Source organism: Lampetra planeri, chromosome 5, assembly GCF_965212315.1.
Source record: "Lampetra planeri chromosome 5, kcLamPlan1.2.h2, whole genome shotgun sequence".
Taxonomy (NCBI): domain Eukaryota; kingdom Metazoa; phylum Chordata; class Hyperoartia; order Petromyzontiformes; family Petromyzontidae; genus Lampetra; species Lampetra planeri.
Window position 1 is genome coordinate 22,819,136 of NC_136111.1, and position 55,945 is coordinate 22,875,080.

The 55,945-nt window shown below is 48.7% G+C and overlaps 1 protein-coding gene across 1 annotated transcript; it reads right to left on the reverse strand.

The window, feature by feature from the left end:
• Positions 1-481: 481 nt before the first annotated feature.
• On the reverse strand, positions 482-33,954 carry LOC144719160 (clavesin-2-like). Its single transcript, XM_078595031.1, has 5 exons — positions 32,524-33,954; positions 29,740-29,914; positions 16,004-16,114; positions 11,468-11,763; positions 482-4,141 (listed from the first exon to the last, which is right to left on the reverse strand). The coding sequence occupies exons 1-5, from the start codon at positions 32,916-32,918 to the stop codon at positions 4,057-4,059; spliced, it is 1,062 nt and encodes a 353-aa protein (XP_078451157.1). The 5' UTR covers positions 32,919-33,954; the 3' UTR covers positions 482-4,056.
• Between the last annotated feature and the right edge of the window lie 21,991 nt (positions 33,955-55,945).

A 55,945-nucleotide genomic window follows, 5' to 3' on the forward strand; every position in this document is an offset into this window, starting at 1 on the left:
CAATTCATTTGGGATGTCGTTCCTCCTCGTTACAATCAAATTCCACCTTCCCCATTGCTCTGTTATAAACGTGTTTCTTCCTTCCTTGTTATTTACATTCGGGTCCAGGGTTGTGTCCCGCCGGTCATTTCGAAGCCACGAGTTTCCGCTTCAAGACGCTGGTAACGTCCCCTTCGTGACGCTTTTCTGCGACCAAAAAAACTTGTCCAAGTACTGATTATTCTCTTGTGTGTCTCGTTGTCCTGCCTACCACAGAACTTAAAACCAATTTAACCTAAGTAAGTAGATTCATGCACACTTACAATGCTTTTAAAAAATTTACGATAACATGTCCCTCAGAAATTGGTCATAACTTTACTTTTGTTCACATTGAAGCGAATGCAATACGACTCTCCACGTCCTATTTCCAATTCATTCGTCGATTTGGAGAATCAACCAATATCTGTAAATCCACAAAGTCACGGACGAGAGAGCAGCAACGTCGTTTGCTGAAAGCCACTTTTACTGCAAGATTGTAATACTCGTCACGTGCCACTCACAACACACACGTCACCCGAAGGCAGCGTAAAATGAGATTCACCAGCAAGTATTTCAAAGACAATAAACACTTCAAACGTATTGCGGAGGGCAAACCTCTTACTTCTGAACACCCGGCCTCTCTAAAGTCGCGACATATTTACATTAGCAGCAGATGGTTATGGCAATGCGTTAAACAAAAATTAGAAAACACTTGACCACCACGTGTAGGCAAATAAAATAAAGCAACAAAACATTTAAAATATTGTTGTTGATTTTTGTTTTACCTCCGAATGTAACAGGGAGGGCGTGAAATGCCGAGCCTATCGGTGGCCCCAGGTCACGTGCCACCCCTGCCTTGCACGCGCGGGCGACTCCGCGGCACCCAATCGGAGGCCGCCCTTCGACGCCGCGTCGAGCCACGCGCCGCCACCACCCGCATCCGACGGGAGGGACCGCGTGCAACGGGTTCCGTCACTCACGACGATTTCAACGGAAGAATCAAACCCTCTTCGGGCCCCGTCTGCACCGATTCTCTCGTGCCCGCCCTGTCGCCGTCCGTTCGGGCCAGCTCGCCCGAAAACTGGACAAAGACACGGGGTCAAAGGGCGCCGTGCGGCTCGCTGCCCGTGCCAGGAGCCGTCTCATCCCCAGCCCCCACCCCTGTGACGTCACAGCGCCGTGGGGAGGCACCAGTGGCGTGCAACGTGATGCCACGGTCCTCGTCCACCTCGAGATTCTGATGACGATTCTCTCATCCCAGAACCGCCCGTCTCGTCTGTACCATCTCGTTTGTATTGTGTTGCTCGTTTGTACCGTCTCGTTTGTATTGTCTTGATCGTTTGTACCGTCTCGTTTGTTTTGTCTTGATCGTTTGTACCGTCTCGTTTGTTTTGTCTTGCTCGTTTGTACCGTCTCGTTTGTATTGTCTTGATCGTTTGTACCGTCTCGTTTGTTTTGTCTTGATCGTTTGTACCGTCTCGTTTGTATTGTCTTGCTCGTTTGTACCGTCTCGTTTGTATTGTCTTGCTCGTTTGTACCGTCTCGTTTGTATTGTCTTGCTCGTTTGTACCGTCTCGTTTGTTTTGTCTTGATCGTTTGTACCGTCTCGTTTGTTTTTTCTTGATCGTTTGTACCGTCTCGTTTGTATTGTGTTGCTCGTTTGTACCGTCTCGTTTGTTTTGTCTTGATCGTTTGTACCGTCTCGTTTGTTTTGTCTTGCTCGTTTGTACCGTCTCGTTTGCTTTGTCTTGATCGTTTGTACCGTCTCGTTTGTTTTGTCTTGCTCGTTTGTACCGTCTCGTTTGTTTTGTCTTGCTCGTTTGTACCGTCTCGTTTGTTTTGTCTTGATCGTTTGTACCGTCTCGTTTGTTTTGTCTTGCTCGTTTGTACCGTCTCGTTTGTTTTGTCTTGATCGTTTGTACCGTCTCGTTTGTTTTGTCTTGCTCGTTTGTACCGTCTCGTTTGTTTTGTCTTGATCGTTTGTACCGTCTCGTTTGTTTTGTCTTGCTCGTTTGTACCGTCTCGTTTGTTTTGTCTTGCTCGTTTGTACCGTCTCGTTTGTATTGTCTTGCTCGTTTGTACCGTCTCGTTTGTATTGTCTTGATCGTTTGTACCGTCTCGTTTGTTTTGTCTTGATCGTTTGTACCGTCTCGTTTGTTTTGTCTTGCTCGTTTGTACCGTCTCGTTTGTTTTGTCTTGATCGTTTGTACCGTCTCGTTTGTTTTGTCTTGCTCGTTTGTACCGTCTCGTTTGTTTTGTCTTGATCGTTTGTACCGTCTCGTTTGTTTTGTCTTGCTCGTTTGTACCGTCTCGTTTGTTTTGTCTTGATCGTTTGTACCGTCTCGTTTGTTTTGTCTTGCTTGTTTGTACCGTCTCGTTTGTATTGTCTTGATCGTTTGTACCGTCTCGTTTGTATTGTCTTGATCGTTTGTACCATCTCGTTTGTTTTGTCTTGCTCGTTTGTACCGTCTCGTTTGTTTTGTCTTGATCGTTTGTACCGTCTCGTTTGTATTGTCTTGATCGTTTGTACCGTCTCGTTTGTATTGTCTTGATCGTTTGTACCATCTCGTTTGTTTTGTCTTGCTCGTTTGTACCGTCTCGTTTGTTTTGTCTTGATCGTTTGTACCGTCTCGTTTGTTTTGTCTTGATCGTTTGTACCGTCTCGTTTGTATTGTCTTGATCGTTTGTACCGTCTCGTTTGTATTGTCTTGATCGTTTGTACCATCTCGTTTGTTTTGTCTTGCTCGTTTGTACCGTCTCGTTTGTATTGTCTTGATCGTTTGTACCATCTCGTTTGTTTTGTCTTGCTCGTTTGTACCGTCTCGTTTGTTTTGTCTTGATCGTTTGTACCGTCTCGTTTGTTTTGTCTTGATCGTTTGTACCGTCTCGTTTGTATTGTCTTGATTGTTTGTACCGTCTCGTTTGTTTTGTCTTGCTCGTTTGTACCGTCTCGTTTGTTTTGTCTTGATCGTTTGTACCGTCTCGTTTGTATTGTCTTGATCGTTTGTACCATCTCGTTTGTTTTGTCTTGCTCGTTTGTACCGTCTCGTTTGTTTTGTCTTGATCGTTTGTACCGTCTCGTTTGTTTTGTCTTGATCGTTTGTACCGTCTCGTTTGTATTGTCTTGCTCGTTTGAGCGGTCTCATTTGTCCCGGCTGCCTTACGCACACTGTCAGCTTTAATATAACACTCATTAATAATAACTCACGTCACCAGCATTGATGACACACCGTTGTCTTACACGCACAATTGTATGCGTGCATCAAAAGTGTAGGACTGCACCTTAAGCAATGAATCGGTGCATTGTTATACGCATGATCAGGGTGTAACGATTCATAGATTAAAATGTGTTATCTGGCCTTACATGCATTGAATCATCAGTGTAAGAATCCGATGTATGCAAATGATATGCAAATGATATGCAAAAGTTTAAACAAGCTCAATGGAGCAAACCAAAACTGTGCAAACGAGACAGAAATAGATGAGAAGCCACGATGCCGAGACGGTAAAAACAGAGACGACAAAGCGACCCTTGAATGGAAGCGTGGCTCTGGGCCGTGGCCATTCATTGCCACGTGGTGGTAGTGGGAGCGGTGAATCACTACCCTGGCGCGGAGAATGCAGAACTAGCCACGAGCGTGACGGGTGGGGAGCGCGGTTCACAGGAATCTTGCAGCAGCAGCGGCAGCAGCGGTGGCAACTGGGCAGTCTGAACCACTGCAGGAGGAGCAAAGAATACTGGCAACAACACAGGGGAACGCAATTCGCAAACACCGGACACGCGGTGAAGTCATCGCCACTGCAATTGCTCTCCCCTGCAAATGTACGAAGGTGCGTGACACCAAAAGTTATTGTAGCTCTGTTTGGTTCGTCGAGTCTCAACGTTCTTGGCAACGCTTCTCGTCGGTTAGCAGCGGCAGCAGCAGCAGCGGCATCTGCCGAGACTCCGGCCTGAGCACGGTGGTTTTGCCGTCGTTCCCGTGAGACGGCAGCGACGACGACGATGATTGGCTGTGGGTGAAGTAATTCGCCGGGCGCTCAGTCGAGGGATAAAAGCGGCTGGGTGTTGTCTTCCTCTTTGTCGACGCTTTGCAGGGTTCCACGCTCCACCACCGATTGGGACCTGCGCACAAAAAACAAAGATCCCCCTCGTAGCATAAACAGACTTTTCGGGGGCAAGCGGCGTTAGCGAGCGCCTACGAAGGACGGCTACTGCAGCCAAAGGTTTTAAAGGTTTGAGGTGGGTACAACCCAAGGGTAAGTGGGCGGGGCTAGAGATGGAATTTGCAAGTCAATGTAAGATCGCAGAGCGAGGCATACCTCGGCTAATCCGAGGGGGGAGGGAAGGGAGCGGGAGGGGGCTGCCATAACGGGCGAGAGGGTGGGGGTGAAATTCAAAGAGGGAACAGGGTGAGAGAGAGACAAAGAAAAAGATCAAACTTATCAAAATTAGAAATGTAATGCAACTCAGAGAGTCGGCCAACAACAGTTTTTTTTCATCTTCACCTGAGGACGATTGCTTGTGTTGCAATCGAAACGTAGTGATCCATTAGTTATTTTTCTATCTACGTGCCTTTACCGAAATAACCAAACAGTATGAATTCCAGCAGTCGTGAAAGCTTAAAATCATGATTGAATGTTGTTAAGTTGTTGTTGCTGTTGTTTATGCTTTTGCCCCACCGCCAAACGCGGTATTTCCCGACAGAATGGTTGCTTGGGCAGGCGTAGCTAACGTTAATATTCGTGCGTTCGCGCCCATCTGTAAGCGCTCGTCCTTAATGATTGCGTGAACGCGTTGCGTGAGCTCTGTCCGTCACGCGCAGACATCCGTCTCTCCCCCGTGCCACGGTACGCTTACGCCTGCAGCAAACGCTGCTTTCTGCTATTAAAAAGCGGGAAACGCACGTCGGACAAAATCTAAAATATCAGCACGTTTCCCATTATGCCTGCCTTAACATTCTTACTTGAAGATTTCAAAACCTACTGACAGCTAAGGTCAGCAAATTCCTTTAAACGTCCGCATGACTGGAGCCAGCTCATGCGTGTCCACGCCTTGCGAGGTTTTTGCATAACCACCTGGGATGACGTGTGGTTAAGAAACGCGGACGATACCGAAGATAATTAAGCGAAGGCTGAAAGGTGCATACACAGCGAGGAGCTTGGGGGAGAGGTGCGAACTTGGAATCACGCGGAGACCAGTGGATTGGAAAATGTGCGAGAGAGACGACGCAAATTTTATCGACTGTTATGGAAAGCAAAGTGGGCTTGTGCCGGGCGGGTCGCTGCGTGGCCGAGACTCTCGACGGGAATGCGTCCAGAGGAGGGGACGCGCCGCAGAGGATGGCCACTGCAGAGACGAGCGATGAAGTCAGCCCATTGTCGAGGGAGTAGATGGGTTATTTATCTATTTTGGTAGGTATCTTAGATCATCTATAGATGTGGAAAATCTCATTTGTAACGGTGCCGCGTAAGCATCAAACGGGTAATGAAATGTCTCGCAGGACACTGATGAGAGTTGGCGAATGCTTGAGGAAGCCTTCATCCACGAGTGGATTGAACATGGCTGATGATGATGATGGCTGTGTGTGATCTTGTGGGTGCAGTCGCAGCAACCTATGCAGATCCGCTGTGTGCAACTGGAAGGGCATCCACACGAGCTGCTGCTGCTGCTGCTGCTGCTACAGTTGCTGCTGCTACAGCTACTGCTGCTACAGCTGCTGCTGCTGCTACAGCTGCTGCTGCTACTGCTGCTACAGCTGCTGCTGCTACAGCTGCTGCTGCTGCTGCTACAGCTGCTGCTGCTGCTGCAGCTGCTGCAGCTGCTGCAGCTGCTGCAGCTGCTGCAGCTGTAGCAGCTGCTGCTATTGCTGTGTTGGTGGTGGCGAGAGGCGTAAACGCGAGCCATTGGGCCAGGGGCAGCTCACGGCGTGTCGGCGAGAGGCCCGCTCGCTGCCGCCGCCGGGCGGCATCCCACACTCATTGAGTGGCCGTTTGAACGCACAGAGCAACACGTGCGTCACGCTTAAGAATAAACGCGCGACTACGTTGGTGTGGTATTCTCCATACCTCACGGTATCTGGAAAGCATTTTAAAAATAACATATTTGCTTAACTCAGCCGGGTGGCTCAGCGGTAGAGCCAGCCGCTCGCAATCGGTAGGTTGTGAGTCCACATATTGGTGGGGGGTCAACTCAGCTCATCATCCCTCGTGGATCGATAAAATACCTACCACTTTGCAATCATTTTTAGAGTTTATTTTCTTCAAACAGGCGAGCACTGAAACAACCAGGATAGTCTCACGTGCGATAGTGACCTGAATGACTTGCAAGAGTGAACTGGAAGTCAACAGTGGCTGTTGTATGGATATACTCGCCCCTGTCAAAGGAACATGGAATTTATACCACAGGCTTAGGGCTGTAAATTGTAGATGGTCACTGCCTCAATGCTTATTTGAGTGGAAGGTGGTCACTGTTGACTCAATACGCAGAAATGAGTTGTCGATTAACTGTTGGATAAAGGGCACCACAAGTCCACGGTGAGGATGCTGATTGAATGTGCGTCTGGGTTACTTGACCATACTTCACCACGCCGGTCAGCGCGGATTGGTGCATGAAGACTGGAAGCACGGATGAAGCGCACAGAAGTACAGTCCAACAATGTATTTGTTATTCCCTCTGCCGTCCACAATGTACCAAATATATACCCCCGTTGGGCGCTGGGTATATATATTCGTGACAGCGGGGTCCCGGGTCTCCTTCGTAAAGGCGATCATAAATCTCAATGTGCTGCCACATGCGGTAAAAAAAAAACGGACGCCGCTCTGAGTTATAACATTCATTGCTGCGCGTCTTGTGCTGCCAGAATAAGACTGCACGTGAATGCACAAGCAGCTTATTAACAGCTTCTTTAATAATAATAATGAAGCTCCGAGAAAAGACGCCAGGATTTTTTTTAAACCTAACTACTCTGCTTGATGACATCGCTCGATTGCTTCAGGCCACGCCAGCTCTGGTTAAAGGGTTGACGAAGCGCACGGTGGCTGCGCGTTGAAGCTTCAGGGTTGTCGGATTCATTCCCCCGGCGGCTGCGTTTGCCACCGGCCCGGGCTGTCATTTAAACCGCACCTCAAATTAGAAAATCCATTCCTGCCCTGCAAGTTTCTTACAGGTGAAGTGGCATCGTGGGATGCCATCATGGGATGCCACTGCATGATGCGTGAGCCGGGCTGTGTGTATAGGGGGCGAGAGTGCCAGGCGTGGTGGAAGGGTTCACAGGGGGCCGTGACACTCTGTATGAACCCGGAGGCCTGGTAACCGGAGCTACCGGCCCGGGGCCCCCAAAGAGGGGGCTGGGGGACCACGGGGCCAGGTCCCTCTCGAAGGCTCGAGAAGGGAGGCGTGGCTTAGGGGCGGAGTAAGCCCCGGGACTGACTATATAAGCCGGACCCCTGAACGGGTCCGGCTGCTGTTGCACACCTGAAGACCTGAAGAGAAGCCCCGAAGACAAGACCCGGACCTGAGTCGGGGTCCGGTCTCTGGTAGCCTCCCCAGTTGTGTGAGGGCCTCGTCAGCCCGGAGGGACATCCTGCTTAGGTTACCTGGTGGAAGGGGCAGATACCCCTTTGTGTTAGGGCTTTTGTTATTGTTATGATAAACGTGTTGCCTCCAGAGAAGTCTCTCTCCCTCTCCATTTGTACCCACTACACAGGTATGGGACATTTATTTTAATAATTGAAAAATAACAGTGAGGAATAAAAGTTTTGAAACACCTCCAGTAGCAAACGTTCAAAAACAAGAGTTCATCCCTTGGTAAGTGCACATAAATGACGTCAAGGTGATTTTCTGCTCAAATGCAGAAATGCCCGTCTCCTGTTCACAGATCTGAGCCAGTGGTGGAAATTCCACATGCCTATGGCGGGGGTGAGTCTATCTACAGGACAACCACTGTTGACTTACCAGACATCTGTAAAAAAAGAGCTTCATAGATAATCGGATTCTTCCAGCATAAATAAAGATTCTGATTCTGACTTTCTCACAAAGTGGTACTGATTTTATTGACCACAAAGTGTTGATGGGTCGAGTCAAGCTCCCCTCCCCCAATCAGGATCTGAACTCCGCAACTTTGTGAGCCGCTCACTCCACCGCTGAGCCACCTGCCCGGTTTAAAGGGACAATGCGACACTAAACACTCTGCACCAAGGCAGGGTGACATATATGTACGCACAGTGCCTGCCAATTTGAATGCAATATCAACATTTAACACGATCTTTTTTGTGCAGTCATCGGTGACCGAGCCCAGATCATCACCTCGCTACAATTAAGAGCCCGGTTTAAAGACAGGAAGCTTGCCTAGATTCGAACTAAGAATCTCAGCATTGCCAGCTTGGCAGACTGACCTGGCAAACTGCAACGACATCTTGTGAACTTGCAGATTAAGTGCAAAATATGTGCAAAACATCGAGGAACATTTGAAATCAATGCTGCAACAAACCAAAAAACCTTTCTAACATTAACGTTGCTGGTGCAGGACGTGTTGTCATTAACGGAGTAAATGGAGTGTGCAACACATTTATGCACAAATGTATCGAAGATAATAAAAAAAAAATGACTTTGCTTAACTGTCCCTCGCTCAAGAATTGCGGCACTGACAGACGGAACCGCGGACGTGGGCCATGACACATTGAGTCGAGTAAGGACCTCGTAATTACGACGCGTTTTATTTTTTGCGGTTGTTCGTGTTAACAAAGAGTTTCATCCGGAAACAGTTAATGACATTTCCAATCGCTTGCCAAGCCAAAAGTGCACGCTGTGATGCGATTGTACATTCTGCTGCGTCTGGGCTCATTTGCTCCGAATCTTTTAACCTTGAAACCGACGCAGATTGCAGGATTTGGCTCATCAGCCCAGGATTGAAAAGCAGCAGGCAAAACACAAACTAGCGTTCCGAAAGCAGGTAAGTGCCCATAATCGCGTAAAATAAAGTAAAATGGTAATGCTCATCTGATGAGATGCGAATATGAAGTACGTAATGGAAGTATAGAGTTCTAGATAGCACCCTTCAGACAGCGTTTGGCCTACTATTCCAAGATAACCAGATGTCCTTTGAAAGAGTGAGGCTTTTTTTCGTGCAACGCGAATGTTCTCACCGTTACACTGCAATGGCATCCCCGACGTGATTGCAATTTAAGGTCTGCGGGTTAGGTCACGTGATCCAGAAACCAGTTGAGGTGCCTTTATAATGCAGCATGACATGATACAATTAAATAGTCAAGTCTGGCCTCAACTCGTGAAGGGGGGGAGGTGGGAGGGTGGCGAGGTGGGGGTGGGGTGTGAGGATAATTTGAAGCCTAAATTCGTAAAAGATTAACCCAGCTAAGCTGCAGTGAGAATATTAAACAAATGCGTGGCGAATGTCAACGTCATCCAACAAATTTCAATCAGTTTAACAATTTCGCTAACCAACGTGGGTAGTTTGTTTGCTGTGTTCCGTCGCATCTGTCGGGAGGCTTCTATAAATGGTTCCACTTAAAAAATATTCTTCGATTTAAATTAAACTGTTCTTCTAGCTTGATAATGTATCGTTCGCTTTAACAAAATCTAAAGTAAAGTTACAAAACCAAGTGGAACTTTTTTTTTCTCCCACATTTTGAATTGGTTTTGGCCACTGCGATTCACATGGATATGGCATTCAACCCTGGCCAATTTGCAGCAAGGGACAATTTTTTAACATCTGGTGTTGCTCGCTGGCTGTATGTTGGACGTATGTTCTACGCATGTAACACGTATGTTGAACGTCTTTCGCACCATATGTAACCAACCGTCCTAATCGAGAAAGTGAAAATATAGAAAATAATAGCTTAATCACCTTTTGAATAGTTTTTTTTTTTACCACAGGTAATCATCATTATCATAATCATCTCCACATTATAATTATAATCAATAACGGCAGCAGCAATGACGTGCCCATATGCACTGTGGTTCACAGGCATCTTCCCTGCCTCAGCGACTGGGCATGCAGCCCTGACCGATTTGCAGCAAGGGACAATTTACCAACATCTGGCAATCATCACCGAAATAAACAATTGTTTACACAATCAGTTTACGCCGCACGTACGCACCCACCCACTCAGCCACTCACCCATGCACACCCACCCACGCACTCGCCCACCCACACACGCACCCACCCACGCACCCGCCCACCCGCCCACGGACCCGCCCACACACCCGCCCACCCGCCCACGCACCCACCCACGCACCCACCCACCCACGCACCCACCCACAGGTCGGTTGGTGAGCACAACAAACAGCATACAAAATGCGGGTTTGAAACAACACCCATTTGAAAAAGATGAAAAACGAAAGCATTAATTGACCACTTAAAAGGGTTGGAGCGCGTGCGCCTCCGCGATGGCGTGCAGAGAAGAAAGCGACGGGCGGAGGATGCAAGGGAAGCTGAATGATCCGGGATAACGGTGCCTGGTGACCAAGCCACCTGCAGTGCGCGTTCGACCTCTCACATCTCGGAATCTAAACGGGGTTGAGCCTCAACAGTGCACGGATGGCCTTGTCGTCACGTTATAGGTTACATGGGCTACTACGTGGCAGGCAGCAGGGGGCACAGCAGTACAATCCCATTGTTGCGCTGCACTTCTGTAGACCAACAAACAACCCCTACGAATGGCATGGGGAGGCCGTCACCCAACTGTGGATTACAAAACGGGCGTCATTTTTATGTTGCTAATGTGATTTACATTCAGGTCGAGCATCTGCAATAGCTGTCAGCAATGCATCGGCATGCGATGATTCATTCCCCCAGCGGTTCAATGAATTGTCACAACTTGGGCTCTGAAATCAATTCAAGAATTGATTACACGTGTCATTTTCATAGTCTCATTTTGCATCTTAGTTTTCTTCCTCGTCGCCCCCCCCCTCCCCCGGGGACTCCGCTGCTGCATTGCGTGGACGTTGCGTGGACGTTCAGTGGACGTCGTCGGCGGTGCGGAGACCCCCCCCACCCCACTTCTCCCTCCTGGCTCCAGCCCCCACCGCCCCCCACTTTGTCTTCCCAATGCAATGATGCCTCATTACTTCTCAGCCTCCCCAGCTTTATGTTACCCCCCCCCCCCCCCGCAGCTACGACCAGGCCTATCCTAACCCCTCCTTATGAATCTCTCTTGTTTTACTGCATCATAACTACACCACCGCTTACAATAACCTAATTCTTCGTTACAAATTATGATCATGCTATGTACAATTTTATGGTCGCTGTAAAGCGCCTTGGTAAAGGCGCTACACGGATCTCGTTAAGCTAAGATAGGACCCTGCATTCACCTAAATGTAATTCATCAGAAATGTTAACCGCAAACAGAAATGCGTCGATGCGCGGCATTCACGCGCGCCAATTGCAGTCGACGCGATCGGCGATCGTCACCCGAGCGCAAAAGAACCGACCGTTTGATGTGGCGCTGCGAGCAACATCCGCCGTCTTCTTGCTCCTCAGCAGCGCCGGGCCGGCCCACGATCAGCAGGCCGCCGCCGCCGCCACCGCCGTCACCGCCGCCGCCGTCGAGCGTGGCGTGTGGCGCGCCGGCCCCTTCCGCGTCGTTGTCGTCGTAGCCGGGGCCCAGCAGCGCGCGTGCCCACGTCGCCATGTCGTAGGGGGGCAGGTTCCCGCCGAACTCCGAGGGCAGGATCTCGGGGTGCAGGAGCTGGTGCAGGCTCGTCAGGTTGTTCCCGTGCAGGAAAATCTGCGCGGCGAAAACCGTTTGTTTGACGTTAAGCCGCGGGCGCACGTTCACGCGGCTTCGCTTCTCCGTCGATGTTTTATCCACAAGAAGGCGAGATGGATGCGGCGTGCCGAAAATAGTTCCCAGAACAGCGTCCCCAAATATTGCCGTCCGAACCTAAGCACCGACTTCCAAACCACCGTCTACGACCCATGGGCCAAAACCGACCCCGCGACATCACTCGGACTTATTCCTCTCAGCAGCAGCAGCAGCCAGCTGCGGCGTTCAAACGAATCCACTTCATTATTCCACGTGTGAGTAAGTCAGGCTTGACTACGCGAACGTTGTGGAATAATTGAGCGAGCGGCCTCGGTCACACCTTGCAGGCCACGTGGTGGCGTGTGGGGGGGGGGGGTCAGCGAGCGTGTGCGTCTGGGTAGACGTTGGGGACACGAGCGTTGTCATGCCCATGCGCTCCACCTCGCCAGACTTCATACACTCAGTTTAACAACACGTAGGCGACAATGTACGCGATCTAACCCAAAACAACTCTTTTCATCCATTTATTCATCGGGCACAGTCAGCTAAGGACCGTTTGCGCCAAACGCGTGACGTCTTGCGACGGCATTCGCATGAACTGCTCTTGGCTGCCATACACCGGCGTCTCGATTTATTTGTTTGATCCACGGATCACGGGGTGGGAGGTTGGGGGCGACGGGGGGGGGGGGCGCAGTTCCTTTGAGGGTTGCAGTCCATTTCGAACGTCGACCGTCAACTGAAGAGACATCCTTCACACCCACCTCCCGATTTCATCGCTCTCCCAGCTCACTCATGGAGCGCTCGTCTCAATGCATCTCGATCCTAGCTCTCATTTTTCTCATAGTTCTTATGAATACATCTCTCTTTCCTCTCTCTCTCTATACAGTTATTCAACGCCAGTGGCCCGTGGCTCTAAGCGTGATGCTCACTCCAGCTCTCAACACGGAGTGGCTAGCACGCACCTGGCGGCGTGCACGTGACGGGCACGTCAGCCGCTCCGGGCGCCGCGACGCGCTTGCTCGTCGCCCTGCCGCTCGAGCCGCTCGAGTCGCGAGAGTCGCGAGAGTCGCGAGAGTCGCGAGAGTCGCGAGAGTCGCGAGAGCCGCGAGAGCCGCGAGAGTCGCGAGAGTCGCGAGAGTCGCGAGAGTCGCGAGAGTCGCGAGAGTCGCGAGAGCCGCGAGAGTCGCGAGAGTCGCGAGAGTCGCGAGAGTCGCGCACGCACCGCGACACTCGCCTGCGACGCGTCGCGCGCGTGCCAAGCACGTGGTGGCACACCAAGAGTGAATCTTGATTTAAAGCTTTCGTGACTGCAGGAATTCACGCTCTTTGGGTCATTCGGTCAAGTCACGTAAACAGAAATAATAGAGGAGAGCTCCTCTCTCTCGCCTGAAGACGTTTGCTTGCGTTGCGATCGCAACGTCGTGATCTATTATTTATATTAACGTGACTTGACTGAATGACCCAAAGAGTACACCAAGAATGGTTACTCGCGTCGGGGCACACACCTCGACGTGTTGTCCCCCCACGCATCTGGGTTTACTCTCGGCACAGTACTCACATTGCAGCCAACAGGCAAAAGAGTACAAATCAGGAATTAGCCACGCACGCATAAGATGCCGATTCTTGAAACTCATTGCTGCTTCCGGGGATAAACAAAGTCTATTCTGTCATTATTTTTTTCTTAACCTCTCTGACTAATGAGCAGAGAGCTTTCGTCCCTCGTGGCTTTAAATAGGGCTTAATAAGCACCTATCAGATGATGCATTTAAGGTGTATCAAGGTCACTCGGAGGAAGAGAGTTTTGAAATCATCTTAACGAGATCTTCCAATTTACATCACGTTCCCGCGCGTTGTTTTTTTCTCTCGCGTTAATTTTACCTCTCGTTAATTCTCTCCCGTGACCTTGAGGATGCTCGGCGCGCCGCGCGTGATGCACGAGTGGCATCGCAAAGTCATAATTTCTGAATTATTACTCTAAGTGGCATCTGCTCCAATCCATCACGGAGCTTATTGCATTGTCTGCGCCATCGTCAATTAACTTTTGCTGTTTTGGGGGGGTGGGGACGAGGGAAGCTTTCCCCCCCAATTAAACGCAAATGCGGTCGCCGAAGTGATTTATGCACCGAGTCCCACGTCGTTGCACGCGCGGGGGTTCGGCACCCACGTGCGGACAGCAGCCGAACGCGGCCGTGACAGCAACAGAGCTGCTGCTGCTGCTGCCCAGTGAACCGTTCACCAAAGCGCCGCGTTATCAAGCCGCCCCGGCAATTTGGCGACACAGCAGGATCCTCAGGCAGCTGACCTATGGCCAATTGAAGCATCGATGTAAGCACGGTTATTCGCCTCGCTTGTAAGGCAAGGGGGGGGGAGTGAACCTTGTTAAGACGGGAGCGGCGGTGGAGCGGCGAGCGCACTGCGCGATGAATCTGGCAGCCCGAGTTTGATTTTCGACTGTCGACAATGTCAGCGGTGAGTGATGTTCTAGGGCGATGTCTCCCCGTCACCGAGCCGCGCTCACTATGGACAAACAATCCCTGCGTGGTGAAGCCTTCACCCAGTAGTCGACTGACAAGCAGCTAAACGTGAGTTTTAGGATTCTTCGTCATAGTTTAACAGTGGAGAATTTGCGAGGGCTGTATGGGTCACCGGTCTGAGGCTGTATAGTCGAGAAGCCGCTCACGTATCGTGGTAACGTTTGAGCCTGGAACCCGAGCCGTGTCGGTTTAACACCCTGGTGGGGACAGTGCCTGCCCAGCCTCCCCGTAGGTCTGGGACGATGCAGAGATTCGCACCTTCGACTCGCACGGTTGGCTACGTACGGTGCGAAAGAAGTCCAGCATACATCACGTCGATGTTTAGGCCCACGTGCTGTATCCTGGTGTATAATCCAGTGAGCATTTCAAACAGCGAGGGAGGTGAAGAAGCACTACGTTCTGGAATGAAGATCAGTAAAGGGTAATCGAAAAAGTAAAATTACACACATCTCCCAAACTTTATCGAGTGAGCCTCACCTGCTGACAGGCAATTATATTATTTAGTAAATTTTTTTGTTAAATGCCATCTGTGACAACAACAAAAACCGAGACGACCAGAGGGAGACACTGCTCGCGATTCTAACAGCCCCGCCAACTCGCCCACACGCGCCCCACCGCAAGCTCCGTCTTAAAGCCGAAATAAAAAAAACCGACCCGCGGTACCCCGCGCGGCAATCCCGTCCCAAGCGTCACGGAGCACGCAGGCGCACGTGGCCACTCGTCGCGTTCTGGTTCCATTTCGAACTAACGCCGTCGGCCACGCGGTACAAATGACCGGGACTGATGTTTGTCACTCTTGTTGCTGCTGCTGCAGCGTGCACATCAAGGGACGGCTTAAACAAGACGCGGGCTGAGAGTCTGCCGGGCAATTCGCGCGAAACCTGCTGCGCGCAAAATGTTGCGAGCACTCTGCAACAACAACAAAAACCACAACACAGCTGCCATTTCATTTAGCGCTGAAGCGTCAGAACGCTTGAAATTTCAAAGCGTTTAACTATGTCCACGTGATGCGCACATTTGGCTGGTTGCGCTGCGGAGCGAGGGAGACGAGTCGGAGGGAGGCTTCGACGGGCAAACTCTCCTCTCCCGCCTCGCCATCGATGGTGAGACCCAGACCCAGGCGAGGCAGGCTGCCGACCCTCCTGTGCATCGTCATTTCAACCCCCGCACACAGCGCCAGCACCCTGCACCAGTGGCACCCATGGGGCGTCGAGCGAGTGTCTCTCTCTCCCTCTCATCGTCCGTGTGTGAGTGTCTGGCTCTATGGATGGAGGGGCGGAGGGTGAAGATGGGGCTGTGGGGGTGGAGGGGGGGGTTAAAATAAGGCGGGGGGGGATAGAGGGGAAGGGGCTGAGATGGGGCTGTGGGGGTGGAGTGGGGGGGGATAGAGGGGGAGGGGCTGAGCTGGGGCTGTGGGGGTGGAGTGGGGGGGATGGAGTGGGGGGGATAGAGGGGGAGGGGCTGAGATGGGGCTGTGGGGGTGGAGTGGGGGGGATGGGGGGGAGGGGCTGAAATGGGGCGGGGGGGGATAGAGGGGGAGGGGCTGAAATGGGGCGGGGTGGGGTCTGAGATGGGGCGAGGAGGGTCCGTCTCCTGTGCGGGCGGGCAAGAGACGAGCCGTGCCGGGCCGTGCCGGGCCATACCGAGACCAGGCGGGCACGGCTCGGCTCAGGTTCGCAATGACTCACCCGTTTGCGAGTCTTCTCCTTGAGGAAAGGCCGGATGACCGTGTAGAGCGCGTGGATGAACCAGGGCTGGTTCACAAAGTGGACCCCGCCGAACCGCGCCGGGAAGCTGTCCTGGGGATCACGGGGCATCAGGCAGGCGGTGGAGGAATTGGACGTGGCAGCGTGTGCAAGCGCAGTTACTTAAAATCGGCCGTGTAAATATTTCATGTTTTATTTTTTAAAACCCACTTAGGAAGGCTGGGACTGAAAGCACGTCACAAAAAACACACCATCCTCAATGGGCCTGCGGTCATTGCTTTGTAAGATATATTTGGACTACACGAAGAATGCATAGGACACTCTGTCTCTGACCGTTCGTAGCACACGAGTGTGATGGGCAGTTCAGTTCCCTATCACACCGGCTGCGCACAGATGATCACACAGCTGTAGGTGGGGGTGGGCGCAGAGCATTATACGTATTGCTGAATGGCTGTGGAGATTGAAGGTAAAGCGTGGGGTTGGGTCAAGCTTGGATGCCACGGTAGTGAAATGTTAACTACCTCGCCTGGCGAGGTCGTGGCTTCGATCCCAGCCCTGACGCCTGCTATCTATTTGGAGTTTGCATATCGCTCTCCCCGTCGTCGTGTGGATTTTTCTCCGGATCCTCGGATTTTCCCTCCGCATTTAGAAACGCGCATTTAGAATATTTGGCTGCTATATATTTCCACGTGATAAGTCACTTCATTGGGCTATCATTTGGGGCCAGGTCGCTTCTGAAAGAGAGCTGCATAGCTCAGTGGGGGCCTTACCTGGTAAATAAAACAATACGACAGTTTAAAGCCGGCCGAGGGAATAAACATCAATGTGATTTGACTGGAAAAAAATCTAATGTCGTTGTGTTTACAGTCAATATCATCATCCCACCCAATTATACAAGAAGTACACACCACACAACATATATACACACATTGCACACACTTGAATGCCACCCCAGTTCATTGGAAGTAACTTTTTTCTTCCATTTGGGACTGCGAGTACTTATGTACAATTTTAACTTCATTTGGAGCTCCTGCTGCTTGGCATGGGCACGTAATAGCATGCAATCTGTCGCACTAAATAATGAAACTTGGGCAATGTTGCCATGTGACAGCCAGGATCTGTGCGGCCAATGAGAAACGCTGCTGCAGAACTGTCTCCCTCTCTCTCCTTTCAAGTGCAAATCCCCTCGCTGCAGGCAGCCGCTCCACTCGCCTCTGCTGCGGAGAGTTGGCAAGGGACTTCAAAGATGAGTTGGTGGAGAGAGAAACAAACACATTCACTGGAGAAGAGTGAACGCAAAATGCCTTTATCTCTTTGGAACATACATTCGGGCATTTAATATAAAACATTTAAAGTTACAGCGCATTTCGGATGAATTTTGGTAGTCCAATAATTGCAGCAGTTTGCTTTTAATGTATTTTTTAAGAACACAATGTTCACGTGAAATGAAAACAAGATATTGATTGGGCATTCGTTCAAGGTAATATTTTCAAGGGATGTGGTTAATGTACTTGGCACTTCTCAACCCGACCTGTGTAACTTCATCTGAGCTGGGACGATTGCTGCATCAGTCGGCCTGTGAGTCAACCCAGGCTTGTGTGAACCAATGCTGTGGAAGCGATGCACTCCCAAAAGGCCTTGTTGGCCGATGGGATGTGTAATCAATCACAAATCTAGATGATGATTTTTTTTTACGTGCAGAGACAGGCATAGGAAGGAATTGTATCCTCTGCTTATTTATGTTGTCACTTACATTCCCCACAATGACACTCATGATTGGTTTGTCTTTTGAATTGTATGGGACATGCAGAACTGTGAACCTTATTCGTAAGTGGCAGTATTTAGTTTTTTGCACAGTGACTCTTACCTTTCATGGACACCCAGTTACGTATCACCCTCGGGCGAATGTTCCTGCACACCTCATGTGTATATATATACACACGTATAGCCCCCTTGTCAATCCTGTACTGGAGAGGGCCTCCCCACGCCGTGTAAATCTCAGATTGTATTTGACCATACTTCACCACGCTCATCAGTGCCGGCTGCTGAAGGCGTTGCCCATCACGTAGCCCCACAGCCACTGACAACCCGCTAAGCACAGCGATCGCCCGTCCAAGCGCGCTCCAGGTTCGCTCCTGCTTAGCTTGCGAAACGTGGCAAGACCCGACGGATGCCGGGAACATTGGCGATGGGTGCGCATCTTCCTCGAACCTTTGGTTTAGCGTTCACGCGGAGCACAAAGCGTCGCCACAAAACCACTCAGAATGCAGAGGCCTCTGGGCCCTGGAACTTCTATTCAGTGTGCAACGCTGTGTCCCATTAAAATATATATATTAGGCCCGGAAGCTAATGTTCTCTGCTGATAAAAAAAAAAACTGTCACTTCCTCCTAAATATGAATATATGCCGTGAACCAGTTTGGGTGGATGCTTGGCTATGGACTTATGACTCATGTCGTCTGCCAGTTAAATAATACCAACTTGGAGTCTCTTATCAACATTTTCCAGAGCTAAGAGTTGTGTATAGAAATGGAAATGTGGTTTATGTGCGTAAGAATGATTTACTGCTTCAGGCTACATTAATTGCATTCATTATCATCATCATCATCAACTATGGTAAATCCACTGCTGGATGAACGCTTGCCCAAACCACCCCATTACAAAATAATTCAGAGGATGCCATACATTTTTTCCTGAAGATATGTTAAGTCAAAAATAAAATCTCGACTTAAAGCTTTCGTGACTGCAGGAATTAATATTATTGGGTCTTTCGGTAATGTCACGTGACTTTACCGAAATAACCAACGAGTACTATCTACGTGACTTTACCGAAAACCCAAGAATATAACAATTTTAAATGTACAGCCCTTTGTCAATCCGCTGCTGGATGGGGCCTTCCCCGTGCTGCGTTGGTCATGGGGGATGTTTGGCCATACTTCACCACGCTGGTCAGGGTCCAGGACCCGTTCACAGATGACTCACCACTGATGATTCAGCCTAAAATAACCTTACATTACAATGATTGTTTTCTTGATGATACTTTATGTGAAAACATTCAATGCAATAAAAAATATTTAAAGTTACATTTAGTGCACTAAAATGTATTTTTACCGTTTACCAAATTTTAATCCACAAACATGAAACTGATTCAAATTTGGGGCCTAATTATCCAAAAACGAACATCTGACAGCTTCAATCTGAAGCTCATCCCCACTGCCTCACCCCATGCATGTCACCAATTGCCGGACTTGCGCCAACGTGAAGTGGAACCATTTCTCACTCAAGTCCAGCCCTACGCAAACATACCGCTCAGACGGAGAAAGCCGCAAAACTTTGGCCACATAAACTGCGCACAGAGGGACATGCGAAGAAAGACTTGGACCCAAAACAAGATGTTGACACATCGTCGTCCTAAGTTGTTCAGACCCGGGACCCCCAACAACACAGAAAAAAACCCAGCATGAGGCAAACGAGAGGAAGGCCCTGAGCACAGAGGCCATCTGCCGCGGTTGATCTCCCTCACAGTCACCCAGGAGACCACGGAAATAGCGACGCAGTCGCTGACGTGTCCACCAGAGGGCACTGCTGCTCCACGAGCTGTCGCATCGCGACGGTCGCCACCTCCACGCTTGTAACACGATGCAAACACGAGCGCAGAGACATTGACAATTCACAATGAACGAACAACAATTAACACACCGCACCTGCATGTCACGCTACCACCGGGTGACACTTCCATCAGATTCATCGCGACCACATTTCTTTTTTGAAACTGTGCCGTCTTACGTAAAATGTATTTCGCTATTATTAATTTTTGTTTAATAAACGTGGTAATGATTTGCAGCAAGTTATCGCGGTTCCTTGTGCGAGGGGAGGGGGCTTGCTCGATGTGGCTGAGATGACGCGAGACAACGCAGCGGTGTGTTCATTATGAGTTAAAACGTTGACGTCATTTTTTTTCTTCTAAATTACACATTTATGTACTCTACTTACATTTAAGCGTGAATAAGTAATACAGACCAGCGCAAAAGGGGCCATAAATGTTTAACCGCAATAAAACTACGAATACATATTTCATTGCGGCGTTACCAAGGGGCAATCCATAAATGACGTCACGCACCTGGGGGGGGGGGGGTCAGACATTTGTGACGATGTGTGACGAGGGGGGTTTTGAGAAATGTGACGTCACATCAAAATGCGCACCTTTAAATAAATATAAACACGTTCTACTTAATTAAATACACTTTTTAATAAATTATTTCTCCTACAACATCAGAGTGCAACGCCACATTAAATACGCACTACAATGCCAATAGTTTAAAGCGATTTGAAGCATGTTTTATTTTGGGGGGGGAGGGGGGCAGAGCTTTGTGACGTCATATTTGAGGGGGTATGACTTTTTGTGACGCCGTGTGACAAGAGGGGGGGGGGTCAAAAATCGTCCAAAATCGCGTGACGTCATTTATGGACGGCCCCCAATTCAAATCCTGCCGAATGCGGCGTGTGAAAGCAAGCGTTATTTAGCGCCGCTAAATTCTAATTTCGCCTTTCAGGGTCAATTATATGCTGGGAATCGCAACTTGCCTTGTGCACATGGCCTCTCGCAACTTGCCTTGTGCACATGACCTCTCGCAACTGAACCACCGCACATGAACGTCCTGCGTTGTCGTTCATTCTCTACAGACGGCGCAAAATCTATGGCATCACAGCCGGGCTTCTTTTTCTTTCTACGGTAGCCAGCGATTTGCAAATGTGGAGACCGACGGGGAAGGAACGCTTTGATTTTTGGCAAGCCCATTTAGACTGTTGGGGACGGCTTCTTCTTTTCGTTTTGCTTGAGCGATGGAGGCGCGCGCGTCAATATCCGCGGGTGGAATTGCGAAAGAACGGCGACGCGTCCATCCATCACGCGGTCCAACCCCAAAACAGCAAACAAACAAAACCCTCTCTCGCATGCCGTCCACTCATCTCGTGGCGACCACCAAACACCCCCAGCCACGTTTGCGAACGCCGCTCCCGTGCGTGTGTTTCTGTTCAACCTGCTTGTCCAACCCACGGATGGATGCTCATTACCTCCCAGTCACCGTGTCACGATGTCCCCCTGCTGAGAGGCCCAATGCACTCCCTGCGGTGTGAGATTGCACGACGCCCTGGTGTGGCGCTGAGCAGTGGGGTGGACATCGTACATTGCGTGGCTGTGACCGTGCACACAAACACGCGAGGGGAATGTGCTTTGATTCGGTTCTTGTTGTTGTGGAATTTGTTATCGAAGCCAAAACCCGAGTTCACTATTTATTTTTTGTTTCAGTTTCTCCAGCGTTGCCCAATTATTGCAATGTCGTCATTCTCGGTGAGTGGAACTTTTCCCTGCCCCCCCCCCGCGCCCAAGAGGCTAGAGGCGACATTCAGGTGACACGGAGGCCAGGGGAAGAGCAGCAGCAGCAGCAGCACCGCAGTGCCGCACTGCCGATCGAGGGCTGAATGTTCATCCATTTACACCCCCCCCCCCGCACACACTAAAATATCGTGACGCCGTAATAAGATTAAACATGTGTCTCAATGCGAATACAAAGTAAATCCTCTAAGACTCTTCTCTGTAAGATGCGGAGCCATGGCGTTCGATCAGCTGTTGCGATGAAAGTAAGAAGGGAATTAGCATTCAGTGTGGTATCTATCGATGGCTTTGCCCTACGGCATCAAACACAACTGTGAATCAATAGCAGAAATTCAATATTAATATGAGATCATGCTGAGATCACCCACAAAGATAACATTCAGGGATATCTGAACAAATATCACATTTAGTGATATCTGAGCAAAGAGAACATTTAGTGATATCTGAACAAAGATAACATTTAGTGATATCTGAACAAAGACAACATTTAGTGGTGTCTGAACATTGGGTGTTGGGGAACTTCTCTTCACAACCCGCAATGACCGGCATAGTGAAGTATGGTCAAACAACCCTTACGAAAGACAGGACTCAGTGCGCCCTTTATACTGCAGCAGTGAATTGAATCGGCCTACACGTTCATACGTGATTATGAAATTATTTTCAGCCACACAGCCTAAGATGCAAAGCACAGAGTTACAATCCGCAAATTCAATGCCACAGCTGCCCAAATCTTATATATCACATATATTACATATATCTTTTTTTAAATCTATGTTTTCATTGCACCCATATAAGACTTATGCAGGCCCCGTGGCATCACCAAGGACACCACGCATGCCTTTTATGTTTTGATGGCGTGACACCTCTCCGTGCCACCGTGACGTGCACACTGTGCACGGCCACTTAAGACCAGGAGATTGGCGTGAATCGCTTCGTGCTCGGTCCACAGCCCCGGCACGCGCGGTGTGGCCACGGCCCGTCTGGTTTCTCCTGCAACTGCACTTCTCCGCGTCCACAGCTAGCCACGAAGTTGGGCAGCACGCCTGGCAGGACGTCCACGGCAGAGGTGGAGCGATTACAGGAGGCCGCGGAGAGCTGATGACAACTATCGAGCTGAAGCTAGACGGCGTAACGTGAGAGGTGGCGACGGCTTTGGGAGACCTTCATACGGCAATGGATAAATCGTGTCTTCTGATGATACGGTAAACAAATCGTGGATTCTATTCGTGTCCGGCCCTGTGATGCGGTCCGTGATGCCAGCTCGTAGAACCTCGTGCCCTACGATTAACCCCTGCACAGAAGAACGGGGCGGCACTCGTGACGCTCACAATGACATTGGTTTAAGGAAATGTGCATTTGCAATTTTTGCAAACTGTATATATATACGAACGCACGCCTCGACAACGATTACTGCACAGGCTAGCATGGGTGCACGTGCAGGTTAGAGAGCACGGGTTCAAATGCCGGTCTAGACAGCTGCGAGGCTTCCCTCATCCATCGCTGCCTCCGGCCTCTCAGCTGCCATCGAGCTCATCACAATGAGTTCACTGGCAGATCGCTCACAGCAGTGGGGCAAAAGGTGGGAATCCCACCTTTTTGTCACCTGTCTTGCGAAAATTAAATGACAATGTCCCGTGCATTGCCAATCCACTGCTCGCTGCAGGCCTCCCCATGACGTTGTCGGTCACGCAGGGTCGTTTGTCCATACTTCATCAGTGCGTGCTGGGGAAGGAGGGGCCTTGGCCGGGAATTAAACTCAGGTCGCCGAACCACGTAGCAAGTAGCACGGCTCGCTAGCCACTGCGCCACAGATCTCACCACCCACGTCTGGCTTCGCGTAGGGGAAGCCAAACCTCATCTGACACACAAGCTGTTGCCGACAGTGCAGAGTTCTGCATGCGCATTTACCTTCTCTCCAGGATAGCGAGTGGCACGGCCTGTAGCCCTGTGACCCTATAACCCTTTGTCCCTATAACCCTGTGACCCTGTAAGCCTTTCGCCCTATAACCCTGTAACCCTTTGGCCCTATAACCCTGTGAGCCTGTAAGCCTATGGCCCTATAACCCTGTGGCCTAATAATAATATAACCCTGTGGCCCTGTAACCCAGTGCCCTGCAGCCGGTGTTGGTGGATCACGCACATGCTGTTGCGTGAGACGCCCAAATTTTTCCCCGAGGAAACAGCACAGAAAGTGCGTACATCGCCTGTCGTCAAAGCACACCGAGTGGACAAGACATCTGAGTTGTGCACCCGTGGGTGCTGGCCGCCATGATGAGGAATGGTCAAACAAAAACTTACAAGAGCGTGCACGGCGTGCGGAGGCTCTCATCCAGCAGTGGACTGACAACCCACGGCTGTCCACGTTGCGTAGCCGGAGCGGGGACCGGGCGCGCATCACGAGCGGCCACGCGCGCACAAACCGCCAGGCAGAGTGTGGTTGCGTCTCCCTGCCCTCGGGGGTTTGCTGGGGCGCGATTCACCCGGACAATGTCTCAAATAGCACAAAAGCAGGACCCTCCCGTAAAAAAGATATATACAGTGAGAGAAAAAAGTATTTGATCCGCTGCTGATTTTGCATGTTTGCCCACTGACAAAGAAATGATCAGTCTATAATTTTAATGGTAGGTTTATTTGAAAAATGAGAGACAGAATAACAACCAAAAAATCCAGAAAACGCATGTCAAAAATGTTATAAATTTATTTGCATTTTAATGAGGGAAATAATTATTTGACCCTCTCTCAGTCAGAAAGATTTTTGGCTCCCAGGTATATTTTATACAGGTAACGAGCTGAGATTATGAGCACACTCTTAAAGGGAGTGCTCCTAATCTCAGCTTATTGCCTGTATAAAAGACACCTGTTCATAGAAGCAATCAATCAATCAGATTCCAAACTCTTCACCATGGCCAAGACCAAAGAGCTCTCCAAGGATGTCAGGACCAAGATTGTAGAGCTACACAAGGCTGGAATGGGCTACAAGACCATCGCCAAGCAGCTTGGCGAGAAGGTGACAACAGTTGGTGCGATTATTCGCAAATGGAAGAAACACAAAAGAACTGTCAATCTCCCTCGGCCTGGGGCTCCATGCAAGATCTCACCTCGTGGAGTTGCAATGATCATGAGAACGGTGAGGAATCAGCCCAGAACTACACGGGAGGATCTTGTCAATGATCTCAAGGCAGCTGGGACCATAGTCACCAAGAAAACAGTTGGTAACACACTATGCCGTGAAGGATTGAAATCCTGCAGTGCCCGCAAGGTCCCCCTGCTCAAGAAAGCGCATATACATGCCCGTCTGAAGTTTGCCAATGAACATCTGAATGATTCAGAGGACAACTGGGTGAAAGTGTTATGGTCAGATGAGACCAAAATGGAGCTCTTTGGCATCAACTCACCTCGCCGTGTTTGGAGGAGGAGGAATGCTGCCTATGACCCCAAGAACACCATCCCCACCGTCAAACATGGAGGTGGAAACATTATGCTTTGGGGGTGTTTTTCTGCTAAGGGGACAGGACAACTTCACTGCATCAAAGGGACGATGGGCGGGGCCATGTACCGTCAAATCTTGGGTGAGAACCTCCTTCCCTCAGCCAGGGCATTGAGAATGGGTCGTGGATGGGTATTCCAGCATGACAATGACCCAAAACACATGGCCAAGGCAACAAAGGAGTGGCTCAAGAAGAAGCACATTAAGGTCCTGCAGTGGCCTAGCCAGTCTCCAGACATTAATCCCATAGAAAATCTGTGGAGGGAGCTGAAGGTTCGAGTTGCCAAACGTCAGCCTCGAAACCTTCATGACTTGGAGAAGATCTGCAAAGAGGAGTGGGACAAAATCCCTCCTGAGATGTGTGCAAACCTTGTGGCCAACTACAAAAAACGTCTGACCTCTGTGATTGCCAACAAGGGTTTTGCCACCAAGTACTAAGTCATGTTTGCAGAGGGGTCAAATACTTATTTCCCTCATTAAAATGCAAATCAATGTATAACATTTTTGACATGCGTTTTTCTGGATTTTTTTGTTGTTATTCTGTCTGTCACTGTTCAAATAAACCTACCATTAAAATTATAAACTGATCATTTCTTTGTCAGTGGGCAAACGTACAAAATCAGCAGGGGATCAAATACTTTTTTCCCTCACTGTATATTATAACTTCGAGATTCGCCGAGCAACTCCTGCACTCTGTTTGCATGGAGCGCGTCAACAATTTTTGACGCTCAGCCTGGCGGAGGCCCGCCGGGTTTTTGCCGCCTCCAAGGTCGACGATCGCCAACAACTCGCGCGGTGCGTCGAGAACCGCGTCGACGCGTCCGCTCGGAGCTGACGACGGATCCACGGTGGCCGTCACCGGCACCTCTCCCCGTTCCACGCGGTGCGTCGCCACCGCGCCTCACCTGTAGTCGGCCGGCAAGCCCCGCGGCACGCCGAGTACGTAACCACCGTTGGAAGGAATTAATGTGCCATCCACAAAGGGACGGCGAATAGAAAATGGGAGCGCACGTGCCGCCGTGCGCTGCTGCTCTCAGCGGAGGTTGGCCCCCAGGGGGGTTCATTCGTGCCGGAGTGAAGTCACACAAGCTGGCTTGGCGTGGCGTTCATTCCAGGTGCGTGAACGGAGTCACAAAATACAGTTTTAAAAAGCAGTACACGTCCTTCCCATGTCTGCCCTCTACTTAAAAAAATATATATATTTTTTTTAATACATCCCACTGAATTTTTTTTTTCCCACAGCAGCTTTGGTTCAGTGAAAGCAAACTGTGAGCCGGTGTCAACATTTAGTGTCTCATCAGCAGTCAGGCCTGCGTAAACAAATGCCGGCAATGAAAATAATCATTAGTGTCGTTGTGGAGGCTGTAACAAGCAATTACAAAAGGCAGACAATACGCCTCCTTCCCGAATGTGTCCCTACACATATAAAATCAAATATTTTTATTTAGTTTGCACGTCCCATCATGGTAGTTTAGTTTACAGCTTCACACGTAGCAGGCTTTCGTTACCAATATCATCCATAATACAGTTTTTTTGTGGTTAGATCGCGTAAATATATAAATGTGTCGTTAAACCCGCCACCACCCGACACAGCCAACTAGTAAGGGTTGTCACGTAAACAGCACGTGGCCAATTCGTCACTAGTACAGCACACCGGTGTGTTGGAGAGCCAAGCCAAATCTGGCTGTCGCCTGATGAAGCTAGTCGTAATTACTGGCGAAACGTCGTACTCAGATTGTAAATGTTGTGGCTTGGCTCTCCAACACACCGGTGTTCTGTACTGGTGACGAATTGGCCACGTTCTGTTTACGCGACAACCCTTACTAGTTGGTTGTGTCGGGTGGTAGCGGGTTTAACGACACATTTATACATTTGCGCAATCTAACAAACAAAAAACCTCTTCTTCTTGGTTCTTTCGGTAAAGTCACATAGAAGGGAAATAATAAAATAATAAAAATAAAACATAATAAAATAATTCTCACGACGTTTCGGCTACAACGCAAGCAGCCGTCCTCAGGTGAAGAATGAAACACCACCAAGCTTGGAGCGTATATTTAAGCTGGGTTAGAGGGGGACATGGAATTGTAATGTATTACTTACTGTTAGTAGCTCAGCTTATTGGAGAGTATATTTAGTATACTGATGATACTATGTAGTTTATAATTTAGTTTTTTACGTGGTGGTTTAGTAACTGCAGCTACATACTATTAACATTCCTTCCCTTTGTTAATGCTACCCCCTATCCCCTCCCTTTGATGCTGCTAATCCTGCATAATGCACGGGCATAATATGACTTTGAAACCCCCCGCCCACCTCCTACGCATTTCCCATAAATATGCTAAATTCCTCTTGATATGCAAATTATTTTGTCAAGGCGCTCTTCTTCCCCCTCCAACCCAGCTTAAATATACGCTCCAAGCTTGGTGGTGTTTCATTCTTCACCTGAGGACGGCTGCTTGCGTTGTAGCCGAAACGTCGTGAGAATTATTTTATTATGTTTTATTTTTATTATTTTATTATTTCCCTTCTACGTGACTTTACCGAAAGAACCAAGAAGATGAATCCCTGCAGTCACGAAAGATTTAAATCGAAAAAAATCTCTTTTATAATTTACAGCTCTTTGTCCATCCACTGCTGGATGAAGGCCTGTCCACATGGTGTCCTTCATGGGGTTTGTTTTGGGGTACTTCACCACCACACTGGTAGGTGCGTGATGGTGGTGGGTGGTGGTGGTGGTGGTGGTCAAGGGGAGCCCCTGGACTGGATCAAGTGTCACTTGCCACTGCTCTTAACTGTGGCAGGCAATGCAACCCAGGGTTGCTGGGTTGACTGTCTAGTGCATTACCCACTGCGCCACCGCTCCCCCATATATAGACGGTTTAAAATGTATAATCTTAATAGGCGTTAGTAAATACTAGTGCAAACGGCATCTCACAACGCTGCAAAATTCATGACACGCGAAGGTACAAACACATCCCACGCAGATGGAGCGGACGGAGATTAGTCCACACTTTGCCCTACTGCCTTCTCCTGGCGAGCCAGGCTCCTCTTGGACGCCCACGGGAAGGGCGTTCCACTCCGTCTGTGTGGTGAGCCACCAACCCTCGCTGCTGCTGCTCCTGCCTCCGCAGACAGCCACGTGCAGTAGCCTACAGCCACCGCCGTGTGAGCGTTGCTTTTATGCAGAAGTGCATACAGCACGTGACGCGCTCGCGCGCACACCGTGAAGGGCTGCGGTGTGGATCACATAGACTGAAGAGATGTCCACTCCAGACCGCGGGTGATTAGAAACCAAAGCTGGTACTGAAGTCTTTCTCAGAGCTTGCCGTTATGCGCACGGAACAAACGAGGGATGACAAACTTGCTGTGCTGTTGTTTTGATGAAATATATAAAGGCATCAAACATAGTTGCACATACAAGCACGAGCACACACACACACACTGAGAGACAGAAAAAAAATGCGCGAGTAGGAGAAATACACGGAATAGTGCGTGTGATGGATTCCATTCAATTACTGACAGTGATGATGATGATAATGCCAATGATGAATGGAGTTGTATATATCATAATGTGGAGGAAGGAGCAGTGGCACAGTGGTAAGCACATTCCGCTGCGTACCGGTGAAACGAGTTTCATTCGCGGCTAACATCAGTGGCGAGCGGTATATGAATTGGCCCAAGGCCTCCTCACTTCAACCGATCGTCACGAACCAATACGGCAAAGTGTGGTCAGACAAAGCCCGCGACTCACACAGCAAGGGGAGGCCTTCGTGCATCAGTGTATTTTAACGCAACATTAATGAGAAATTCACTTGCCACACGAGACCCTACAGGCTCTCCGCGGTGCTCCAATATAAATTACCCGCTTGTGTGCCCGTCCAAGGACGGGTGTATGTTGCAGTAAATCTGAAAAATGTAATAGAAAAATAGTTCAGCTCATGATTATTAATGAAGGGGGGGGTTGCCCCCATGTGGAGTGACGTCACCCGATAATGGTTATTGGGGAGGGGTGTGGCATGTGGAGTGACGTCACCCCCTCAAGGTTATTTGGGAGGGGGTGCAGCATGTGGAGTGACATCACGTGCGGGACACACGGACATTCTTGGCTCATTATAGTAGTAAATCACGAACCTAAAATAACGATGGCAGCAGCAAGCCTGTCATTTCCACATTCCCAAGGGAGAGAGCTCGAATTGTTTTTTTTTTCATGTAACAATGAGCTAATGAGATAATGCACGTGAATTTCAGGTTCGCTGTGTAATTGCCAAGGTATTTTGAGAGGGGTGATTGCGGCGCAGCAGCGTTCAATCGGCCCCCTCACCCACTCACTCGCCTCCCGGTGGCAGCCAGCGACAGCAACATACTCAACGCAGGAACCCACAAATCCGTTCTGACAAGAGCTCTGAGCCTCTAAACCTGAGTTTGATTCCCAGGCATAGCCAACAGCAGCGGTAATAGGTGTCTTAAACGGTCCCCTGAGCCTCCAACAGCCCGCACTCACCAGCATGGTGATGTATGGTCAAACTACTCTCATGACCGACGTGGCATTGAGAGGTCTTTTTAAAAAATTGCCAATTTGTCCAGGTTTTTTCGCCAATTATGTTCCTGGTGTCGTGCCATGAGACTAATCACGATCTCTCTTGAACAGAGTGCGGGGGGGGAGGAACCAGATGATTGGAGGAATTTGTCCCAACTTCTAAGTCACTCCTCCCCTTTATCCACCCAAGGGTTTCCCGTCACGACGTGAGATCGACTAGCACGGCGACGAACTGGAGTTGGCGGCGCAGAACACCGGCGTGTCGGGAACGAGGCGGGCGGACGGACGCGAGGCCTCTCACCTGCAGGCCCTCGATGGCCAGCCGGAGCATGCCGGGCGTGAGCTTGGAGGCCTGCTTGAAGGAGAAGTTGCTCCAGTCGATGATGAGCACGAAGCCGTTCACCTGCAACTCGGGCTCCTCGATCATGGTCTCCAGGGAGAGAAGGATGGCGCGAAGGATGTCCACGAAGGTGTACCTGCGGGAGCGGAGAAAGCGTCGGCACGCGTGACGCAGCGCGGCGCTGGCCGTCCGCCACGCGCCACGGCGGGCAGCGTTCCGCAGCGGGACACTTCCGCAGCGCTCCTTGTCGCTCCACTGCCGGGCGAGGTTCATCCGTGTGCCCGTGCGGACCCGGGGAGGTTATTTGGAGGTAGTTCACCATGCTGGGCAGCGCTGGTTGGTGAAACAGGGGCAGCATAGACGTGCGAGCATAGAGGTGCAATACAACAATGGATTCCGCTGCACTGCCGTCTGCGTCGCCCACGCTGCGGCCTGTAGCAACCTGACGTGCATGGTGATCACGCACACAAGCACGGGACAGGCTCTGACGGGACTGGGCACATTCCACTATGTGACACGAGTTTTGTTCCTGGGTAGCAAGTGTTATTTCCTAATTGCTTATGCCTCAATGGCTATTATTACACACAAACTTTGTTTTTGTGACCAGAACTTTACGTGAAGGAATGATACAAATGCGCACGTTTTCTCATTGAAAGTTGGTAAATAAAAAAAATATCACTGTCCTGGTCACAAAAGCAAAGTTTGTGGGGAATAACAGCCATTTTATATACTTTTGAGGCATACGCAATTAGGAAATAACACTTACTACCCAGGAACAAATAATATCTATTTTTTTTGTTACACAGTAAATTCTGGGTGAATTGGTCACAGGAAATGTTACTCCAAGACCAACAGCGAAATGTATACATCGCATATGATGCTGATATTTTATTAAATTTAATTTGTGTAATTAATTTTGATTGTTGTCTTACACACACACGCGTGTATAGAAACACATATTTACATACGTGCGTGTGTAAGCCACGTTGCGTGACATTCACCATGCAGATGAACCGCACCGAGCAGATGAACCGCACCGAGCAGATGAACCGCACCATGAACCCCACCGAGCAGATGAACCCCACCGCCCGCTGCGCCTTTGACAATCAGCGCCGGTTAACGGCGGCGGTGGCACCACCACCACCACGGCTACGTAGGGCGCACACTGAACACCGTTCCACACGTCGACAAGACAAAACCTCCGCCACCACCCAGACCGCCGGAGATTCTCAGGCGACGCCACATTCCCTCGTCTCCTCTTCCAAGGCCTACCCACCCCACCCCCACGTGTTTACCGTGCACCTGTAAGTTGGTCAGCGAGGAGAGACGCGCCCTGTGGCGAGTTCAGTGATTATTGCCGTTTGGGGAGAACTTCCCTCAACCGCTACTGCCATATATCATCAATAGGACCGGGTCCCCTGTATCCGTGGCGCAGGAGTGGAGGCCAGCGATAATTCTGCCTCGTAATGAGAATATTCAGAAGATTGTATTTACACTGCAAGAGGAATCCGATGAGCTGTAAAGCTCTTGTGTCACATACGTCTAGTCGGGGCACGGGGTAAGAACGTTACAACAACAAACAGTACAAAGTGCAAGAAAGTCAAACAAATCACCCAGAATAATATACAAATACAACTAAACCATCCCCATCCCGCAGGGCAAAGCCCACCGAGGCATTAACTTATTTTACAGAAGTTACCTGGCCACGCACGATGTTGGCCCTGCTCCGAGTTGGGACACAGAAGTCCATCACACAATTCGTCTGCAAAATTATTGAATGGCGATTGGTCAATCCCAGCAGCGCCTCGTTGAACCTCAAGCCTCCCTCTTCAGGAGGCGTCCAGCTGCGCTGGCGACGTCTTGGCCAAGTCCCTCGACGGGCGATTGGCGTCGTGTTTGGGGGGCCAAACCGGAGGAACCCCCACAGTCCTGCACAGATCCATCTATCGCCAGCTAATCCGCTACCCAGATCTGTTAATCGCTTGCCGAGTACAAATGGTCACTCTAGGCTCTCACCCGGTGATAAGCCAAGCTCTATGCATAATTGAGGAGGGTTGTGGTGCAGTGGTTAGCACCCTGCACCCCAAGACCGGAGCTTGATTTCTGGCCTTGGCTAACATCACTGGCGAGTGATGTCAAAACCAAACCTGGACATCCGCCACCTTCAGCAACCCACACTCATCAGCGGGGTGAGGTATGGTCTGCCATGACCGACATAGTGTGGGGGTGGTCTTTATCCAGCAGTGGGTGGACAAGGAACTGTACATGCAACACATGTTGTACAATGACGAATTGATGGAGCAGGTCTGCAACATGCGGGCAGGTTTGGAGGATCAGACACAGATGGGAGACATCTGTTGTTGGAACGAGGTTGTGTCTACAGAAGAGGGCGTGTGTGTGTACAGAAAGTTCACAGTTTCCTCGCGCAGGCGGCGTTGGATCCCACAACACCGTCGACGGGGCTTGTACATCACCCACCTCCGTAGGTCATCATAGACCTCGTGGGCTGACATCATCGCCATCGCGCTCACCCTCGCATCCACCATGACGCACACCGCACAGATTACTCAAAAAGCTGAACCCGGTCATCCTGATTCAGGCCCCTCCTGGATTATAAATTAAAATACAAGACACGTGCCGGGACATTAAAGTTCTGTGTTGGAGACTCAGTGAGGCTGTAAACAAAACATAATCATCATCAACAGCAGCAGCAACAGCTACAACATCACGACCACCTCCACTCACCTGATCTGGTCCCAGTTGGAGGCGAAAATGACCAAGATCTTCCTGCCGTAGTGATCGGAGTGCGAGAGCACGCCGGGGAAGCCGTTTCGCAGAGCCTGCCGGATGCCCTGGTCGGTGGCCTTGAAGTTCTTGAACATGTCCAGGTGCTGCTGCCGGTACTCGAAGTACTGGGCGAGCAGCTTGAAGGCCTCGAAGTGGTGGAACTTCCGAGCACGGAGGAAGCGCAGCACGAAGGCGTCGTCCGTGCGGAGGAAGCCGATGTCCGGCCGGGTCACGATCATGTCCCTGACCTCCTGGATGTCCTGCTGGATGGCGTCCGGCCTCTCGCAGAGCTCCACGCGAGCCTTCTCCAGCGTGTCCGCGCGAAGTCCGGACTGCAGCGCGTGGGTCATCATGATGGAGGCGAGGAGGAGCTGGCGAGCGCTGATGAAGATGATGATGGTGGAGGTGTCCAACGGTCGTTGATATAGATATTGACGCAGTAGATGGTAATGATTACGACGATTCAATCGATGATATGATGATGGCGATTATACGGACCCAGTAGATTCCATGCTGATGATATGAAGTTAACACTACTGGCGAGGATATGGACTGACCTAAGATGATATTATTATGGCGATGAAGATCAAGATGATGATGACGATGATATAGACATAATATATGATAATATGGCGATCGTGATAAAAAAAGATGTGTGATTATTTTGATATCAGAGACGATATGAACGAGATGGCAGTGACATTGAACATCCAATATAGATGCTGATGACGCTGCTGATGACGATTTAATCATGCGATAAATTACCGAGGGTGACGATACGTGCCGAGATAAGGATGATGACGATGATGATCATAGACCGCAGAGAGTGCGCCCAAATTGTAGCGTGCAGCTAATAAAACGAACGCTGGAATTGCACAAACCGGGCTGACGAAATCCATTTGACAGAATAAACACGACCATATGCCCGTCACACCAGCATTACCACGAATCAGCCGTCACTCCATCAACTCGTCCAGGCTCAGACGAATCAAATAATGCCCTCGGACCAAACTGCTGCCGGGCAACACGGCACCGAGGACGGCTGCTGCCTGGCGAGGCGACACGGCCACAGACCTGCTGCTGCTCTACCCGCCTCGATCATCATCATCAGCAGCAGCAGCATCGTCATTCCCAAGCGTTCACAGCGAACAGCATCATCAGCAGCATCATCATCAGCAGAATCCTCCTCCCACGCTTCTCCTTCCTTGCATGGCCGAGTCGCGTCCCTCCCGTAGCCGATTCGCTGGGCCCGCCAGCAGCAGAGATGATGGTGGGCGATGGTGCTGTGGGGAATAGCTGTCCGTGTCTGGCTGTTCGCCTCTTCCTCCTCCTGCGGCTGCTGATGCTGATAATGGATCGCTCCTCGCACCGCAGCATCCGGCACCAGCAGCAGGGTCTGTGTGTGTGTGGGGGGGGGTAACGCGTCACTCAGTAGTCGCGCGCAATCCGTGGGCGGGGCTAGCTCACCGACTCATTCATTCACTCATTCACCGTATGAATCATTTACCGAGTCATTCATTCACTCATTCGCCGAGTCATTCCTTCACCGAGTCATTCGTCACCCATTCACTGAGACATCCATTCACTCATTCACCGTGTCAATCATTCCCCGAGTCAATCCTTCACCAACTCATCACTTCACTCATTCACCGAGTCAATCATTAACCGACTCAGTAGCTGGGCGCTGTAATATTTTCATGGATTCACGCAGTGGCCAAATTGCTCTTACTGCATATCATTGTATAAACTCGTTCACTCATGCAATTCATCAGCTGATGCATTAGAGTACAAAATCATTTACGCAGTCAATTTAGCTTATCTCATCCATAATTTTCAATCATTGGCTGATTCTATAATTGTTTAATTCATGTACGGTATTGTCCACCGACTGATTTCGTTCAATTCACATTCTCAATTACTAATCCAATTGTTATTAACTGAATTGGTCATTTATTAACGCAGCAAAACGTTTAAAATTCACCCATTCATATATGAAATTATTAAATTGAATAATTAGTTCATTTAATCAATGTATTATTCATTTGCATTCTATAATTAATTTATGCAGTGGTCTGTTTACTTGCTAAATCATTCATTAATAGTATATTCACTCATATTCTTTGGGTCTTTCGGTAAAGCGACGTAGATAGAAAAATAAAAATAAACTCATCATCCCACAGATTCGGTCGTTAACTCATTCACACACCCGTTAATGCAGCAGCATATGTCGAGTCGTCGTTAATTACGTTATCTTTAAAAACATATAATAGTTGTATTCATTCATTATTTAATTCACTCATCCATTCGCTCACCATTATATTCATTCGCGCATTTATTCACAAATTAGCGTAGTCGTTCATGTATGCATTCATTTGCATGAATTACACTGCCAATTTATTCAAACATTAATTCAGCTGACAATGCGATCTTTATTGCACTTATTATTTTAAACATGATATTCCCCATCCCTCGTTGGAATTATTAATTGTCAGCTAAATGGTCATTACTCAACATAACACGTCGCTGCGGTTGACACAAACCCCCTTTGTCGTTTTGATGATGATGATGATGATTATTTGTATTTATACGGAGCGATTTGCATGTAAGGAGGGCCCGATGGTAATGCAGGGGCCCAGCTGGTATCTCGAGCATCTACTGGCATTGTGCATGGGAAGTGGGCGTCACAGGCGGTACGTTTATCAGTACCGCAGGGGTTGTTGGCTGCTCAGGGCCACACGAGGCGATATGAGAAACGTTTGCCGGGAAATAGCGCACACGCGTGCACTATATGTTGTGCACACCAGAACACATTTATGCCACCAGAACTTTGCACGCATCAAAACCACAATCCGAACGGGTAAAAAATATATAGGATAGGTTATGTATGGCTATGTTAACTATAAGTGTATATTATATCGGTTGGACAATCGTGGCACGTGCGTTGTTGTGTTATCCTTGATAACGCTTCACACTAAAACGAGCCACGAGTGAACGTATACAGCACGTGTATTCATCACCATCATGATGGTGATGCCCTTCACCAGAAAATATTGAGTCTCAATAATATATTTGTTTTAAAATATCGACTCAAAATTTAAAAAAATATTGGCCAAACATTTAGAGGATGGTCCAGCTACGTTGGGATGTGTGACCAAACTACATTCGTGATGAGCGTTTTGGCTTCATGCGGGAGTCAAACGGAGCACTCTATCGACCGTCTCATAAGCCCCACGCACTGCCACAGGCACAATACTGGTTTATAAAGTGTTGGTTGTTTTGCTTTTGTGCACATTACATAATTTAATTAACCCAAAGTGTATCTTGCTGACACGAACAGGACAGCGCTGCTTTTGATGGAGCGATGGATTCGCCGCTCGTGTGCGCAGCGCCTATTACGACGTGCTTGGTTATCAACATTGTTGCAAATCGCAGGATTGTCGGAGATGGCGGCGGCTTGGGGGATGATGCGTTCATCCAGCAGTGGATTGACCATGAGCGATGATAATTTAGTTTGAAGTTAATTTCGTTTAACCAGGAGAGGAACTTGAAACACTTTGTATAGCCTCATCTGTAAGCGTGACCTGGGCCACCACGAATGATCCTGGGTCACCAAAACGACAACGTTAATCAATCAAAATAAATAAATACGTTAACGAAGCGCATTGTCTGATGGCTGTTGTTGGTGGGGTGAGAGAGCGATAGAGATGAAGGCCCCCACACTGTACCGTGTGGCCTGGCCTCGTGGCGCTAACCAATGCGGCTGCCCACAGAGCCCGGCACCGAACAGCCGCGGTTTCCATATCAGGGCCCATCAGTGGCGCCCACTAGTACGCCAGGCTGCTGCTGCTGCTGCAATCCTCGGCCTCTTAGCAAGCGGTTGAGCGCGCCGTCATCATTGGCCATGGCCTATCCACTGCTGGATGAAGGCCTCCCCAGGCCGTCCTGTTGTCGGAGTGAACCCACGAGGGCAAGCTCATCAATGGGCGCCGCGGTAGCGAGATGTTAACTACCTCGCCTGGTATACAGGAGGTCGTGGGTTCGATCCAGACCCTGACGCCTGCTGCTGTATATTTGGAGTTTGCGTGTCTCTCTCCACGTGGTGACATGTTCACTCCCTCGCCTGGTATACATGAGGTCGTGGGTTCGATCCAGACCCTGACGCCTGCTGCTGTATATTTGGAGTTTGCATGTCTTTCTCTCCCCGTAGTCGCGTATATTTTTCTCCGGGTCCTCCAGTTTTTCCCTCCGCATTTAGAAACGTGCGCTTAGAGTATTTGGCTGCTGTAAATTTCCACGTGATGATGACAAGCCACTTTGTTGAGATATCATTTGTGGCCAGGTGGCGTCTGGAAAAGAGCTATATCGCTCGGTGGACCTTACCTGATGTAAAATAATTGTACATGTCCCCCAAATTCTTTAATTGCGCTGTCCAAGTTTGTAACTCAAGTCTCCTCCCTCCCGCAAGTTTGGTGTCTGCTGTCTCGAGCGCTCTTAGTTGCTGACTCCTTTGCGTTATGGGCCTTCAGCGATGTGCTCAGCAACTGCTAGTTTTAAAAAAACACGACATTTCAGGTTGTTCTTGAATATGCGTCCCACCACGGACCTGCTGTTATCATCACTTCATTGGCTGTGTGTACATTCGTGGTCACCCGTCTAGAAAGCTGTCATGCACAGGCGCACTTGTGTTTGTTTAAAGTGATTGAGATTCGTACCAAGGTGTCCGTGTGCTGCAGACGAATGGATTTATCTTCGTGCTTATTTGTACCTACTCTGTGTAATACACGAATGCCCAATGCATTGGCCACTACTACACGTCCCCATTCTATATTTGGTGCTCGGGTTAGTATTTTGGTTGTGAGTGTCTGATGTTTCTGAGCCACTTGTCATAGCTGGCAGCATGAACTGATCAAAGACTTTTACATATTCGCTGCGCATTACAGGAATTAGATTCCCCCCCAAAAAAATCTCCAGCTCCTACTTCAAGGCAACGACTGCTGTGTGCACTTCGTACAATTCCGAGAGCTCGAAATGTTAAATACAACACGGGATAAAGCAAGCGCGCATCGTCTGCTTTACTTCGCGGGGAGCATTTGCTCGGTAAATATCGTTCGTGATGGCCGTTGCGGTATTTAACATCGGTTTTTTAAAAAAACATGTATGAAAGGGCACTTAAATCATGAACATCCGCTCCACTCTGCCGCAATGTATATTTGGTCACCAGGGGGAGACACTTGCACATTATGTGGCGAGATTTTTTCAGCGTGTTGTCTTTGTATTGGTGCAGTACATGCTGCACTGGCAAGACATTGTTTTGATTTAAAAACTCATGGAGAGAGCCTAATAGTGACTTAAGGTGTCTCGATCTCTGAACAGGATACTGGCTTACTAACGCAACACGGTAAACATTGATGATATAAACTGGCTCAGAGGTCAGAGTACTGAGCCACCGCTGCTGAGGTCCTGGGTTTGAATCTGGGCAGCTACCCCTTGCTTAACAATGCGTCGTGTTAAATGTTCGCTTCATACTTAAATTAGATACATTACAGCTCTCAATGTTAACTATTGGTTTGACTGTCATTCGACAATGCCTTAGAGCAAAGTAAATAATACTGTGTAACACATTTTTTTTGTTCCTGGGTAGGAAGTGTTTTTTCATTATTGGTTATTCCTCAAAAGTACAACAAATGGCTATTATTCCCCACAAACGTTGCTTTTGTGACCAGGAGAGTGATATTTTGAAATCTACCTATTTTCCAGAACATTCCAGATAGATTCAGTGCTGAGTAAATTTGGAGTAACTTCTAGAACATTCTAGAGCTTTCCAGTAATATAAATAGTAGTATAAAAACAGGAGCCTTAAGCCCACCAATTCAGTTTAGTTCCAGCTGCCTAAGTGGATGCAAATCTGCATTTTTCTGAGATGGCATCAAGAGGCTGCAAGCATCCGGCAGACGCATTTTGCGATGTCTGCGGCCAATTTATCAAGACAAGAGCGAAAAAGTACTCTGTGGAAGCATCTGCTAAGATGTGTGAGGCCTACAAGGCATATTTTGGCATGCCTGTCGGGGATCAAGACAAACCCTGGGCACCTCTGGAAGGTAAGATGAACAATTGTTGCTCGGAATTTTATGTTGTAAAAAAAAATCCTAAGAAAAAAGTTGTAAAAGTTTTTAATTTTAAAATGTTTTACAATTTCAATGTTATTGAAAAAATATATCATCATGAAAAATGTTGCGAGAATCTCTTACACATTAGTCATGGGTGAAATAAATGTATTTTTGTAGGATGATACAGAGGGGAAAAGAGACCCATGAAGTCCGCTATCCCTATAATTTGGCGGGAACCGACTGACCACTCAAGCAACTGCTACTTCTGCATGGTGAACCCTTCCAAACGTCCGACTGGCAGGAATGTACCTGCGATCATGTATCCGGACCTTCCTTCATCCATCGCCCCGTTGCCACACTGCCATTAGCTCCCCATACCCGTCTTTAAAAGAGAGCAGCAAGTCAGAGAGCGAGGAAGACGTAGATCCAGATGACAATTTCAGAGGTGGAGCTGAGGAGAGAAACCCATACTACCCCAACCAAAAATACCTCAACGACTTAATCAGAGATCTTGGTCTCACCAAGTCCAATGCCGAGCTTTTGACATCTAGGCTCAAGCAGTGGAACTTGTTGGATGAAAGTGTGCAAGTCGCAGTTCAGAGGAAGCGTCAGCAACATTTTTACAGCTTCTTCACCCGTCAAGATGGGCTCTGTTTCTGCCACAATGTGACCAGTCTGTTCGAGGCAATCGGAATCGCCTGCACCCAGAATGAGTGGCGCCTCTTCATTGACAGTTCATCCAGGAGCCTCAAAGCCGTGCTGCTCTATAATGGTAACAAGTACCCGTCTCTTCCCCTGGCTCACTCAGTGCACCTCAAAGAGGATTACAACAGCATCAAGACCTTGCTGGACGCCTTGAAGTATGATGAGTACGGCTGGGAGGTCATCAGAGACTTCAAAATGATGGCATTCCTGATGGGTTTCCAAGGCGGGTTTACCAAGTTTCCCTGCTATCTTTGCCTTTGAGACAGCTGGGACACCAAGGCGCACTACCACAGGCGGGACTGGCCACAGCGGACCGAGTTTTCTGTGGGGAGGAACAACGTCAAGTGGGAGCCACTGGTGGACCCCCGGAAGGTGCTGATGCCACCACTGCACATCAAATTGGGCCTTATGAAACAATTTGTCAGAGCTGTAGATCAGGAGTCGGCAACCTTCAAGTACCTTCAAGACTTATTTCCTAAGCTGTCTGAGGCAAAAGTCAAAGCTGGTGTCTTCATTGGACCACAGATAAAGAAGATCCTGGAGTGCAATTAATTACCAGAGAAGATTACTTATAAGGAGAAAGCGGCTTGGAACAGCTTTGTCGCAGTGGTTTGTGGCTTACTCGGCAATCACAAAGTCAAAAACTATGTGGAGCTGGTTGAGACTCTGGTGAAGAACTACAGCACAATGGACTGTAGGGTGCCCCTCAAAGTCCATATCATCGATGCTCATCTTTGTCGTGACATATATTGGGTCACTACGGTGTTTAGCGCCAGCTACTGAGAGAAGAGTGCAACTGTGCGTGTTAGAGCCTCTCTCTGGCACCAGAGTAAATATGGCATGGAAGGGGGCCCTAGGGGGCATGGTTCTGGTGACAGTCACAGAGAGAGGGCAGTTGAGGACGTGACCGTCTGGGTGAACCCGAGAGGGCACATGACCAGGATAGGATAATGAGGGGGGCCAAAAGGTGGTGAGAGGGACATGTGATGTATAGCCCAGAATCTTCTAGTAGGATCTAGAAGGGGCGTGGCTGAGGGCGGAGCCAGGCCACGCTCAGGGGCACAAAAGGGAGATCCCGAGAATGGATCGAGGCTGTCTGTTGGAATGGAACCCGTCGGTGCTTCATCTCTTCGATCTTCGGTCTTTACGCTCGGCATCGAGGGTCAGGCAGTGTGTTACTGACTGATCCGGTTATGTCGTTACCCCGTTGTGGTCTAGTTACCCCGCTGTGGTCTAGTTAACCAGTGTACGTTTATGTAGTTATCCTGTTGGGGTGTGACAATAAACGTGTTGCCTCCAAGTTCAAGTATATGCCTCCGTGGAACCTACTACATCTTGATAAATTCAAGGAGAACATGGGAGCCTACTCGGAGGAGCAAGGCGAGCGCTTCCACCAGGATATACTGGACTTTGAATGCCACTACCAAGGACAGTATAACGAGAACATGATAGACTACATTTGGGGGCTGATTCGTGAAAGTGATTTACAGTATAATCGTAAATCTCGAAAAACTACTCACTTCTACATTTTTTGTAGTAATTCTTTTTTATTACTTTAGTATAAATATATGTTAATTTTGATTCATATGTTGTTTTTTCTGACTTTATGTGAACGAAAAGACAAAAATTCGCCCATTTTCTCATTGAAAATAGGTAAATTTCAAAATATCACTGTCCTGGTCACAAAAGCAAAGTTCGTGGGGAATAATATCCATTTTCTATACTTTTGATGCATAAGCAATTAGGAAATAACAATTACTACCCAGGAACAAAAATTGTCTTACATAGTGTAATCGGACAACACACCTCCCTTTCCATATCTGTCTCTCCACATGAGTTTTTTTTTCATGAATGCCACTAAAATAAAAGCACTCCCAGAAGGCCACGTGGCTGACGGGTTGTGTAGATTAATACTTGTGTTGTTTTCATCTGCAGATACACGTAATGGTGGCGTGTTGTCTAATCATTTACTTTGCTCTAAGGCATTGTCGCATGACAGTCGAACCAGAGAGAGCCTAATGGTGACTTAAGATGTCTCGATCTTTGTCAGGCGATGCCGCGTGACAGTCAACCCAGCATTTAAGTGCAAATTTATTTAATTATTACAATTTCCTGGGAAGTATAAATTAGAGGTCATTTCAGGACAAGCGCCAAAATGTAACATGATGCATTTTTTTATTGTTGCGGAGTGTTATCTTGAACTCTGATAAGCACGTGTTGTCAGCCCATCTCGTCTCTCCCCCCGCGACCGCGACGAGAGAACACGCCGGCTCAGAGAGCGTTCGGGGGCGATTGACGTTCAGCTGAGTCGTGGCCTCGTCCCGTTGCGTATCGCGCGGCTTGTTGCGGCGACTGGAAGACTTCACAAAGCGAACTGGGTCACGTGACGGTCACGCCTCTTATTATATTGTACAAGTTCTCTTCCAGAGGAGCGTTCGTGGTCTCCGCAAGCAGCGACAGCCCACGCGACGCAAACACCACGCTGCTCAATCAAATCCCCCGTGGCAGGGCCGATTAAGGTCCTTGGTTCCTCTGCTTCGTAGGCCTTCGGTGATGACTTTCTGCAGTTGGTGCTGCTGCTGCCCCGTGTCACATACAAACAAAAAAACGTGGTCACATTTCTTCGTAGGCCCTTTAACTTTCGCAGGCCACAGACACAGTACCTACTGTGGGCCTTTTAGACAATCCGGCCCTGTCCCACGATCTGCCTGTCCAGCACTCGATATATATTTTGAACAAAAATAACTCGCACAAAACGCATAACGTCCACCTAAATGTCTTAGTCACAACCCCTGCAATAAAATTTCCTCGTAAAAAAGTTAATCAAACTTTTTTTTGTACGTCTAATTATATTTATAATGCAGCCGCGACTCTTGCGGGTTGAGCGTGATCATCGAAAAACGAGGCGGCGATGCCCTCCTCTGAGCGAGCGAGCGATCTGCTGGCGCCCTCTCGGCATCCGCCTCCCAGGCCAGGAGCCCCAGACAGCAGCAGCAGCCACGGACTCAACGGTCCAGCAAGTCGCGGGGCTCTTCGCCGTCTCACAGTCAACGCTCTTTCATCAAATTAACCTCGTGGCGGGTCCCCGGGGTCCCATAAACCGCCGGCTCTCGCATAAACTGCGCTGCGACGTCATTTTATGTCTGTTGAAGGCGAACGACACGGCAATCTATTTCTCTTGACAAGCTCTACAGTCTACACGATGCGCTAATCAAAGTTCGTGCTCGCTGCTGCGCTTGGACACGACATGACAACAGAATGATCCGCGCCAGGTGGGTCGCGGCGTTGATGTGCGCGGTGGGACGGAGTCGTCAAAAATAAATTAATTAATTGCCATTTTGACTTCCGTTTAATCGGGACCCCGGGGTCCCGCCATGAGGTTCAAATGTAGGACATTCGTGATAGGCACGCTTCCGTAGAGGGAACTGCATTTTTAAAGATAGCTTTGGAATACAGAGCGACAACTCAAATACGTGAGCAGGTTCACGTTCTGTGCGTCCATGGTCTTAGCTGAAATGCAAATGTCCTCATTTGAAAAATAAGTTCCACTGGTTATTTATCAAAGTGGAAAATTAAACTTTATGTGAAGAGCGAGCAAGTTCCCCTTTCTCATAACATAACCGATTTTAAAAAGTAGACACCCTGTTTGATTACATCACAATAGGGAGTCTTTAGGGGCCGTCCATAAATGACGTCACACGATTTTGGACGATTTTTGATCCCCCCCCCTCGTCACACGGCGTCACAAAAAGTCAGACCCCCCCTCAAATATGACGTCACAAAGCTCTGCCCCCCCCCCCCCAAAATAAAACATGCTTCAAATAGTTTTAAACTGTTGTCATTGTAGTGCGTATTTAATGTGGCGTTGCACTCTGATGTTGTAGGAGTGTTGTTATAACAATTATATATTTATTTAAACATTTATTAAAAAGTATATTTAATTAAGTAGAACGTGTTGTCTATATTTATTTAAAGTTGCGCATTTGGATGTGCATTTGGATGTCACATTTCTCACCCCCCCCCCCTCGTCACATATCGTCACAAAATCTGCCCCCCCCCCCTCGGTGCGTGACGTCATTTATGGACGGCACCTTAGAAATATATGGGTGACATGCAGTGCCGGATTATCCTAGTAGCAAAAGTAGCTACATATGTAGCTACGGGCCACGCACTTTTAAGGGCCCCACGCTAAATGCTTTCACGCTATCAATGCAGGTTCAGTGATGCTGCACTTGCTCTATTACTGTAGTACTATACTGCCTTCAACTTTTGCGAACGACTGGGTCTTTAAGGTTAGCGATTTGTCGTATTATCTGGCTGTATAGTAAATTTAAAAAAATACAATTACTTTGCTATGCAAGTTCAAAATGTGTTTTTTAAATTTACGTGTTTTTATTTATTTAGGGGTCCCTTTATAACATATGCTACAGGCCCCGCAATCCGGCACTGGTGACATGTATTTGAATGCACGCTGAAAACAACGATCTAAAGACCCGTCGATAGGAAGAAGCTATTAAAATGGACATCGCGATGAGAGCAAACATCTCAAACCCCTTGACATTTCAAAAGGAGACGACAACAGGTCGCACACGATTGGCGCTAGGAGCAGCGTCTCTACCTAAGGGCTGTGCTGTCAACGCAAGTCGCTCGCAACACGCGCCTGACGGCAAGTCGCTCGCAACCCCAACCCGATCCCCGCGGCAGCCACAGGGCTTTTTCCGGCGTCACACAACACTTACTGGCGAGATGTTCACTCCCTCGCCTGGTATACAGGAGGTCGTGGGTTCGATCCAGACCCTGACGCCTGCTGTATGTTTGGAGTTTGCGTGTCTCTCTCTCTCCGTGGTAGCGTGGATTTTTTCCTTCGGGTCCACGGGTTTTTCCCCTACACATTTAGAATCTTGTGTTCAGGATATTTGACTGCTATACATTTCCACGTGACAAACCACTTCGTTGAGATATCATTTGTGGCCAGGTTGCTTCTGAAAAAGATCTACACGGCTCGGCGGGACTTACCTGGTAGCATAAAAAAAGAAATAGTTTAATAAACAGCTTAGTTCGATGGCGTCTGCTGTTTACTCGCTGATGGCTGAGGGAAAAATTGAGATTTGGCACGACGCAAGACATCCTGCCATTCCCGTTTCGTTGGCGACAACAATGAGGCCATGTGTCTTCCTGTGCGACTGATTGAACCTCTGCACTGCCCTCTTGATAATTTGCAATATTTTGTTTGGAAAAGAAAAAAATCCGAAATGTCAGAGAGGCCAGAGGGATAAGCCTACCGGAAGGTGCGCCCAGCACTCCGCGCTTCAGTTTCGCATCTATTTATTTATTTATTTCGGGCCAAATCAGGGACACATGGTGAGATTAAAGTATTGTAGCGATATTTATAGAAAACAAGTTATATTTAGCTAAATAAAGTTGATTAATGGGCATTTTTGACCGTCTGGATGGATGTTGTACTAAATAATTAGTGTCAACTTCTGTAACTACAAACATACTTGAAAAACGTAATGGTAAATGATGAACTCATGTTTGTGGATATGTTTACGGGGTGTTATCTATCAGGCACTTGGAAATCATATTTGTTTCACGTTAGACGCAAAGGAAATTATGTAGTGCCGAGTTTGTTAAGTTCAGATTGATATCAATATCAAGTAGGCAAGAGATTAATGTGCAGCCCTGCAATAGCCTGCTCACACCACTGCTGGGGATACGGCCTGCACAGGAACGCGCTCCAGAGAGGCCCTCTAGACGGTATTTTGCCTGCTCTGCCGTGCTGGCCAGACGTCTTGGAATAGGTGGACCCAGTACCCACACTTTACCTCACCACAGGCGGCGACCTGCCGATCCACTTCATGCGGTGTTGAATCCGTTCACGTTGCTGGGAGGACACACAGCGAGAGGATTCAAGGAATGTGCCAATTGTGCCAACTGCTTGCGCCAGAGGATTGAGGCTCTGTATTGTAACTCCAGTGTGTTCACGATTCCACCGCAGAAGGTATAATGTTATTCCATCAGCTAATGTGTCCTACTTCTTCTTCAACGTATATCGTATTGAATGCTTATCAATATTACGAGCACAGATTTACCAAACGAAGTGCTCTGCCCGTGGTGACTGCGTCTGAGTTGACCCCAGGGTTATTTCTCTGGTCGAGGTCACCTTTTTGACTTCACGTTGACTTTTGCAAGGCCACAGCTCGAAGGGAATATTTAGGTGTGGGGGGGGGGCATCTGAGTAATTATTTAACTTAGCTAGGTCCGAAAACTCCCAGGTGAATTTTTCTGACAAAATCTCTGGGATTCTTTTTGGGGCAACGGCTCTGGTTGAGATGGCATTAGAAAGCCCTTCAGCTAAACAGGCCAGGTTTCAATAACACGATTTTCTTTTAAATGCTCGTGTTGAAAAACGCCATACTGTACTTCGCTATGAGTGTAAAAAAACAAATCTACACGACGCTGTGGTTTTTAAACAAACCCATGTGCACTTGTACCAGTGTGTGGATGTGGCTCCGTGTGTGTGCGCGCGCGTGTGGGTTTGTCAGGAAATATTGTTTGATCGAGTGAGAAATTAACTTCGGATGTCTGAAAGTTTTACAACTTCCAAAAACAAACAAAAAATACCTTTCAAAAGGCAAACAGACAGCTGCGAGTGGCGGTAAGATGCACTCCCTGAAGGTCGTGTGATCGATATGTTGTGTAGACAAATACTTGATATGTTTCATTATGTGAAGTGGCAATTATGGGAATAAGGAAAATGATGACATGACAGATAGGAGCCACACGGGGTGGGGAGGAAACATTGATTTTCACTTTAGTGGTCCAAAACAACACAGATTTTACATAGCAGACACCACGAGCTGAGAGGAAACCATGGGGACAACGCTTAAACACTTTGCTTTGGCGACCAAAATATTATTGAGGAAGATGTAAAGTCGTCCATGACATGCCACGCTCAGCAGGATACCCACAACTGTGTTCGAATACACGACGCACACGATGAAAGTGAGTGTACACTCACTCATCGGATTGTCGTCGTCGTCGGCCATGATCTATGCAGGACGAAGACCTTCCCAAGCCATCCATCACAGTCGCAACGACCCATCTCGCTCCTGCACACGAGTTGACCTCATCGCTTCATCTCTGCCGTGGTAATCCTCCTTTGGCTGCCACTCTGCTGTTCGTCTCGACCACCGAGTATCTCTACCCCTAGCGACGTGTCCTCCTGCAGTGTACACTCGCGTTTGTTTCATGACGATTAACACCAATAAAAGTAACTCAAACTCAAAGCACTCCGGAAAAGCGATGCTATTCCCGCCCCTGTCAAAGTAGATGCCACACTCGTGTCCTCGTATTATTTTTTTAAGTATCTTGTGTAAACTTAGGGGCCGTCCATAAATGACGTCACGTACCTAGTGGGGGGGGGGGGTCAGACATTTGTGACGATGTGTGACGAGAGGGGGGGTTTGAGAAATGTGACGTCACATCAAAATGCGCAAATTTAAATAAATATAGACAACACGTTCTACTTAATTAAATAGACGTTTTAATAAATGTTTCTCCTACAACATCAGAGTGCAGCGCCACATTAAATACGCATTACGATGACAATAGTTTAAAGCGATTTGAAGCATGTTTTTTTTTGGGGGGGGGGGGGTGCAGAGCTTTGTGACGTCATATTTGAGGGGGGGGGTGTGACTTTTGTGACGCCGTGTGACGAGGGGGGGGGGGGTCAAAAATTGTCCAAAATCGCGTGACGTCATTTATGGACGGCCCCTTAGGCAGCTGTACGTGTCGTCGTACGTTATTGTAATCTCCGCTTTCAACAGGCCGAGGTGTTGTTATCACAGCTGATCTGCACGATATGTCCACCGCTGAGAGCTGTGATCAGAGAATAACTCACACGTTTCGTTTTACGAGCAATTGGGAGCCGGTTGATTTTGGATTCGGTTTGTGACAGTTTGACGTTGATGTTGAACATTCTTGACGTGATTTGTCCTTCACAAAAATGACCGAATCATCAGCAAACAGGGGGTCACCTCTGATTGGTTGAGACCATGACCAAGATCGTTCACCTATAAAGAGAAGAGAATATGTCCAGAAAGTTGCGAGTTCAAATCCTCGCTGGGGCGCAGTGACTGCGCTGATCACACGACGGTGCTGATCACACGAGCACCACTCACCCTCGGCTCGACTCACTTGCCTCTCCACTGGCTCCCCATTGCCAGCAGGGTCACACAACGTCGCCTGCCTCTGCCACCGGCGCTTTCACATCTGGTTGGCCTCTTCACTCTTGACGACTTGCAGCAGCTCAGCACACGGCAGATGCCGTCGCAGTGCGACTCACGACCTCCTCTCGATACCAAGATCCGAGACGGTCACGGCTACGCGCCGCTTCTCGGAGGCTGCCCCCCCCCCCCCCAACAGTCTGGAACGCCATCCCATCTGCACATTGGCAGCGTCACCTCCCATCGTCTCCTTCATGAGACACTTAGAAACTCGTCCCCCATAACCTGACTTTCGAGTGACTCTGAGCTCGGCTCCGCGCCTCTGAGTTGGCGACCGTTCTGTCCGCAAAATTTGCGCGCGTTACAAATTGCATCATAATCATCATTATTATTAGTCAACGGTGGTCGATCCACGGAGATGTCCTCGTCCCCGCCGCAAATAAAAGGAATGAGGAATTTCCACGACTGTCTCGTGGCTGTAAACAGGAGACGAGAGCGCCAAACCTCGGTGCTCGTTCGAGCAGGAAATCACTTTGCCGACTCGGTTCAAATGGAAGGAAGCAAGCAAGAGGTCACACGGGAAGAAGGAAACGCTGCCCCATCGGAGCCTGCAGCGGTGTCGAGTGCAACACGGCAGCTACATCGCTGGGATGCCCGGGGTCTCCGTTACACAGCGCACGGTATAACCATTCGCGTCGTCGTGGGTACGCGTCGTGAAGTCAGCAAGCTGGACACAACGACGCCTCCGCCGCGTATCTGTCCCTCCGCATGAGAAATTGTAGTATTCGTACGCGCTTGTCAGCAACATGGACGCACAATGCGGCATTGTGCGCGCCAACGGAAATTAAATCCGGGACAAGGGTCGCCGCTTACGCACCAAGAAGCCCAAGTCACTTTGGCACGCGGAACACGTCTCCATCAAATTGATGTATAGCCCCCCGGTTGAGCTACGCTTTTCAAAGTAAATGATTCTTGGCCATTTTGTCGCAGCCAACGTTGCCCATGGCTCATTGTTTGTTTCTCCTGCTCCGAAACAAGACGGTCTCGTTGTCAAGCAACGGACACTGATGATTTCGTAATAAAACGACGCAATAAACGGACATTGGTCTAAAGCAGTGTTCTTCACTAATTTTAAGAGGGGGGCCACTTTCGCCGATGAGACATCATCGGTGTGAGGGCCGCCACACATTTGAAATCATCGTTGGGTTTGACAGCACGATATTGATGGGGGATGTTTTCACCATTTGCGTATTGTCGGGGGACCCACAGCAAGGACCGCACTGAAGGCCATCAGGGGCCGCCAGTGGCTCGCGGGGCCTTGCAGTGAAGAACGCTGGGCTAAAAGGAGCTGTAAGTGATCTCAGAGGGTCCATCCACGTAATCTTGTCGCACATGGCTGGATAATATCAACTTAAAAGTCCATATGCTAGGGATGCCACCTGTCTGGGTTTGCTCAGTTCGGTCATTGGTATCTGTCTGTGTTCATGGTCAGGAATTGATTTACACTCAGATGTGGTGGCATTGTGTTAAACATTATTACAGGAAACTGCGCATCGGTTTTGATGGACCTTGGCCGACTGAAAAATATTCTCCGGGTTTGCTCGGGGTGGTGGGAAAGGTCCCTCGTCTGTTTCCAGACTCGTAGCCAGGAAGTGGCTTCGCTTGACGCGCCGTGGGTTGCTTCGATACCTCGGCTGATTTTTAGAGTTCGCAGCGCTTCGCGACTGTGTGGTTTCACGGAGTGACCCACGTCGGTCTCACACCCACAATCGCAGACTCACACAGAGCCCACAGCCAAACACCGATGCACTGCCCAGTCGCACGTGCTGGTGCTTTCGCAATTGCTCTCCTCGGTTTGGATTCCTACTTGTGAAGGTGCTGGTGGCCACGAGAATCGTGGATTTCATTCACCGTAGACGGCTTGTTTTCGGGGTAGATTAATCCCGAAGGTCTCTGGTGGGAATCACCGAATGACTTCGGCTAGCATCTGCCGTGAACCATCTCAAGTAATGCCATCCTCCAAGGCACTACTGTAATTATATTTATAAGCATTAAGATATGGTATGTGCAGTTCCATGTTGGACAAGCACATGACTCAAAGTCCATATGCTACAGTATGGCATGGCATCACCTTGTTGCCAAGTATTAATTGAGAATATGGATAAAACATGTTGACCACGTAAACATGTGGTCAAGAAATGTGTTGCAAAACCAATTGAAATGTGTAGCCAGCCAAATGTCTCGATTTTAATCCTGTATTTTACCGACGAATCGACACCAATAAGGCCCGTCTGTCACCAACAAGTCTATGGCATGCGAGTATTGTTTAGGATTTAGCATTGATGCCCGACACTCTCTTCTGTAAGATATGGAGCCACCACTCTCACATTATTCAATCAGCTGTCAAGGTGACGGAGCGAGCAGCTTGCGATCGGAAGGTTGCGAGTTAAAATCCTGGCTGGCGGTTGACTCAACCCATCATCCCTCCGTGGTTGATAACGATGTACCACTTTGTGGGAGAAGTCACAACGGAGGTTGTCCTATGGAGAGACTCTTGCACGCTTTGGGAATGTGGAATTTCCACCACTTGGGACTCTAAATGGGAGATGGGCATCGTCCCGATGCTCATTCGAGCAGCAAAATTGCTTGAATTTCATTTAGAAAATTTTCATTTAGAAACACGCGTTTAGAGTATTTGGCTGCTATAAGTTTCCACATGATAAGCCACTTCGTTGAGCTGTCATTTGTGGCCAGGTCGCTTCTGAAAAAAGGCCGCACATCTCAGCGGGTCTTACCTGATAAAATACAACTTTGTTTCGTGTTATGACAAATCAGTGTGATATCTATAAATGGCTCGCCCTGTTACAGTTGCGTGGAGAGGTGAGAGGGCGCTGTGTGGAAATGGAGGAAGGCTGGCGTTGAGAGATTTTGCTGGGAACAACAATGGGACCTTTCACCCTGGCGCTTTCCTGCTACGCTCTCAAGGCCCCTGGGCACATTCCACCCCCATCCACACTTCAGAACATGGCGTACCTTTGCTGATTACTCATTGTGCGGGAAATAATGGAGAGAAAGCACATTGCCTTAATGAATCGTAATGATCTTTGAGTCACAGAAGCAAACATAATACAAATAATTGGATCTTGAAGGAACGTGTAATCATAAATTAGGAAAGCAATAACAGTTTCACACGATGGAATATGAAATCAGGTATCACGCACGTGTATATTCGTATTTATCTATCAACTCTTACGAGCGAACAACAGTAATGGAATATCAAATGTGGATAATTGCAATCTGGTTAACATACGTAAAACTAGTCCAGCAGCAATCCGTGTTCACCGCCGTTTCCACACCAAAAAATTCTCACGTGGCTCGAGATTAAATGTTCTGAGGAGTGCAGGTACACGTGGTGCTTGGTGTTTGGTAACAAGTACCGGTCGGTACACGTGGTGCTTGGTGTTTGGTGAGAAGTGCCGGTCGCTACACGTGGTGTTTGGTGTTTGGTGAGAAGTATCGATCGGTACACGTGGTGCTTGGTGTTTGGTGAGAAGTGCCGGTCGCTACACGTAGTGTTTGGTGAGAAGTGCCGATGCGGTAGCCCTGGCAAGCACAGCGCTGTTTTCTGGCCCATTTCGACCACTGCCGTCCACGTCTGCGAGCAGAGTGGCCCGTTGCGATCTTTTTACATCGCAAACGATTCGGTGCTGCTGCTGCTGCGTTGGCAGTGGTGCAACAAAGCACCTCGCAGCAGCAGCGACAACGAACTCGGACGTGAAATGAAAGCTCTGCGGTGGCGAGATGTTAACTACCCCACCTGGTGTACAGGAAATTGTGGGTTCGATCCCGGTTTCTGACGCCTGACTGTATATTTGGAGTTTGCATGTTCCCCCCGTAAATGTCCACGTGATAAACCACTTCGTTGGGCTATTGTTTGTGGCCAGGTCGCTCCTGAAAAGGAGCTACGCAGCTCAGTGGGCCGTACCTGGTCAAATACAAATACAAAGCGTTTGGTTTAGTGGTTTTACCCCTTGCATCGAGAAATAGCACAACCCAGCAGTGGGTGTACACGACTGTGTAGACTTCGCGCCCACGTGTACGCCCAGTATGGACCAGAGTGTGTGATGTAATAGAGCATAGCACATGGAATGGCCGGCCATCAATCGTCACAAACTATTTCAAAAATGTTTGTTGTCGCTGTTGCTTAATTGTTTACGTCCCATTGTGTCTCGCGTGTAAAGTTATGTCTTCTCCATGTGCCTGCGTCGTATTTTAAACAACAATAAAAACAAACTCTACGCATTCGTGAATAACCCTGTGTGGCTTTTAAAGGGAAAAGACTGTAAATATATAATCGGTGACTCGACGGGCAATGGCCTGAGATAGTCGAGAGAGATAGAGGGGGTACGGTGGGAGACTGCACTCTACACAACTGGGCCTGATAAGAATTACATTATTTTAAAGGGTTCATTGATGAACAGTTTTAATTTGTCATATGAATAGTGACCTCAACGTGTTTATGTAAGCATATTTCAATGAATCATATTCGGTTATGATCATACACACAATTCGATGCGAGGATTTTTACATATTGCATCATTAATTACTGCGAGGATGACTTGCCAAGTCACTTTTTTGTGCGGCAAGGACTCGACTTGAGTTTGTGTTTTCAATCCGACTCGTTGATGAAACGCAAATTCAAAAAACAAATCCTCTCGCCTACCATTGGCAACATTAAAACGGATTTAAACCAACACGTTGATCAAAAGGACAGGATTCATGAAGGTAATTTTAAAAGTAGCACCTCATTATGAATTAATATTTATCCATACAGCCTTGTCATTGATCAATACATGTATTCTTCTTTCGTATGGATGTAACTTGTGTTACTGAACAAGGATCGTGATGTTGCATTGGCAGTGGGTGGCGCTTGAGAGCAACCATTCTGGCAGTTCTCAGGCGGGAACGCAATCACCTTCTCGGTTCATTTTACAACAGAGGCCGCACACATGAGAACATTCTGCGGTGCTTTAACTCTTACTTTTTTAAAAAATCGATGGACGGGTGGCCTTGAGGCTATCATCACAGCCGTACCACGATCCCAGAGGACCGCCCATTGCCCCCGTCAGTCGTGGCTTACCTAAAGGAATGCTGCGCGATAAGATAAGAGCCTGCCTCTTGCTGGTCTCCTTTTGTAAAACTTGCCAACAAAAGAAATTGTATTTTGTTGTCGTACGTAATACTCAAGTGTCATTTAACTTACGAGCGTACATTTACGGCTGATCAACGGACAAAGACGGTCACTACCATTGTGCGCTTTCATGTGTGCTTCTGTGACCGTCTGGAACGTTCTTCTTTCCGATATTAGGAAGCCACCGGAGCTATGCACTTTTAAATCATCATCTAGATTTACAACTCAATTTTTTTGGGCTGCTTTTTGTGTTTGGTTTGTTGTCCGATGAATCAGTTCGATTGGTGAAATATGTATTGCTATATGCAATATATAGACAGAGAGATACAAATATCCCCCATATAACCTGAACAGATTGTGCTGTTCACGAGCACCCCTGTACACGCCAACACAGAGCACGAGGGGGTGCTGTGGTGAGCACCACGCCCGGCCGCCTTTGTCTCCCCAGTGTTTATGTTTGTACACCACGCAAGGCTTGTCATTTTAGGCTGAGTCGACTTAGGTGAAGCCCAGGACCGCTTCGGACATTTGCCACTGATGTTGGCCGTGTCCAGGAATCCTACTAAACTCGCTGGGTTCCAAGCACACTGCGCTAACCACTGCGCCACCGCTCACCACAAACGCACACACGCGTGAACACTGCAAACGCTGTCTCCATTTTACCCCCAGTGGTTTCACGATCGGGCCACTTTAATGTATAGCGCAGTTGTTTGCCACGGTCTTTCTTATTTACCTACGGAATGTGTCCATAAAAGTACACGTGAATGTATAAACAGGACACGTCAATAATGTTACTCGAGGTCACCCTCCATGCAGCGGTGTTTGTCCATCCCGCGCAGATCACCTGTCGGGCACGGGCGCACCGATCACGCTTCAGGATAACAAGTTGATATTTAAGACCCAAACAGGAGGAGGATTTCTCCACAAATCTGGCTGTCGCCTGATGATGCTCGTTGTAACTACCGGCGAAACGTCGTACTCGAATTGTTAATGTTGTGGGTTTACTCTCCAACACACCAGTGTGCTGTACCAGTGTAATGACAGTAGAGTCAGCCTGTAGTGCGAATGGACTAGTGGCCACGGGAGGTAATGACAGGGGAGTCAGCTTACAGTAAGAATGGACTGGTGGTTGCGGGAATGATCGAGAATCGGAGCATGGCCAGGTGACGGAAGAGGACGGTGGAATCCGCTGGTAGAGCGAGCGGTCTAGAACCAGCGAGAAAGTTCTGTAATGGGGGCGTGGCCTCGGACCGTATACCATACTAATCAGGGTGGCCTCCGGGTTTCACCCGTGAATCAACATACATACAGTTTGTTGACCTTCCGGCTTCCCCGCACCTTCAATTAGTACCGTTAGCTACGTACGGTGGGGAAGAAGTTCAACATAGTACATACATTACGAACCTCTGCAGCAAGGGGCTAACGCGCTATAGAGAGGCCACATCATCGCTCTGACGTGGCAGCACGCAGGGATTATAGCCAAATAATGTTCTGTATACATAGATACGTTTTGTTAAACACGTATTGTGAATAGATACGTTTAATATGCAGGATGTGCAAGTGCTGTCATGAGTATCGTTAATGGGAATGTGAAAATGGAAATAATGTCACCTAGCGGTTTGGAGGGACAGCTGGTGGATCGTGATTTGCTTATCTTTCCTATTGAGACTTCGCATTCATTTCGTGTTTTTTTTTATTGGTTGTGATAACTTTCTGATCTGGCGGAAAAGATCTTCATAGCTCATTGGATCCCTCCAGTCTAAACATTATCATTCTGAAAACACAATGGATTCCTCTACCCCATGACGCCAATGTTCCAATGCACATGACAGTGTGGAAGTACGTACTCTACATGTCTATTCCGAGTCTAAAATCAGCCTAATGGATAGCCGGGTGTCTTGAAAGGGGGTGCAATGTTTAAGCATCGGGCTTGGATCACCACCTAAACAGGAGCCGAGATACCGATGATGAATTGTAGGAATAACATTTCTCCTGGGGACCCCCCCCCCTAACCCCCCCCCCCCCTAACCCCCCCCCCCTAACCCCCCCTAGCCCACAGTAAAATACGAATTGAAAAACGGTTGTACCTGTGCCTAGATATGAGCACTCTATTTTGATGGTTGTCAGCATACTTATGTTGCATTAATCTCGTGTATTTTTTTTTGCCCGTTAGGTCTGGGGGCATCTGCTATTCACAACTATGCGGTCACTCCAACGTTTGAGCACCTCAACCCCATGCAGCGCCTGATTGTTTACTCTTTGTGAGAAGTGGGGAGGGAATGAGGTCAGGGCATCTGCTTTTTTTCACTAGATACACAAACGTCCAGCACCACACCCATGTAATCACTGAATGTTATTTCTTGTGCAAAGCATTCCCATTAGGTCTGTGGGCATCTGCGTTTTACAACTATATGTGGCGACGTCGCGCCTTGTGAGATGACCTCTAGGTGACCTGAGTATCCATCCAAGGGAGTAACCATGAGGCCTGGCTTCGGGACCAGGACAGGTCAAAGGTTAACAAAATATTCTGGCAGCTGGAGGCCAAATTTACTATTTAAATTCCATCTCAGAACACACAAACCTGCTTCACATAAGACAGATCTTTAGCGCACTGCTCGTAAAATAAGACTGCCACATTATTGTGCATACACCTACGTACGATTGATGAGGTTAACCACATTCTGGACTTGCAAGTCCAGTGTGAGGTGATGGGCGTGTCACTGTGAAGGGTGCATGATGTGTTCACCAAGTTTGGTGACAAAAGGAATCTTTGGGCTCGACACCAGAAACAACACCAAGGGGCACCCTGGGCTGCATGGACGTGGGCGCCGTCCATCAGTACAGGCAGAGTCGGGTCAGGGTGGCCAACTGCAGCCTCATTGGCCGATTGTGGTCCTCGTGCATCGGATAGAGACTGGTGCCACTCGGGCATCACTTGACCGCGCAAAACAAGGTATATTCGCATTGACAAAGAAGATCTGCCATCACCGGCAGCTTTCTGCTATACCCACATCACCAAACCGCACCATCCATCCTTCAATTAACCATCTCACTATAGGACATATAGGAAGCCTTGCAAACTCCAATTCATGCAAACTCAGACACTTTACCTTGCCCACATCACGTGTAAGTTGCACGCGTTACGTCGA

Coding starts and splice junctions, on each gene's coding strand:
- LOC144719160 (XM_078595031.1), bottom strand. CDS start 32,918: ATGATGACCCACGCGCTGCAGTCCGGACTTCGCGCGGACACGCTGGAG. Junction 29,915..32,523: donor TCCAACTGGGACCAGATCAG/GTGAGTGGAGGT, acceptor CCGCTCCCGCAG/GTACACCTTCGTGGACATCC. Junction 11,764..16,003: donor AGGAGAAGACTCGCAAACGG/GTGAGTCATTGC, acceptor TTCGCCGCGCAG/ATTTTCCTGCACGGGAACAA.